General features: G+C 53.6%; 4 protein-coding genes across 9 annotated transcripts in view; all 4 read left to right on the forward strand.

Moving 5' to 3' along the window:
- The first annotated feature begins 443 nt into the window (after positions 1-443).
- On the forward strand, positions 444-1510 carry LOC128978052 (colipase-like). Its single transcript, XM_054395799.1, has 3 exons — positions 444-539; positions 738-860; positions 1382-1510. Exons 1-3 carry the CDS (start codon positions 444-446, stop codon positions 1508-1510), a joined length of 348 nt encoding a protein of 115 aa, XP_054251774.1.
- Positions 1511-11452: 9942 nt separating this feature from the next.
- On the forward strand, positions 11453-40109 carry FKBP5 (FKBP prolyl isomerase 5). Of its 5 annotated transcripts, XM_054395973.1 has the most exons (13): positions 11453-11475; positions 17666-17729; positions 20181-20250; positions 22122-22250; positions 24544-24688; positions 25132-25274; positions 26118-26232; positions 31992-32148; positions 32959-33049; positions 34098-34181; positions 35210-35395; positions 36606-36845; positions 38901-40109. In XM_054395973.1, exons 4-13 carry the CDS (start codon positions 22146-22148, stop codon positions 39006-39008), a joined length of 1374 nt encoding a protein of 457 aa, XP_054251948.1. In that variant the 5' UTR covers positions 11453-11475; positions 17666-17729; positions 20181-20250; positions 22122-22145; the 3' UTR covers positions 39009-40109. The 5 variants fall into 5 exon arrangements, with proteins under 5 accessions (XP_054251948.1, XP_054251950.1, XP_054251945.1 ...); XM_054395975.1 differs by lacking the exons at positions 17666-17729; positions 20181-20250 and having other exon boundaries at positions 11455-11475; XM_054395970.1 differs by lacking the exons at positions 11453-11475; positions 17666-17729 and having other exon boundaries at positions 20212-21008.
- A 6097-nt stretch (positions 40110-46206) lies between these two features.
- TULP1 (TUB like protein 1) lies at positions 46207-49860 on the forward strand. The gene is made up of 9 exons (XM_054395977.1): positions 46207-46252; positions 46386-46517; positions 46679-46782; positions 46993-47157; positions 47524-47636; positions 48138-48246; positions 48410-48508; positions 48774-48945; positions 49727-49860. The coding sequence occupies exons 1-9, from the start codon at positions 46207-46209 to the stop codon at positions 49858-49860; spliced, it is 1074 nt and encodes a 357-aa protein (XP_054251952.1).
- A 12872-nt stretch (positions 49861-62732) lies between these two features.
- Positions 62733-68152, forward strand: part of TEAD3 (TEA domain transcription factor 3) — a 17837-nt gene continuing 12417 nt past the window's right edge. Inside the window, exons 1-2 of one of the 2 annotated variants that reach the window (XM_054395979.1) lie at positions 62733-62749; positions 68023-68152. The exon at positions 68023-68152 is cut by the window's right edge and continues 46 nt beyond it. In XM_054395979.1, coding sequence (XP_054251954.1) covers positions 68063-68152 — 90 coding nt within the window. In that variant the 5' untranslated portion in view covers positions 62733-62749; positions 68023-68062. Of the gene's footprint in view, positions 62750-68002 lie in introns of those variants that run through there. The other variant, XM_054395978.1, reaches the window with a different exon arrangement.

The following is a 68152-nucleotide window of genomic DNA, read 5'->3' on the forward strand; positions in this document are numbered from 1 at the left end:
CCTTCTTGCCTGGATTTCCTGGTGATCGTAACATCTGTGCAATGGAGGGTCTGGGCTGGAGTTGAGCTCCTGCTGTAGCACCAGCTCTTGCTTTGCCCAGGAACCCATCAGCATTGCCCAAAAAAGAGAACACAAGTCCCAACAGCCAGGGTGAAGGAGGCTGGAATTGCCCACCAGGGGAAAGAGAGGAACACTGGTGCTTCACCTTCACTTCAGCCAAAGGAACTGCCAACAGGCAGGTTGGCCTGGCCAGTGCAGGATGGTCACCTGGAGATGTCCCCATGGTGGCACCATCTGGCAGCAAGGGCATGGCTGTTTTCCTGTTCTGGGCATGTTGCCCCAATGCCAGGGGTTGGGGTGTGATAGGCGCAGCCACATCAGTGCATGGAGACTCACTATAAAGCACCTACCTGCCCAGTAGCAAGGGCACAAGCGAGCCCACCATGGCCAAGGTGCTGCTCTCCTGCCTGCTGCTGGCCCTGCTGCTCCTGGCCCCAGCCCTGCCTGCCCCACATGAGCGAGGGCTCATCTTCAACTTGGTAAGAGGGACACTGACCCCAGCCATGCCATGACTGGGAGACACCCTGAGTGCTGCAGTGGAGTTGAAGAGGTCTGCAGTGCTTTGGTCTCTGGTAGAAGCTCTGTGGGGGTGTCCTGGGGGTGTCCTTTATCCCCTGAATGGGATTCAAGTGTGGACAGAGAGAGACCTGTTGTTCATCCCCCACCTCCTGGTGCAGGACATTGGGGAGCTGTGCCTGCAGAGTGCCCAGTGCAAGAGTCGCTGCTGCCACCGGAGCAGTGCCCTGAGCCTGGCTCGTTGTGCGCCGAAGGCAGCTGAGACCCAAGAGTGCTCCCCAAAGGTAGGTGTAGCCCTGCGGGAAGGGGGACAGGGACATTGAGGTGCTGGAGCATGTCCAAAGAAAAGCAACAAAGATCGTGAAGGGCCTTGAACGACTGAGGAAATTAGGGTTGTTTGATCTTCAGAAGAAGGCTGAGGGAAGACCTCATTACCCTCACAACTACCTCAAAGGAGGCTGGAGACAGGTGGGGGTCAGTGTCTTTTCACATGCAGCAAGTGGCAGGACAAGAGGAAATGGCTTCAGAGGAGGGTCGGGTTGGAGATTAGGAAAAATTTCTTCACAGAAAGGATTGTTAAGCACTGGCACAGGCTGCCCAGAAAGGTGGTGGATCTACCATCCCTGGAGGTGTATAAAAGACACAAGGATGTGGTGCTGAGGGACGTGGTTTAGTGGCAATAGCTTAGCAGCAGTGGTGGCACTGCAAGCTCTAGGTGAGCAGTTGGACTTGATGATCTCAAAGGTCTCTTCCAACCTCAATGGTTCTATGTCCCTGGCCTGCACCATGCCTTGACTCCTTACAGAGCTTCTATGGGATCTACTACAAGTGTCCCTGCGAGAGCGGCTTGAGCTGTGACGCTGATAAGACCATCGTTGGCTCCATCACCAACAGTGACTTTGGCGTCTGCAAGGACCCCCAGGAAGGGTTGTGATGAAGGAAGATACCTCAGTAACCCTGGGCTGCCCCTGTGCCCTGCTTTTCCCTCTCCCCAGGGATATCTGGACTTGCCTATGCTGCTTTGGCTGTTGTGGCAGGGTTTGAGTAAAGAGCATCTTCTGAGCTGCAAGCCAGTGTTGTCACTCAAGGTGACCCTCCAGCATGGGATGGGGACAAGGCCAAAAGGTCCTGTAAAAAGCAGCAGCGACATAATGGCTTTACCTGTACATGTGGTAATCACCTAGGCTAGGTCAGATCATGAGAGGAGCTTAGCTTGGGAGTGCAGGAGGACGCAGCAGCCCCAGGATTTGAAGGACCTACTCAGGACCTGATGGATTTAATTTATTTGCTGCTGTGGCTGCTCTCATTGGAAATGTCCCTTAGAAAAGGTTTGTCATCAGAGGAGAGTGGAAAAGCAGACTCAGGGAAGATCTTCTCAATGTTTGTCAAGAGCTAAAGACTTGGGGTGGGGGGTGGGGGGGGGTGGGTCCAGACTCTTCAGTGGTGCCCAGTGACAGGACAGGAGCCATTGGGCACACATTGGAAGCCAGGAGGTTCCATCTGAACAGGAGGAGAAATTTCTTTGGTATGAAGGTGCTGGAGCGCTGGAGCCCTAGAGCAGGCTGCCCAGAGAGGTTGTGGAGTCTCCTTCTCTGAAGAGTTTCCAACCCCCTCTGGCCACTGTGATCCTGGGCAAGCTGCTGTGGGTGCCCTACTTTAGCAGGGAGGTTGGACTAGATGATCTCCAGAGGTCTCTTCCAACCCCACCATGCTGTGATTCTGGGATACCATGAGAGGAGCTGGAAGGTGGGGTTGGAGCTGTGGGTGCTCAGGGTGCTTGGTGGCCATGCCACACAGTGGTGTCTAAGTGACTCTACACTTTGTCCTCAGGGTGGGCAGATGTGGCCAGGAGATGGTGGGTTGTGTGGGAGTCATCCTCAAAAAGGACCTTGTGACCCAAAAGGACCTCGTGCCCCAAAAAGGACCTCATATGGGCAGCAGCTGTATGTGCCATGGATGTCCCACATCCAATACCTCCACCAGCATCCCATGGAGCAAATTGTCTGGCTGCAAGAGCTTTGGGAAATTGGGATGGACTTGGGATGATGCTGGAAAAAGCCCAGACTGGCAGCAAGGAAGCAAATCCCCTTCACTCTGCCCCTGGGACAGGGTGGGCTGTGGGGTTGGGGCTGATGCCCACCTTGTACACAGCAGTTTGGACATGGGATGGGGGGTCCAGCTGTGCTGGCGGGGGTGAGGAAGAGGAGGCACCTGCCTGGCAGGGCTGGGAGGTGCAGCAGGAGGTGAGGAGGTCACTGAAGTGGGTGGTCTTGGCTTCTCTAGTGCCACCTCCACCTCATGCAGGATGAGCACCAGGGCACCCACAGCAGTGCTCCCCACAGCCCCAGGAGGGCTGAGCACCCCAAGGCAGCCCTGCACTGGGTGGGGAGACAGGCAACACAAGGTCTCTCCCTGGTCTCACCATCTGCATGGGGTCCTCAGCCCCAGACATCATTCCACACCAGCAAGTAGCACCTCAGACCGGCTGCCATCACCCAGTACACACATTGGGCAATATTGGGAGCCCTGCTTACTCAAAGCCAGCCTCACCCAGGGCTTTGCATCCTTGGCATGGGCAGGATGTGGCCAGTGCCTGGTCTCTGGGACCAGCAGAGGGCAGCCGCAGCGTGGCCACAGCCTGGGACCCCCTCACACTCTCCAGAGGCATGGGGACACCCCTCAGCCTAACAGGGACATCCCAGCCCTCCGACCCGGAGTAGCTCAGCCCTGATGGAGGAGACACACCTGAAATGTACCCAGCCCCACAGCCCTGACACCTCCTCCTTGAGCCCTGCTTTGGTGGTCATCCCCTATCGGGGGAGGGGGATGCTGGAGGGCGGGGGGGGGCAGTGTGCGCACGTTTTGAGTGAATTTATGGTGTATCTGAGGTGGGTTTTGTTGTATTCCCATTTTTGTGGTGTCCCTGTGTTTGCAAGAGGAGGACGGGGGCACTGGAGAGGTGTGATGGGGGGCTATGCTGGCGGGGGGCACACATAAATAGCCCACTCACACACCATCTTGTCTCTGTCATTACTGGTGAAGCAGTGGATCTGGACTGGTAAATACTGGTTTAAACCAAAAACAACCCCCCCCAGACACCTGACTCATGATGTCTTTAACAAACACAGGAAGGCTCCCCTTGGGTTCCCCCCCCTCCCCCTCCCCCCCGCACATATGGGGTGCTGCCAGGCCTGGGGACAACGTGTGGGGGACCCACACCAGCGTGAGGGCACTCCAAACAGATTTTGTTGTAGTGAGGATCCTAGCGAGAGTGCATCCCACTGTGCTACAGCGGGACGCATCGCCTCACTGGGAACCCTTCACCCTGGTTGGTAAAGGGGTGCCCCTTCCTCGTCCCCGCTCCCCTGCCCCCGATTTTGCACAGGAAGAGGCCAAAGTGGCATCAAGGAGGGGGGCGGGGGGCACCCAAAACCCCCCACCCCCTCGCTCTGAACCCATCACCAAAATTGCTCTGCCATCCCCACCTGCTCACCCATGGAGTGCCCCCAGTGTCCCCCCACCCTTACAGTGGTGGAGCGCGGGGTGGGGGAAGTTCTTTTCCGCTCCCTCCCAACCTCCCCCGTTACACTGTGGGGGGGCGGGTTGAAGGTTTTTCTGCCCTCCCCCCCTCTTCCCTGCCGGGCTGTTTTTACCACGAGGGTACAGGATGTTCTTGCAGCTCCCTCTCCCCAACCTCCCTCCTCCCTTTCAACCCCCACTCCCCGCCCCCCCCAACTCTCCGCCCCCCTCCACTCCCCCCCCCTTCCGCCAGCTTTCGGCCTTCACCTCTTCTTTGCGCTGCTTTAACCCTTTTTTCTGCGCTTTCCCTTTTCTTACCATTAATTTCCTTTTGAGTTCTGCAAACATGCAGCTGCACCTCCATTTCTGCCCATCCTTGCACCCCCAATTCACAGCCCTCTCCCCCCACCCCCCAGCACCATCAGAAGGTGTGGGGGTCTCTAGTGGGGTGTCCACCCAATTCCCATCCTTTCAAGCCTGAGTGCACCCTCCCAACCTTGACAACCCCTCACCCCGCAAAAAGAAAATGGAGTCCAGAGTAGTGGGGGAGGGTTGCTCCTGCAGCGTTTGCCCCGCTGGGCAGGGGGCCTAAATGTCCCAGAGTGGGGGGGGAAGTAAATGCTTTTTGGAGGGGGCCCAAGCTGCCGGGCACCCCAACAGAGAAGGAGCCTACGCACATAGCCCTCAGCTTAGAGCAGTGATCTGAGGGTGGGGAGGTAGCAGGCTCCAGGAACAGCCCAGTCCTCCCTCTCTCACCCCAGTTTGCTGCAGACTGGTGCCATGTGGGGCCTGATTCTGTAGCAGGGGCAAGGGGGGTTGCATTGCAGGGTGTTGGGGGTTCATGTGCTCTGGGAATGCACCCAAAGGGCTGCCCAGAGGCATCTGAGGGGGGTGCACCAAGGCATTTGGGGGTGCCCAGGAGTATTTAGGGAAGCCCAGAGTTAATAGGAGTATGCAGAGATGTCTAGGCATTCCCAGAAGTGTTATAGGGTGTCCAGAGGTGTTTAGGGGTGCCCCAGAGGTGCTTGGGGGATGCCTAGATATATCTATAGGTGCCCTAGAAGGGTTATAGTGTGCCCAGAACTGTTTGGGGGTGCCCCCAAAATGTTCAGGGGTGCCCAGAGGCAGCTGGGGCTGCCTGTTTGGTTTTGGGGCTGGGTTTTCTTCCCCTCCAGATGCCTTTTTCCCCCCCATTTCAAGTCAGGGTATGGAAAGGTAGTGACTGGTGCAGCTGCAGGGGTGCTAGTGGCCCATTTCAGGCTACTCATTTCAGGGTGGCTTTTGGCTGAGGGTGGCCCCTTCATTTGCCAGGCAGGAGCTGTGGGGATGAAGGGTGATGCTGAAGGGGACACCTCAACCAGCTCTCGGGGCTCAGGGAACCCCAAATCCTAGGGGAGATATCACAGTCTACCCCATGCCAAGGTGGGATACCTCAACCTGCACCTTGCCAAGCCCCTATGGCACAATGAGGGTGCTTACCTTCCCCTATGAGGGCACAATGGGGGTGCTTACCTTCCCCGTTCCCAAAATGCATCCCCCAGGGACATGGGGGTTCATCCTGAGACTCCTCGAGGAGGTTTACTAAATCTGGGCCAGGTTTGCACTGCCCTGGGGTTTGGGGATGGAGCTGGCAGGAAGCCACCCTCCCAGGCCTGGCAGCAGGGAGCAAGCCTTCTAGCAATGGGAAAAAAAACAAATTCGTGGAAAGCGCTGGTTTGCCTCCTCTTGCCAAAACCCATTGGTGAGGACTTTTCCTGGCCTCTTCAGCTTTGCCTGCTCCAGACATGATGGAGGGAATAATGTCAGACTCGTTTCTCCACTGTGATGATCTTTCTTCTGGAGTTTTAAGAAGGGAAGGATTAGGGTTACGGGGTGGCAGGGATCATCTCCAGGGACCCTAAAATCTGGTGCTGGGGTAATTCATCCATCTTCCATCCTTGGGCTTGACTTTGGGGCTGGGAGAGTGACCAAGGGTGGGTGTCCTTAAGGATGCTCCCCCCATGCCAGAGCAGCCTCTGGCTGAGAACGGCACAGCTCAGGACACTGGTGGAGGCTGTCACTGACACATGGGGCACTGGGGGCCATCCAGGCATCCCTGTCAGTCCTTCCTGATGCTTTCCAGTGGGGTGCAACTGGAGAAGTCCTGGGGCTGAATTATTTTAACTGGAGGAATTAATTACTGTGATACAGGGAGGTGGAGAGTGCAGGGTGGGCTGAGAGAGATGAGGCTGGAGACTGGGTGCTTTGCAGGGGGTGGTTCCCCCCAGCTTGGTGGTTCCCCCCCTTGCTGGGTATTTTTAGCATTTAAATCCCTGAAATGCTGGGGAGTGGGGCTGAGGGAGTAGGTTAGGATGGGGGGGTGGAGGAGGGATACGGGGGGGGAGGGCGTTTGGTGGGGGTGTTGGGGTGGTGCTGGGGATACGCATGAGGGGTACTGGGGGTGTTGTAGTTTATGCTGATGGGGTGATGTGAGGGTAGGGATGCCATGGGTGATACTGGGGGGAGGGGAGGGATGATGGGAGACAGTGCTGGGGGTGATAGGAGTCATAGAATCATCGAATCAGTCAGGGTTGGCAGGGACCACAAGGATCATCTAGTTCCAACCCCCGCTGCCATGGGCAGGAACACCTCACACTAGATCAGGCTGAGTCCTTTCCAACCCCTAGCATTCTATGGTGGGGGTAATGCTGGGGGGTGACGCTGGGGGATGATATTGGGAGGTTCTTTCCAACCTCTACCGTTCTGTGGTGGAGGGTAATGCCAGGGGTGATGCTGGAGTGCATGGTGGGGAGCAATGTCAAGGAGGCGTTTGATACTGATGGGCATGCTGCGGGGTAGGGGGTGGTACCAGTGGCCCCACCAGCCAACAGGGACCGAGCAGGGTGACAGTCTGCTCTGGGGGTTTCACCAGCAGCAGGGAGGGGCTTTCCTGCCTACATGCTCGGAGGCAGTGGCCAGCCCCCCAAAGCCCAGGCACCCTTCCTTACCTTCCTTACCCCCCTCCCGGGCAGGACCGGCCCCGCGGAGCAGTTTCTCGCACATGCACCCCGGGTGCTGAGTCAGGCTGTTCCTGGCGCTCCCGCGGCCGGTACATCGCGTCCCCAGGCCGGGCGCTGGCACCGTGCCCGCCGGTCAGCCCAGGGCCGCTGCGAGCAGGGGCAGCGCCGAGGCCAGGGAGGTGCGGGGGAGGTGCGGGGAGGGGGATGCGGCTCTAGCGCTGGCCTGGGTCACCCTTGAGCATGGCCCTGCTGCGTGCTGAGGCCCTGCTGGGTGCTGAGGCTCTGCTGGGTGCTGAGACCCTGCTGGGTGCTGAGGTTCTGTTGGGTGCCAAGGTTCTGTTGGGTGCCATATCCCTGCCGGGTGTATATCCCTTCCACATAACATGTACCTGCTGAGTGAGATGTTCCTGACTGGTGCTCCCTCACTCTGATTGTCCCTAGATGCCCAACAAACCTTAGAGCAGTCAGGATCTTTTAAGGGTGTGGGTCCCTCCATCACCCCCTCCACACAGCACAGCCAGGCATCCCCAGGGATGCTGCACCCTCCACCATCCCTACACCAAACACAAGGGGAAAAGTGCCCTCGCACCCCCTGACACCCCCATGCTGGCAGGGCAGTTGGGGAGTCCCAGCCACCCTCCTCCCAGCAGAGGCTGGTACAGTTCATTACGTCCAGACCAGAATGTACTTTGTGTTAGAAGTGGCTGCAGGCCAGGACGAAAAAGCCGGACTTTATTTATCCTCCCTGCTCTGGCCCCGCTGCATCCTGCCCTCACTTGGACCTCTGGCAGGGCTGGGGTGAGCCCTGAACCCTGCCCACTCCCTGTCAGCACTTGTCTCCAATCCTGGGGTGCAGGGGTTTTCCCCTTTTTCCCCAGGGGTTAATAATAAGGGAAAATATTAATGTCCATTCAGCTGGACAGAAGCTGTCTGGAAGGAAGAGCCATGGGGAAGATGAGGATTTGAGGATGGATCCAGACTGGATGTGCCCCCTGCTTGTTTGCATGAGTGTTATTGAGGCAGGGGCCAGCATCTGAATCACAGTCCAGAAATTTATGGTTGGAAATGCCCTGAGGAAAGGACCAACCCTGTCCGTGCTGCTGGATGGGGCAGACTCAGGCCAGAGCTGAAGCAGAGAGTGCTCCAAGGGGTCTCTGCATGTGCCAGGGATGCCTCAGCCCCTCTGCTAGGAAAAACTCATTGCAGGAGTCATGAGTCCAAGCAAGGTGAGGAGATCACAGCTGGAGGAGGGATCACCCCAGGCTGAATCCAGCTTCTACCCCCCAGGCTGGATCCAGCTTCTCATCCCAGACTGGCTCCACCACAACATCCAGTATCCCTCTCCCAGGACTGGATCTTGCTGTGTGCTTCCAGCCAGGGTCCATCATGGCACCAACATCCCTCCTGTGACCTATCCAGCAGAAAGATTTTTGGGAGAATTTCACACAGAAAGCAGCTTGATGGATACTTTACACTCTCTGGCTCAAGCAACCCCATGCCAAGTGGGTGGTCTTGCCCTGCTGCCCGTGCCCTCCTGTGTGCCCCCAATGTCCCCATGTTCTCACTGTCTGTCCCTGCCACCAGCACAGCTGCGACCAGGGCTGGTGGCAAGGACAGGGACAGGGTGTCCTCCTGTTGTGCAACACCCAGCAGCACCTCCTGTAAACACCCAGCTCTTCACTGAGCCCCTGCCACTTTGTACCTCCTGAGGTGACAAACCAGTCCCTCCAGGGACTACACATGCTGGGAGGGTGCCAATGGCATCACCAGGCTGCAAAAAGCTGCCTTTCTCCCCAAAACAGGCAGCAGGTGAGTGTCTGGGAAGGCAGTATTGTATTCCTTCAGGAGGGGATCGTACATGGGTCACCCACCCTGGGACCATCTCTTGTCACCCAGTGCCAGCGATTTGTACAGGCACATGCGGAAGGAAACTGGGAGCAAGCCCATTTCCTGAGCTCTCCAACACACTCCAGAGATTCACTAGTGCAGCTCTGAGATGCGAGGCCGAGGTGAGGGGACTCCTCTCCTTCCTGCACTCTCCAAGCAGGCTAACACTGGCTATTTTTAAGCCAAAGACAAGGATGAATAAAAATATCCTGTTTAATTGTAATTTTCCTTTTTTCTCTCTCTCAGGAACTGACGCTGCCGCATCACACGAGGTACTCATGGCTGGCACAAGGAAGGACATCACTGGTGAAATGGGATCTGGAAGTTTTGCTCCCCAGTTCTGGTGGGAGGGCTTTCCCCTGGACCACCCCCCATCCTTTTAGGGCCAGGTGATGGTGGCACAGCAGGCACAGGGCTGGGACAGGACATGTGCAGCCAGCTGTAAGTGGGAACAAGCAGTGCCCCTGACAGCCACCCGGGATTATTTATGGAGCGGATTTCCTCCAGGTTGTGTTACAGGGATGGATGGGGCAGACGCTGGCACTGGGGAGAGTTCAAGCACACCCCCCCACAAAAAAAAAAAAAAAAAAAACAAAAAAAAAAACCACGGAGTGAGCTGGGAGCTGGCACTGGTATTGCAGTGATTTGGAAGATGGCTTTTAAAAACCTGCCCTAGTGCTCTCTGCTCATGGGGTTTGGTTTTGGTTTGTTTTGTGGGGTATTGTTTGCTTGTTGGTTTTTTGTTTGTTTTGGTTTCGTTTCTGTTTGTGTATTTTTTTCTATGAAACAAACAAATTGCCTATTTTAGGGGTGCAAAAGCAGACCAGTCTGTTGCTGCCCCTGTTGCTACCATGGACCCCATGGAGGTTTTTCAGGACTTGGTTTTATTATCTAGGAGGCCTACACAAAATTACGTTGTGGATGTTGGAAACCAACAATATTTCTTTGGTAAATGGAAATGTAATGCTCTCAGAGGCTGAATGGGGAATGTTTGATGCAAGATTATATTATTTCAGAGAGGGGAAAATGAAACATTGTGAAAATAAGTACGGAATCAATATGTGGGAATTATGGTGCAGGTTGGGAGCTGCATGCATCAACACCAACACGAGCCAGGGCACAGAGTGGGAGCTGTGGGCACCAGTTCCAACACAAGCCTGGGAAAAATGACCACTCACCAAAATACTCAGAGATGCACAGTTCAAACCTGCTCTGTGAACCCTGCTTCCAGCTTCTTGGGCCCCTGTGGGCTCACCACGATTGAGCAGTGATGAGATGTTTAATCGCCAAAGCACATTATGTCTAATCATGGGGGTATTTTGAGGTGGCCCTTAACTAAAATCTTAGCTTCTTCGCACTGATCAGGAACGTTTCAGCGTGTCCCAGCAGCCAATGTAGCCTCCAAATCCCCCTCCCTCCTCCCTCTTCAGCTGTGGAACACTCTTACTTATTTATGCCTTTGATATGACACGTCCCTGGGTAAACACCGAGAAGGTGACAGAGGGGGTTGGGGTGTCCATGGGATGATGCAGAGGGTGGGGTACCTGTGGGGTGTTGCACAGGGCTAGGATGCCTGTGGGGTGATGCTGAAGACTGGGACACACGTAGGGTGCTGTACAAGGTTGGGGCACCTTCAGGGGCATTGCATGGGGCAGGTTGGCCCTGTGGCTGGGGTGTCCTCGGGGCTGATGTGTCCTTGTGGGGGGTGGGGGGGTGTGTGTACAAAAGTTGCTCCCCCCCTAACAAGGGCACTGCTCCGGGCTGGGGGAACCTTGGAGGACTGCATGGAGCTGCACCCCTCACCCCCATCAGGTCTGGGCCCACCCAGGGGCATTACATAGTACAAGGAAAGCGCCGGGGCATCGGACGGGGCCGGGGAGCCCTCTCAGGGCACTGCACAGGACCGAGACCTCCCCGGCACATTGTACAAACGGGACCCCCTCCCGGAGCACTGCACGGCGCTGCGGACCCCTCGCGGACATCGTACAGTGCCAAGACCCCGCGTGGTCATCGCTCGGGACCAAGACCCACACCAGTAAACACCGCAGCGGCCAGGACCCCTCCAGGAACATCGCACTGGACCGAGATTACCCCGGGATATCCCAGGGAGCTAGGAACCCCCCAGTGGCACCGCAGGGAGCCGGGCCTCCACAGGGGCGTTACAGAGCACAGAGACACACCCCTCCCCCGGGACATCGCACGCGGACGGGATGTTCCTCAGTTCCCGCCCGGCTTCGCCTCCGCTGCCCCCATCAAATGCTGGGGCCGGGCCGAGCCGCGCTGCAGCTGGGCGATAGGGGCGGGGCAAACGCCTTTATTTGCATACGCCGCCGCCAGAGCTAATCAAAAGGCACAGAGGGTGCCATGGCTGAGACGGTCAGGCAAAGCAGCCAATGGGAGGTGAGCCGGCAGGCGGGGCGCCGCGCGGCGGTAGGGGAGACTCGGCCGGCGCGGCGGCGAGTGGCCACTCGGAGCTGGGCGGCGGAGGTGGCAGGTGAGTCTTACTGTGCGGGTTGTAGCGTGCGGCCCTGCTTGGGGCTGGGGGTCTGGTGAGCCCTGTGTGGGTCCCTGCGTGGGGCTCAGGGGATTCTTTGTTGGTGCCCTGTGTGGGCCCCTCTGTGGGGCTAGGGAGCCCTGCGTGAGTCGCTGTGTGGGGTTGGGCGGATCCTGTGCGGAGCTGAAGAGCTGGAGTGCCCTCTGTGGGGCCCGCGGGCGTCTGTGCGGGGCTGCCCATGTGCCCTAGGTGGGGCTGAGGGACTGGGGTGCACGGTGTGGTGGTGGTGGGGAGTGTGTGTCTCTCTGGGGCTGGGTGGGGATGTCACGGTGGGGCTGGAGAAATAGCATATTTCTGTTGTTGAGGAAGTGTGGGGTTGGAGAGAGGCGTACGTGGGGCAGATGGACCCTGCCTCGGGCTGTGTCATGGGCACTGGGCATGGAGTTGTGTTGGGAAGGGGATAGCATGAGGGTCCCCACCCCATAGATCCCCTCCCCTCCAGTGAAGGCAGGATGTATGTGGGGAGTTACCACAGAGGTGCCTGAGGATTGCTAGGGACAATGGCCTGCGCTAGCGTGGGGACAAGGGTGGGGTCCATCTCCTGCCATTTGTGCCAGCAGTAAGGTGCTTAAGGAGAGGGGGGGCTTTTTCTTTTTCCCACTTACCCTCACAAACCGAGCTCCTCTGCTGGGCTGTAATTTCCCCTCTAATGCCACCTCCTACACCTGTGTGCCTGAACCTGTAGTTTCCCTAGCAGTAGGTGAAAGTGATTGCACAGGGTAAATACTATTTTTTAGGCTTCTGCTAGTTTTCCCTCCTCTCTGGGCACAAAATCTCTTTCAAAGCTTCTGGTTTTGAATTCCACTATCAAGTGAGCTGCTTCTTGACAGGGAAAGAGTATTTTACATGATGAGCTCTAAGAGCTTGCAAGGGATACAGCCACCATCAGCGTGTCCACAGCTGGCAGCTTCCAGCTGAGACTCTGATCTTGCTTCTGTTGTCATCAATCCAAGCAAACAGGGTTGTGCTGTTCCTGATGGAAAAAAAAGCTTGAAAAATGAAAACAAATCAGGAGTTGCTCCTTTGGGGTTTCAGAGGTAGAAGTTACCTGATGTCTCTCCATAATGAGCTCTTAAACTCTTGAGGAGGATTCAGGACATCATTGGGACGTCAAATCGAGCTTGGAAACTGGGACCGCAAGTTAAAAAAGCAAAGCTGGCAGCATAAATGGCTTCTTCCTCAAAAACATGGGGAAGCTGTTTCCCTCCTGACTCTTTGAAGGACTCATCCAGTTCCTTCAGCAGAGCCTATCTCTGGCTTTGGGAGCGGTTTTCCTGGAGGTGTGGTGGGTTTGGGTGGGGTGCTGGTGCTGTGACAGGGAGATGCTCAGGTTTTATTTCCAACCTGGTATGCAAGAGATGGGACAGAACTACTGTGGGTGGACAGAAATGCTGCCCATGCAGTGGGAACAGTTGCCACTGCTGGCAAGGAATTAACTGGGAGTATTGGACTGAGTAGGAATAACATTCTAGTGGCACTGAAGAGTTCTGCAGCCCAAAGGTTGGATGCTGGGGTCCTTGTCGGGGATTCTGGGATCCCTTAGTGGGATGCTGGATTCTTCAGTAGGATGCTGGGATCTTGGTGAGATGCTGGGGTCCCATGGTGGGACACCGGTTCTCGGTCCCATGGTGGGACACCGGTTCTCACAGCACCCTCTGGGACGGGTTGAGGGCAGGATGGAGCTGGAGATGATAGGGTGCTGGCAGATGAAGGGGTGACTGGTAACTTCTTCGTGGGGGGTGGGGTTGGAGCTTGTGCCAGAGAAAATCCAGAATGACATGAAGCAAATAAACCAGCAGATTTCTGGGCAGTTAAGGAGAAGTCACCTCATCTGCTCAAACTTAGGGGGAGGGACCACAGCATGGTGTGTCTTGTGTGGTTTTGGGTTTGAAGGATGGAGCAGAATCAGTGCTAGAGGGGCTCATGGTGGGTGAGGGCTGGTACAGTGCTGGTCCTGCCTGGAGCAGAAGACTCTGCTGGGATGGCACCTTGTACAATTACTTTGTCTTTTGTTATAACTAAATAGAAGCAAATAATTGTCACTTCTTGAGACTGTGTTTGCCCAGCACATGCTGGTATTCTTTTGAGGTTCTTGCTTAGTGCTGTTAGAGCATCTCCCCACTGGGATGAGCCAGAAAATAAGGACAGTTTCTGAATAAAACCCAAACTGCATCTTTCAGTACCATCACTTTCTTCACAGTGAGGGTGGTGATACACTGGAATGGGTTACTTAGGGAGGTTGTGGATGCCTCCTCCCTGGAGGTGTTCAAGGCCAGTTTGGATGAGGCCTTGAGCAACTCAGTCTAGTTGGAAGGAGTCCCTGCCCATGGCAGGGTAGTTAGAACTAAATGATCTTCAAGATCCCTTCCATCCCAAACTATTATATGAATCTATGATTCACCTGCTTGGGGAGATAGATGGTGGAGTAACCCTCCCTGGAAGTGTTAAAAAAACAAGTAAATACTTTGGGACATGATCTAGTGCTCATGGAGTTATAGGGTAGAATGTTGGACTTGATCTTAGAGGTCTTTTCCAACATTAATGATTCTATGATTCTAATTAGATGGGTTTAATTACTGCCTTGCAGAAGGAGCAAGTTTGCTGTGAGGCTCGAGGTGCACAGCTCTCTAGGCTGGCTCAGGGGGGGCAAAAATATCCCATAAAGGATTTGGAGAATAATTTGTCCTCTGTTATTTCTACTTTTACTCTTTAATATTTGATATTCCTTGTCAGTTCCATGCATTTATATCAAACTGTTGCAGCCTCTTGAGGGAGCTGTGGGGCTTGTACCCATCTCCTGCTCATCACAGAACAACAAACAGCTTAGTGTGTGTGTGGGATCTTCTAATGTCATTGAAGAAATGACCGCAAGTAGCTCAAATGTAACTTGCTTTGCTAAAGCTGATGGTCTTTTCCCGTCATCAGGAAGTGTGATGGAAATAAGGATTTCTCAGTTTGCAAGTGAGCGTATTCAGAAATAAGGAAAGTTGCACTAAAAGCAACTGTCAGAAAGGAAGAGGGAGGATTATGAGGGACGGCAATTAAATCATTTTCTGCCTGTGATGTCCCTGCTTTGTAAATATTGGAATTAGAAATATTTGGAAAACCAGCCTTGTTAAAAATACTTTCTGATTTAAGTGAAGAGTGTGACCAGCAGGTTGGGGGAGGCCCTCCTCCCCCTCTAGCCTACCCTAGTCAGGCCACGTTGGCAGTACTGGGTCCCATTCTGGACTCCCCAGTTCAAGAGACGGGGAGCTTGCTGGAGAGAGTCTAACAGAGGTTAGAAAGATGTTGAGGGGCCTGGAGTATCTCTGTGAGGAGGAAAGGCTGAGAGCCCTGGGGCTGTTGGTCCTGGAAAAGAGCAGCCTGAGAGGAGATCTGATCAGTGCTCAGCAAGAGGATAGGGGCAGCAAGAGGATGGGGCCAGACTTGTCAGTGTTGCCCAGTGACAGGACAAGGGGCAGTGGGCACAAACTGGAACCTGGGAGGTTCCACCTGAATGGAAGGATAAAATTCTTTGGTGTGAGGGTGCTGGAGCCCTGGAGCTCTGTGGGGCTGACAGTGTGATGGTGATCCAGCAGCAGTGCAGGTATTGTCCTCAGAGCTGTAGCATAGAATCATAAAAGGGTTTGGGCTGGAAGCGACCCTCTGCAGCATTCTTGTAGCCCCCCTCAGGTACTGGAAGGCCACTCTAAGGTGTCCCCAGAGCCTTCTCTTCTCCAGGCTGAATAATCCTAACTCTCTTGACCTGTCATCCTAGCAGAGGTGCTCCAGCCCCCTGATCATTTTTGTGGCCCTCTTCAGGACCTGGTCCTTCCTGTGTTGAGGGCTCCAGAGCTGGACATGGTATTCCTGGTAAGGTCTCACCAGAGCAGAGGCAGAGGGGCAGAATCCCCTCTCTTGATTTGCTGATCCGCATCCCCTAGAGATGTTGTCCTGGTCCTGTCTGTCAGTTTGGTGTTAACACTGGAGCTAAAGGGATGTTCAGGAGGACACCTGGGGGATACCAAGGTCTCTGTGGGCAGGAGTTAGCCCAGGAGCTTAGGGGATGCTCAGGGCAGGGGAGTATTTCAGCAATGCTCAGGAAGATGGTCTGGGGGAAGACGTTAAGAAGGATGTTCTCAGGGGCATGCTTTGGGGAAAGATGCTCAAGGGAGACACTCGGGATGCTTGGGATGATGCTTAGTGAGATGCTTTAGGGGCGATACTCAAAATATGCTGAGCGGGCTGCTTAATGAATGCTCAGGGGGATGCTTCATGGGTGGATGCTCAGAGGATGCTTGAGGGATACCAGGGTTTCCACGGGCAGGAATTAACCCTGAAGCGGTGACCAGCCATGGATATGGGCGAGCTGAGAGTTTGGTTGGGTCCCCAGTGAGTCAGGGTTCATGTGAGCATGCTGGAGGTTCTTCAGGGTACTGGTCAGCTAAAGCAGCTCTGTTTGGAGTGTGTTTATTTCGTTCAAAGAGAAGTTGCCATGAGTGGCCCACTGGGACTGAGCTGCTTGCACAACATGCACGTTGGATCAATCCATGTGAGTCTTGTTCAGTGAGTGAATGCTTCACTGTTTTTGTGGCTTCTCCCTTTAAATGAGAGGGGAAAATCAAACAGGTAGGATTAAAAAAAAGAAAGTTATTTTTTCTTTCAAATTATGATGTACGAGCATGAGAAATGGTACCTGGGTGCATCTTTGGCAGGGTGAAGCTGAGGATCACATGGAGTTAGTGTCAGGCTGAAGAGAGTGTTATTTTCTCACTGTTTCAAACTCCATCTCCCTGTGTCTCTGCTCTGTCTCCAAGTGTCTTAAAACACTCTTATCCAAGGAAAATCACTGTTCCAGTCCTTACCTGCCTCTTGCACAGGGATGGTTGCTCAGCAAGTAGATCTTTTATTAGAAAAAATAATTTTCTCCATTAAAGGGGAAGTGAAACCACAGTGGGATAGTGGAGAAAGCCCAGAGCTTAAAGGGCTGGTGTTGGGGATGGGATGGTGCTCCCTGGGATTTGGGGATGATAAACCGTAGGATTTGGTGGGGTGCTCAGTGGGATTTGGAGGTGATACAGGGATTGTGAGGGATGCTCACTAGGATACTCGCTTGAGCAACATGGTCTAGTGGGAGGTGTCCCTGCCCAAGGCAGGGGAAGTGGATGATATTTAAGGCTCCTTCCAACCGAAACGGTTCTATGATTTGGGGGAATTCTCAACCTAGCAATCAATCCTAATTTGGGGCAATACTCACTGGGATTTGGGGGGATGCTTACTGGAGTTGGGAGTGATTCTCACTAGAATTCAAGGTGGTGTTCACCAAGATTTGCAGGTGATGCTCACTGGGATTTATATAGATGCTCACTGAGATTGGAGTAATCATAGAGTCATAATATGGCTTGAGTTAGAAGGGGCCTTAAAGATAATCCAGTTCCAGCCCCACTGCCATGGGCAGGGACACCTCCCACCAGCCCAGGTTGCTCAAAGCTTCATCCAGCCTCATCCTTGAACTTCTTCCTAATGTCCAATGTAAATCTACGCTGCTCTAGTTCCAAATCATTGCCTTATCAGGCAGCGATGTTTAGCAGGCTTTGAGGTGATTTTCTCCAGGATTCAGGGCCCCATGTCTCCTGTGCATATAGCTCTGCTAGTTTTTGCTGTGACCTTTGTGTTTTACAGCAGGTCCCTTCTGTGTTGCAATCCAAAGCTTTTCAGGCTGTGGAAGCAAAAGTGCTTTGTGCTAAGCAGATCCTAACAAACAAACCCCAGAACAGCCAGCTCTGATTTTTTTTCCATCCTGTTAATTTTCGTCCTGACTTTTAGCAGCAGTAAATAAAAAGAAGTTGGACAAAATATAGCTTTTTTTTTTATTTGTTGATGTAAGATGCTATTTTATGGAACCAGCAAGTCAAATCATCTCCTCAGGGCTGTAGGGAGCTGAGGAGCTGCTTTGAGAGGGTTTGTCCATGGTCTCATCCCTCCTTTCTGCCCATGGTAGAGCCTGGTCTGTGGCTTGCAGCTGTCATCTCAGTTCTACCCTCTTCTTAAATCCTGTTTTTAGAATCCCACACATGTTGGGGGTTAGTTTATTTTTTCCCCCCTCTTCTTACCAGCTATTTGTGTCACATCCCCACTGTGTCCTTAGGTGGGCACCTCCCTGGACCCCTTGTGGACCTTCAAACCTTCTCCAGTGATTGCGTGGTGGCAAGGTGAGTCCCCTTAAAATCTTCTCCAGCCTTTCTTTTCTGTTTCTCTTCCCGTGAGCCTCCTTGAGGGATCTGTGTTTCCATTTGGAGCTGGCAGATTCCTGGTATGCTGATTTCTAGGAAACATGGCTGAGGATAGTGATCTTGGTGAAACCATAGCATGTGTGATACCTGTCTGTCCTTAGTTTGGGGTCACACATTTGCATCCCATTCTCCGCTCTGGGTTTTTCCTGATTTCTCCAGGCTGGAAGATCACAACATCCCTGCAGAGAGGGGGATAGTGAAAAGAAAAGGCCTGGTTAATGGAGTTCAGTGTAGCTGGTGCTGGAGTTGGACAATCTGTGTCTTCCACTGGGAGAAAGAGCAGACTGGCCAAAGGAAGGCTGCAGGCATTACTGCTTTTGAGCTGATAGAGGGGTTTGTGTTGGTTTAGCAGGGAGAGGGTGGGTGGGGTTGTGCCTGTCCCAGTGAAGCACAGGATATGCTTGTGCAGGAGAGCTCAGGAGCCTCCCTGTTTCCTCAGCTAGAAGCTCTTTAGTGTGTTTTGTGTTAATTAACGCTGCTGTAGTTTGGCGCTTGAAGGAGAAAGTCTCTGTCCAGATGTCGAAACCTCCGAGGTTGAAAACTTCTTTTCAATGACAGATTGAGCATCCAGGCTGGATTTTTGGATCTTCTGGTAAAACAGGGAGTGACTAAAAGCAAACGAGGGAAGAACTCCATCCCCTTTCATTTAGCTGCAAGGGCTGCCCCTCTGCAGGGCTTGGGGAGGGTGGAGGTGGCAGCTCTGGTCCCCGAGGCTGCACAACAGCCCTGAGTACCCAGCTGGAGGTAGAATCTGACCCCAGCATTGGGCTTGGAGCTGGAGCAAGGGCACTTTGGGGATACAGGCTCCTGGAATGAACTTTGCTTCAGAATGGGAAGAATTGGGCTGTGCAAAACTGCCTGAGCTCTACAAAACTGCCCCAAATCAGGAAAAACCTCCCCATCATCCATGCACACCTTCCCTAGGGCTCTGGAGTTCTTTAACCACCTTCTCATCGATTTTATTCTCTGTGGAAATACCTTTCTTCTGGGTGGCCTGGGGGGAGGTTTTACCCTTCCTCACCTGTCTCAGGGCAGGGAAGTGGCATGGCTGTGGGCAGGAGGGAGGATGGTTTAGCCTGACTTCCTTTACAGTGTAGAGCTGTGGGTAACAGGAGTAGGAGAGCAGGATCTGCTTGGGCTGTCAGAAACACCCAGAGGCTTCGTTAATGAATCCCCTCCTGGTATCCAGAGCACACATGGTGCCACAAGGAGAAGGTCCAGGCTCTGACACCTCCAATGAGCCTGCACAGCACTCGGTAACAGTCTCAGCTCCCTGCTATTGAGATCTCAGGGAGGAGCAAAGATTTTCTTTTCCTTCAAACTGTTTGTCATAAATTAATTGGGATTTTGGCCCCCAGCCAGCTGTGTTCTGTCGCTGCAAACCAGAGATAAGTGGCACAGTCTTTTCCCTAACCTACATGGAGCTGTTTCTGCTGGACCAAGAAGTCTGCAGCTCTTTCGTAACATGGACCACTTCTTAATAGCCAGTCTTGTGGGTTCCTTCCCTCCCCCTGCTGCTGACGCAGAGCATGGCCCCTTCCGCTCGCATTGGCCAGCTTCCCTGAATGACTCCACTAATTGCTTATGTAGAAAAATAATGAGGAGGATGCGTGTGATGTATTTTTAGATGTCTCTTGGTGGGATTTAGCAATTGGAGAGCCAGAGCCATCTGAGCGCCTCCCCATCCTTTTTCTGCATCCCCAGTGATGGCTGTATGGTGGACTTCAGGAGGTTCTGCATCAGGAGGTGGCATTTCTTACACAAGCTGCTCCTCCTTTTTTATTTGGTTCATCTTGGTGCTTAATGAATGAGCTATGGGTGCTGCATACCTGGCACTGTGCAGCATCTGTGCAGGGAAGCCCTGAGATAGTCACCACCATCTCCTCACTCACCTCTGTGATGGTGCCCATGGCTTGGAGACCATCTCAGTGCCACAGTCTCTCAGACTGGTTTGGGTTGGAAGGGGCATTCAAAACATATCTAGTCCAACACCATAGAGTCAGCAGGGACATCTGCAACTACAGTAGGCTGCTCAGAGCCCCAAACAACCTTACCTGGAATGGTTCCAGGGATGGGGCATCTCCCAACAACCTGGGCAACCTGGGCCAGCGTCTCACTACCCTCAGTGTAAAGCATTTCTTCCCAAATAACTGATGGCAGGTTTTCCAATCTAGACATATTTGGGAGATAGGTCTCATCAGCAAAGTAGCTTTTTTGAGTGTTCTTTCAGGTGTTCCCATCTAAAACCTCAGCAGAATCAGGGGAAGGGCAGCAGAAGCAAAATTACATTGCCTGTTACTCAAAGCCTGTGAGAATCAAGCATTACAGCAAATATTTCCCTTATTTTTCTCTTTGCTTCTTCCATTGCAGGACTCTGTGTCTCAGTGGCTTCCGGTGCCAGGCGGGAGGCAGGCCCCAGCTCTTCCCTTTCCAGCTGGGTGTGAGGAGCACAATTCTTGCAGCACAAACTTACATACCCCTGGAGCTGAAAACATCCTTTACTTGCCTTTTTTTTTTTTTTAAACCCCTTGAATGAATTATTTCTTCTGGTTGACATCAGCTTCCACAGCAAAGGCTGTGGGAAAGTTCTGCAATAAGAGTGGTTTTAATAGATCTGGTTTCTGTCTTCTGAACCCCATTGCTTTCTAATTCTCTCATGTTTCCTTGATTACGTGGTCATGCAGCAGTGTGGCTACCAAAACAGCCTCACACTCCCAAGGAAATCATCAGGAAATAGGGGGTTAAACCAGAAGGATTTTATTTTTTTTTTTTTTTACCAAGCACCATTGGAGAAAGGTGGCATTGGACCAAAACCATGGCTTTTCAGGCACCATGGCCACTCGTTCAGTGATGGTGGGAGCGTGGGGCTTCAGTTTGTCCCCAACCCCTCTAACTTCTTAGTGTCTTGCTGTGAGATTTATCTTTTATAGAATCAGAGAATGTTAGGGGCTGGAAGGGACCTCTGGAGATCATCAAGTCCAATCACAGAATTCATGTGGTTGGAAGAGACCTCAAAGATCATCCAGTCCCACCCTTTACTCAGCACTGAAGGGTCAAAACTAAACCATGTCCCTAAGCACCAGGTCCACAGGCTGCTTAAACACCCCTGGGGATGGTGACTCCACCACTGCCTTGGGCAAACCAATCCCTCTGCCAAAACAGGATTATGTAGGGCACGTCACACAGGAATGCATCCAGGTGGGTCTTGAACGTCTCCAGTGAAGGAGACTCCACGACCTTTCTGGGCAGCCTACTCCAGGGCTCTGTAACCCTGGCAGTAAAGAAGTTTTTCCTCATATTGAGCTGGAACTTCTTGGGTTCCAGTTTGTATCCATTGCTCTTTGTCCTGTCACTGGGCCTTGCCCCTTCTTCTTGACACCCACCCTTCACATATTCATAAACATTCATAAGATCCCCTCTCAGTCTGCTGTCTTTATCCAGCCCAAGAGTTGGGATTCTTTGGATTTTACTTTGGGCTTTGGAGAAATGGCTTGCTGTGCATTCAGGTCTTTCCGTGCAGGGTTTCCTGGCAAGTGGAGTCTGCTCTTTCCTTTTGGAATGCCCTTCATGGGCAGCAGAAAGCGAAGTTTGCTTTCTAAACAATGGGCAAATGGGTCATTCCTTGTGGGAAATTATCTGGAGCTGTCTAAAGTAGCTCACAAGGCACATGTTTGTCTGGTGCACATACTTCTAGCACCAGCTTAGTGGCCATCAGCCCTTTGCTTGTCACCCTTGGAGTGCTGTCCTGGCTTCTTCTCTGCTTTTGGTGGCTGCTAATATAGGTGCTTCAGGGCTAATTCTGCTGCGTCCAAGTGGGTGCTCAGCAGAGCATCTCTGTAGAAGATCCCAGTGCTTTGGGTACAGCACCCCAGAATGAGTTCCCACGTTTTACTTGGTATAAAGAGTTGGTTGGCTGGGATGTGCCTTCCCTGCTGGTGCTTTTTCAAGTAAAACTCCTGCAGAAGGAGTCTTCTGGAACAATGTTGACCTAGGGAGACTGCAGATGAAGTCTGGCAACCTCCACCACTGTGTCCAGGCCAAGATGTGGGGCTGTTCCCTTTCCCTGGTTGATGTGGCACCTCAGGGTTTCCTGTGCCCTGTGGTTTGGCACAGCCTGGGTGGCCCCTGGGAAGGGATTTTCCGCTCTGCAAGCTTGAGATGTGCTCAAAGCTTCCTGCCGCTGCCCTCCTTTCCGCCCCCCCCCCCCCCTCTCCCGGGCAAAGTGAGCTGCTGCTTTTCTTTAACCCTTTCCTATTCTAAAACCTGCTGTGCTCCTGCCTGGCTGATGGACTGTGTGCCATGTCTCTCCAGGTCCAGGGCTTATGCAAGGAGGCCATGACCACTGATGAGGCCACTAAGGGTGAAGGGGAGGTGCAGGCAGTGGCTCTTGCCGAGCATGGAGAGGACATCACACCAGCTCGAGACCGAGGGGTCCTGAAGGTGAGGGGGGGTGGGGGAGGGGGCTGCCAGGAGGGTCCTGTCTTTTGGTCTGTGTTTTGGGATGCATGGTCACATTGGTGGACTGTGTGGACACGGCACTTTGGGATGTGGTTTAATGGTTATGGTGGTCCTAGGTTGGTGGTTGGACTCAACCTTAGAAGTCTTTTTCAACCAAACCAGTGCTGTGATTCCATGTAGCACTCCCGGTGCTGTATGACTGATTTGGGTTTTGTTTATAAGAGAGGCAAAGGAGGTGAGCACCAATTGGAATAGAGAAGAACAGGGTGGTGATTGAGACTGATGGGTTGGGGCTGCTCAATGAATTTCACTGCTATTCTGTTCCTAATCAGATCATTAGCTGTAAACCCACAAAGCATGTTTTTGTGTGACTCACAGACGTTAGAAAGAGCACGTTACTGAGGTCATCCAGTCTGTTCTGCAGCCCCTTTTTCACATTCAGAGCTGTTTCTGGATAGTTCTGCTCCCAAGCCCGTGCTCTTCTCCAGTTGAATAGGACCTTTCCTCTAAGAATAGCATCCTCCCCTGCTCCATCCTCAGCTTGAGAACTGCTTGTTCCAGGCTGGAGTGTTCAGAGAGAAAGAAAAAAAGAAGTGTTGACAAGAAGTGAGCAGTGAAGTGACACCCCCTGAGAGCAAGATGTGTGCAGACGGAAACCCCACAGTGGCCTCCACTTGGGCTTTCCAACCACCATCTTTGTTCAGACACGTCCCCAAAGGCTGGGCAGGTCTCTGATCCCAGCCCTGTCCCAGTGCTGTGGATCTGGCCAGGGATTTATTTGTAGGGACTGATGGAAAGACAGATTGAACTGGAATCTCTTGAGGCTTCACACATTTCTTGGACACCTCCAGTGGCAGTGATCCACCACCTCACAGAATCACAGAATGCATGGGGTTGGACAGGACCCTCAAAGGGCATCTTGTCCAACTCTCACTGCAGTGAGCCGGGACACCTCCAACTAGAGCAGGTTGCTCAGGGCCCTCATTGAGTTGGACTTTGAATGTCTCCAGGGATGTGGCCTCAACCACATCCCTTGGACAACTTGTTCCAGTATTTCAACACTCTCGTTGTGCAGAACTTCCTCCTGATGTCCAACCTAAATCTGCCCTGCTCCAGTTTCAAACCACTGCCCCTCGTCCTGTTACCACAGGCCTTCTGAACAGTCCCTCCCCATCCTTCCTGTAGGTCCCATTCAGATACTGAAATGCTACATTCACCCCCCTGAGCAACCACTTACAGTGCCCAACAACTCTTTCAGTAAATATTCTTTTCCTCATCCTTCATTGGATTTAGAGCAGCAGAGTGTCTGTGCCTGTGTGTGCATGGATTTGATCTATGGCTGTTTTATATCCACCTGTGTCTATATTATTATATATGTACGTGTAAAGAGTGAGCACATCTGCAAGGACAGGCTGAGAGAGTTGGGGTTGTTCACCTTGGAGAAGAAAAGGCACCAGGGAACCTAAAATACCTTCCTAATGAGGAAAGACCAAGAGAACTGTGTCTTTTTAGTCTGGAGAAGAGAAGGCTAAGGGCAGATCCCATAAATGCTTACAACTACATAAAGGGTGGCTGTCAGGAGGATGAGACCAGGGTTTTTTTCAGTGATGCCCAGTGACAGGACAAGGGGTAACAGTCACAAACTGGAACATGAGATTCTGTCTAAACATAAGGAGGAACTTCTTAATTTAAGGGTGGTGGTGCACCTGAGCAGGCTGCCCAGGAGTCTCCATTTCTGGAGACTTTCAAAACCTGCCTGGACATTCTATGTGACTTTCTCTAGGTGAACCTGCCTTGGCAGGGGGGTTGGATTCTGTGGTCTCCAGAGCTCACTTCCAACTCCTACCATGCTGGGATCTGTGATTCTAATGACCTTTCAGTGCTTAGAGGCCAGCAAGAAAGCGGGGGATGCTTGAGCAGGGCCTGTTGCAACAGGACCGGGGATGACAGTTTGAACTCAAAGAGGCAGATTCAGGCTGGAGAGAAGGGAGAAATGTTTGACAGTGAGGGTGGTGAGATCCTGGCCCAGGTTGCCCAGAGAGGTGGGAGATGCTCCATCCCTGGCACCATTGCAGGTCAGGTCGTTCAGGGCTCTGAGCAACCTGCTCTAGTTGCAGATGTCCCTGCTGACTGCAGGGACATTGGACTGCATGGGCTTTAAAGGTCCCTTCCCAGCCAAACCCCTTCTGTGACTCTAGGATACGTGTCTCTCTCTCCACATGCATCTTTGGCTGTCCCATGGCTTCTTTTCTCATGGGTTGTTTCTCTTTCTTAGATCATTAAACGACCTGGCAGTGAGGATGAGTCCCCCATGATTGGAGACAAGGTTTATGTCCACTACAAGGGCAAATTGGCCAATGGCAAAAAATTTGACTCCAGCCACGATCGAAACGAGCCCTTTGTCTTCAGCCTGGGCAAGGGTGAGCCTATCTAGGGAATGCTTCAGGGTGGGATGATCCTGGGGGCTCTGGGATGATCTTGGAAAGGTTGGGATGATCCTGGGGGCTCTGGGATGATCTTGGAGAGGGGTGGGGTGAGTCTGAGGGGGTTGGAATGATTCCAGGGAGGCTGGAATGATCTTGGGGAGAGTGGGATAAACATGGCAGGGCTGGGATGATCCCAGTGAGGGTGGAATAATTCTAGGGGGACCGGCATGATCCTGAGGAGGCTGGAGTGATCCTAGAGGGGCTGGGATGATCCTGGAGAGATGAGACCTCATTGCAGAACAGGATGGTATCAGCCCTGCTCTAAGTGACTTCCAAGGGTGGCTTTTTTTGGGTTCTCTCCTTGTAGCACCCAGGCTGGGTTTTTTTGGGGTGGCTGCTGGTCACTCCCTCGTGCCTGACATCTGCCTCTCTTGTAGGCCAGGTAATCAAGGCGTGGGATATCGGGGTGGCTACCATGAGGAAGGGAGAGATCTGCTACTTGCTCTGCAAACCTGAGTACGCCTATGGCTCTGCGGGCAGTGCCCCCAAAATCCCTTCCAACGCCACCCTCTTTTTTGAGGCAAGTAAAACTGTGGATGAGATTGCTCACTCCCTTCTTGCCTTGCCAGCTAGCTCTGGAATCCAAATAAAACCCAAAACCCAAAGCAAGCAACAACACAAAAAAACAGCTTGGATTCCTGAAATGTGTTCCTCTGCTCCAGGAACTGCTGCCAGGGTTTTCTCAGAAATGTGTCTGAGCTCGGAGGCTGGGACTGAAACTGCGGCTGGGGAGACCCCCAGTGCTGGGGAGGTGGAGAGGGTGAGAGCAGGGGAAGCAGGCAGATTCCCAGTTCAAAAATGCACAAATGGGAGGGAGAAAGCAGCTGGGAAATGCCTCTGGGTGCTAGAGTCTAAGGAGTACTGCTGGGTGGTAGGAGAGCCAAGGTTTTGGCAGGGTGAGCTGACTGGGCAGGGCTTGTTGGGACAAGGCAGTGGGAAGGGAGGAATGAGTCCTAAAATCTGTCCTAAATTAAAGCTCAGTCTTTCCAAGCTGAGTGGGGACTAAGCTGTGGGTCAGAAATGGTCTTGTCAGAGAAAGAAGGGAAAGCTCCTGCCCACACTGGTCCTGGGCAGCTTTCACAGCATCTCCCAGCAGCAGCTGTGTTGCATCTGAGCAGGCTTTAATGAACTTATTACTCTGTGCAAAGCTTCAGGTGTTGGAAGTGTCCCAGTTTCTAATAAATTGGGTGGATTATGCTGTGGCTTGGAACTGTTTTTTATGGGCAACTTCTGCCTGTCAACTAAATGGAGAACAAGGATGAACTGCTGCTTTGTGGCTCTTTTGTTGTTCTTTTCTTCTTCCTTCCCCCTTCTCCTCCTCCCTGAGCTCTGCCCACCTTTGCTTTGTGATTTGATTTTGTAGGTTGAGCTGCTTGACTTCAAAGGCGAGGACTTGTTTGAGGATGGAGGGATAATCCGGAGGATCAAGAGGAAGGGAGAAGGTTATTCCAATCCTAATGAAGGTGCTACAGTGGAAAGTGAGTGATTGCCTCTGGAGGGGTGAACCTGCCCCAGAGCAACCCAGCTTTCTTCTCCGTGGTACTGTAGAGCTTGTAGGTGGCTGTGCATCCTGATGGGATATGCTTTTATCCATCTGGAGGCTGGACAGGATGGAGAGGGGCTGGGAGAGCAGTGGGTCACTGCCTACTCAGATGCTGCTCTGAGCTCTTCTCGTCATGGCCCCAGGACTGCTGGTGGGAAGGGTGTTTGGGGAACCTCAAGCCCTGGGAGCATCTGAACATAACCTGCATTCTGGTTTCTTAGTCATGTTGGCAAACACATCCCTGAAGGTCCTGGTGCTGCTCAGCACAGGGTAGGATGGAGGGAGCAGACCCCAACGGGGTTTCAGGGCTCTGCCATCTCCATTTTCTACATTCATCACCATGTCCAAGCCACTCCAGGATATGCCAGCTCCTAAAAACTCCAACTCTGATGTGTCTCCAAAGCAATGGAAGCAGGAATGTCCTCCCTCAAGGCCATCCTTTGCTGAGTGCTTTGGTCACCCACACAGGCACTCGGCACCTTCTTTGGGTCCTTGTTCCAGCATTGATGGTAGCTTTGGTGGCCTTTATTCACCTCTTGCAGAAAGGAGCCTATTTTCCTTCCTTTGAAGGGCAAAGGAAATGAATACCACAGGGGTTTGCTGTGCCCAGGGTGGTCTCAGCTGACGTGGGAGGATGAAGAGCTTGGGTCTGCTGGGCTCTCCCTGTTCTGATCATGTTTCTGGAGCAGACATTTCATGGGGCTGGATGGAAGAATCCAGGATTGCAGGGTTGTTTTTCCTTCCCAAGAACCACTCAGCCACAGACACAGAGCTCACTCCATGCAGGAGGCATTTACTTTCAGACCTCCTGTACACAAAGATTAACTCCCTTCGGTGAAGGAGAAATTGGATCTGAGCTGTCACAGCTCAAAGCTTACTGCCATGAATGGCTGCTTCTTCTAACAAGGTTTTCTTGTAAGGAAAAACGAGGTTTTGACTTGGATTTGGCTGTCTGCCTCTCCTGCAGTGAGCATCTTAGCTGGGACCAGCCATGAGCTGAGCTTCAAGCTGGCTCTTCTATCACAAAGATTAAACCAAGAGTAAATATCATTGAAGTCATCAAGAGTTCAGCATTGCTCTGTACTCCGAGTGCTTTACAGGCAGCACCCTGTTGGGTGTGGAGTGCAGGGAGAGCCCTAAGTCCCTCTGTGGTTGTTCCCAATACAGCTTGAGGTTTTCTGGAACGTGCTGATGCTTTAATGGCTCAGGAGGAGGCTGAGGTGGGGAATGGGGAGACACCAGCCAGAAATCATCTCTCTGAAAGGACATGAGGAGACAAAGAGGTTCCCCATGCACCTGATGCCCCACTGCCTGATAATCCCTCTATTTTGTTTTACCTTTTGCAAATTAATGCACTCATCAGAGCAAGTGCTGGAAGCTGGAGCAGATTTGCACTTGGGGTCATGAAGAGAGATGCTCTGCTGGCTTGATCATCCCATGGAGCTGGCACTGCTTTGGCAGGACAGAGATCACAGAATCATTAAGGTTGGAGAAGACCTCTAGGATTAAGTCCAACCTTTTACCCAACACCTCTGTGACCACTAAATCATGTCCTGAAGTGCCACATCTACTTGTTCTTAGAACACCTCCAGGGATGGTGACTCCACCATCTCCCTGGGCAGCCTGTTCCAATGCCTGGCCACTTTTGCAGCAAAGAAATTGTTCACAGAGATGGGCGATGCTTTGGTGATCCCACCAGCAGCCCTGCCAGCTGCTCATGTTTGTAGCTTATGTGGCCCTTAATTCATTCAGACCTATGCAACCATACATTGAGGAGTCAGAGACCCTTAAATACAGCCTTGTGAGAAGATTAGGAGAAGCAGTAGCAGGCATCCTTGTAATGAGCATTTTGGGTGCAAATATGTGGGGTTTTTTGTTTGGTTTTTTGTTTTAGTAATATGCCATAGAATCATGTAATGGTTTGGGTTGGAAGGGACCTTTAAAGATCGTCTAAAAGAGACTTTTTACAAGGGCTTGTAGTGATAGGATGATGGGAAATGGATTGAAGACTGGAGTAGCAGAGATTGAGACTGGGTATTAGGAAGAAATTCTTGACAGTGTGAGGGTGGTGAAACACTGGAACAGGTTGCCTAGGGAGGTTGTGGATGTGGAGGTGTTCAAGGCCAGGTTGGATGGGGCCTCGAGCAAGCTGGTATAGTGGAAGGTGTCCCTGCCCATGGCATGGGTTTGGAATTAGATGATCTTCAAGGTCCCTTCCAATCCAAACCATTCTATGAATCTATTAATCTAGTTCAAATCCCCTCATCATGGGCAGGGCAGTGCTCTTTATGGTGGGCACTGTGTTGGGGACATCAGGGCAGCCATAGGAACTTCAGAGCATATATGGGGATGTCATGGCAGTGATGGTGACAGCACAGGGCATGGCAGCCCACCCTAGGGGAAGGCTGTGGCCTTGCAGTGATGCTTTCTCTCAACCTTATGTGTGGGAGGTGCTTCACTACTGGAGTCAAGGTGGAAGGAGCCATGCTGCCAGGAGCAGGCACCTCTGTGCTGGAATTTGTAAAGCGTTTTTAATAGGTTTTAAGTTTTACAGACTCTAATTCACAGTTTAGGTCCCTAAACCTCAGTCTGCAGTACAAATCTGGCATTCCAGCTTTTGTTACAACCTTTTCCCTCACCATCCCCTCCACCCCCCCTTCTCCATTTTTAATCTGAGTACAAATTGCTGTCAGCACATCAAGTTCGTGTGCCAGCCTCACTCGGTACACTCTGTTCTCAGCTCTTCAAAAACAAAATCGCTGCAGGCGCTGAGAGAACAATAAGTCAGAGCTGCAACTGGAGTGATGTTCCTTCAGCAGCTTTTTTTTTTTTCCGTTTTTCTTTTTCCCCTGTAATCTGAGAGAGCCTGCAGCCAGCTGACTTGCTCCTGAAATCCGAGCGGAGATTTTCCCCGCTCTGCCTGGTGTATTTTATCTGTAGTTCAAAGTGAAACTCTCTCTCCTCCAAGGCGAGGATGGCGGCATCCTCCCCTGCATTCATTCCTTACCACAAAGTAAGTGGGGAAGTGATTGTCCCCCTGTACCAGGCACTGGGGAGGCCACACCTCAAATACTGGGTTCAGTTTTGGGTCTCTCACTCCAAGAAGGACACTGAGGGGTTGGAGTAGGGCTGTAGAAGGACAGCAAAGCTGGTGAAGGCTCTGGAGAACAGGGCTGGTGAGGAGCAGTTGAGGGAACTGGGGTTATTTAGGCTGGAGAAGAGGAGGCTGAGGGGAGGCTTCATTGCTCTCTACAACTCCCTGAAAGGAGGTTGCAGTGAGGTGGGGATTGGTCTCTTCTCCCTAGTATCAGATGATAGAACATGAGGAAATGGCCTGAAATTGTGCCAGGGGAGGTTTAAATTGGACATTAGGAGCAATTTCTGTCCTTCAAGAGTGGTCAGGGAGTGGTCAGGCTGCCCAGGGAGGTGGTGGACTCAAGATCCCTGTAGGTGTTAAAGAAATGTGTGGACATGGCACTTGGGGACATGGTGTAGTGGCCATGGTGTTGGGTCAACAATTGGACTTGATCTTGGAGCTTTTTTCAAACTAAAACGATTCTATGACTCTGTTTAAAAGCAGGATCTTCCCCTCCTTGCTGCATCCCACTGGGGATGGGGGAGCTGGGAGAGAGATTATGGATCTGTACTTGCTAGGAGCACAGGAAGCATGGTGCTGTGGGGTTGCTGGGTTACCTGTATTTTAAAATGAATTTGCCACTTTCCTGTGCCTAAGAAAATATTCAGCGTGGGTTTGGGTAGTGCAAAAGGAGGGGTCAGCCCTGGAGGAGCTGGATTTGCCTTTTGAGCCTAGACACCCTTTGCTGTATCTGGTCTGTCATTTGCCTCTGCTCTCCCCCTGCCACACAGGCTGAGGTGCTTGGTGCTCTGTGGTCGCTTAGGTCACATACTGTGGCTCAGCATGGTGCTGGAGGGGCTATGAGAGCAGCCCCAGCCCTGAGAGTGGTTTTCTTGCAAGCATCCTTCCTCCTCCCTCTTCAGCAGCACTTGCACAGACAATGCCTCCTCTGCCTGCTCAGCAGCAAGCAAAGGTAAAGCTCATGTCCTTCCAGGATGCAAAGGCCTTGCTCCCAGTTGTGTTGCCTACCACAATTGCTTTTTTTCCTCTCAAAAGCTTTTCCTTTGGTTTGTTTTGGCCTTGTTTTAACAGTACTTAGGAGCTCCTGGTGAATTGCTTTTACTTTATATCTACCTGTATGCCTGCATCTTGTACCCTGTACTAAGCAGAATGCACAGAACATCAGGCTGTCCCCAAAGTCCACCTCATCTCTAGGATGCAATGAATAAGGAATTATCTTCCAGTAGCTGAAAGGGGCCTACAAGAAATCTGGGGAGAGACTTTTTACAAGGGCTTCTGGTGATAGGATGAAAGGGAATGGATTGAAGCTTGAAAAGAGCAGATTTAGACTGGACATTAGGAAGGGAATTCTTGACAGTGAGGGTAGTGAGATGCTGGAACAGGTTGCCCAGGGAGGTTGTGGATGCCCTCTCCTTGGAAGTGTTCAAGGTCAAGTTGGATGAGTCCTTGAGCAACCTGGGCTGGTGGGAGGTGTCCCTGCCCATGGCATGGGGTTGGAACAAGATGGTATTTAAGGTCCCTTCCAATACAAAACCATTCCATGAATCTTGCTGTGGAAATGCCAGTCAGGAGAAATAGGTGGTCAAGGTGCTGTGTCCTTGGTGTCTGCTCCTGGCTGTGCTTCTGCCAGCACCTGGGGCTGGAACAACCACAGTTATTGGTTGAAGATTGAAGAAAAACAAAACAAGAGCAAATAATGTTTATCTTGTACTTGGGAGTTCTTGGAGGAGGAGAGCACAGCCTTGTTTTGGAGGTGGAAGGCAAGGCAGTATGGCTGCCTATAGGAGCTGTGCAATCGCCCTGATAAAACGCCATGTGGCTGCATGCCAGCAGCAATATCCAGTTCCAGTAAGACTGGACTCGTGCAGCAGAGCACGAGGGGAACATATTAGTCATGGTGTTTATCTGTTCTCTGCTCCTTGCTGAGACAGGATTTGCCTGATTGCCTTTTCAGCAGTGCTTCTGATCCCTCCCTGTCCCTCCCAGCTTACTGGCAGCTCCTGCACTGCCCCCAGCCCCAGAGAGTCCCAGCTTGGTTTTGGTGGGAGGCATTCAAAGCTTACCTAGTCCAACCCCCTGCAGTCAGCAGGGATATTTGCAACTAGAGCAGGTTGCTCAGAGCTCTAAATGACCTGACCTGCAATGGTGCCAGGGATGAGGCATCTTCCACCTCTTTGGGCAACCTGGGCCAAGGTCTCACCACTCTGTGTCAAACATTTCTCCCTTCTCTCCAGCCTGAATCTGCCTCTTTGAGTTCAGACCATCACCCCTTGTCCTGTCACAACAGGCCCTGCTTAAATGTCTGTCCCCAGCTTTCTTGCTGGCCCCTTTAAGCACTGAAAGGCCATCAGAAACTCTCCCAGGAGCCCTCTCTTCTCCATGCTGAACAACCCCAACTCTCTCAGCCTGGCCTCACAGCAGAGGTCTTCCAGCCCTCCCATCATTGCTGTGGCCTCCTCTGCCCTGCTCCAACAGCTTCCTGTTCCTGCACTGAGAGATTTTGGGAGACGTCCTTTATAAAACACTTCTTTTGGAGCCACCCCTTGCCTAGGTTGGAGTGGCTTTGAGTGCGATCCTGCCCTCTCACCCCTCTGCAGTTCACCTGGAGGGATTCTGTGGTGGCACCAGGTTTGACTGCAAAGACGTGAAATTCGTCGTGGGTGAAGGGGAGGACCACGACATCCCCATCGGCATTGACAAAGCCCTGGAGAAGATGCAGAGGGGAGAGCACTGTGTCCTCTACCTTGGGCCACGGTAAGGAGCATCTTTCTGGGCACCACAGAGTCATACAGATGTTCCAGTGTGGTGGGGGTGGAAGGGACCTCTGGAGATCCAGTCCAACCCCCCTGCTCCAGCAGGGCATCTACAGCAGCTGCCCAGGATCACAATGGCCAGGGGGGTTGGAAACTCTTCAGAGAAGGAGACTCACACAGCCTCTCTGGACAGCCTGTTCCAGGGCCCCAGCACCCTCATACCAAAGAATTTTCTCCTCCTGTTCAGATGGAACCTCCTGGCTTCCAATGTGTGACCAATGCCCCTTGTCCTGTCACTGGGCACCAATGAAAAGTCTGGCCCCAGCCTCCCAACACTTGCAAGACAAGAGATGTCACCTAGTTTTGAACTTTCAGCATCCAAGGCTGTTTTAGCTGTCATGAAAGATGCTGATCCTGAAAGTGGGACTTTCCAGGAGAGCCTTGGGTTAGCAATATCAGCAGGCATAGCAAGAGTGACTGGTGCAATGGAGGCAGAGATCTCAAGATGCTTTAAAAAAATCAGAAAAAAAGAGGTTAATCTGAGTCCAGTGGCTGAAACCACCATGGCTAAGTAGAGAAACCTCTCTAAAACAACAGAGTTGATGCATCCAGAGAAGATGACTCCCAGGAGAGAATGGATTGTGTGTCCTCAGGTATCATTGCTCATGGAGAATAATCTTGCCCTCACCCTGAAAAGTTAGAAAGCTGCAGGAGTGAAACCCCAGTGGGTGATTGTGCTGTGTCATGGCCAAGCTGCTCAAAGCAAGATTATTCTGCCCCCACCTCTGACCAGGCTCCTTATGCCCCCCAGGTATGGCTTCGGCGAGGCAGGGAAGCCTAAATATGGCATCCAGGGCAACGCAGAGTTGGTCTATGAGGTGACACTGAAGAGCTTTGAGAAGGTGAGGGCAGGAGCATGTTGGGCCCTACCCAGGTGACTGGGACACTAGTCCCTGGGCAGCAGCCACCCTTTGGCCCTGGCATGAGGCCACCCCTGGCACCTACTCCAGCAGAGACATCACCAAGATCTTGGTGTTCTGAGGTTGTTCCTCTGTTAGTTAGTCTTTTTCTGGGTGGGGTCCAAGGCTGGGTCTCTCATTTGTTCCCAGTCATCTTCCCTTTGGACTTGCTTTTAATTTTTTTTCCTTTTATTTTATCTTTATTTATTTCATTTGATTTTTTTTCTAATTTTTGTCCTGCTTTTTCCCTTTTATTTTTGTTCCCCTTTCTTCTTTTTGTTATCCCTTTTTTAATTTTATCCCTTTTTTTCTTGTTAGTTTTTTTCTTTGTTTTTTTCTTTTGTTTTTCCCCTTTTTTTTTCTCTTTTTAAAAATATTTTTTCTTTCTTTTATTCTTTGTCACCCCTGATTTTTTTTCTGTCTCTTCCTGGGCTGCTCAGATCACAGTTGTCCTGTCCATCCAGCTGGCCCCAAAGAGCTTGGCTAGCAGGCTGAGCTGGCTGTGCCCATGGTGAGGACAGGAATGGGATGCAAAAGGTGCCCATGGGATGGGGCAGGTGTTGCTGTACTGCATCCCTGCTTAATCCTCTCCTCATCCCACCACCCTGCCCAGAAAAGGAGCAAGACCCACCACATCCCTGCTCTCCTGGGAGATGTCCCTCCCCCACCTCCTCTTCCTTTTTTGGGATTTATTTATTCAGCATTTGCCATCCTGCTGGGGTTGTGGTGGAAAAAGCACCTTGCTTGGGATGAAGTCCCAAGCCTGGGAGGGTTTCTCTGTTGTAAGGGGCTCCAGGTCTACACCCCTACATGTGCTCTGGGTGTCTCCTCATCTCCAGCCCCTGCAATTAAAAAAGATGCTGGATCCACTCTGTGTAATGCTGCCCTGATGAGCCCCTTTGTTAATGAGCAATCCAGGGAGGATGTGTGGTCCTGCTGCTGCGCTGGGCTGCCCTGCTCTTCCAGGATTGCTCCAAGCATTTCTTTGTAGGCCAAGGAGTCATGGGAGATGGACACCAAAGAGAAACTGGAGCAGGCTGCCATCGTCAAGGAGAAAGGCACGACCTACTTCAAGGTTTGTAAACTGGCAGGTGGTGGAGATGGAGCAAGGGAGCTGGGAAGAAATAGGGGGTGACCCTTGGATATGTGACCTGGCAGCTGCCAGGGTTGGAGAAACCATAGAACCAGAGACTGGTTTGGGTGGGAAGGGACCACCTGTAAAGCCCATCCAGTCCAATGCCCCTGCAGTCAGCAGGGACATCTGCAACTAGAGCAGGTTGCTTAGAGCCCCAAACAACCTGACCTGCAATGGTGCCAGGGGTGGGGCATCACCCATCTCTCTGGGCAACCAGAACCAGGGTCTCACCACCCTCAGCACAAAAATTTTGTAACTTTACCTAGTCTGAATCTCCCTCGCTTAGTTAAACCATCACCCCTTGTCCTGTCACGACAGGTCTTGCTCAGAAGTCCCCCGTTTTCTAATTGGGCCCTTTAAGCACTGGAGGGCCACTAGAAGGTGTCCTTTGAGCCTTCTTTTCTCCAGGCTGAACAACCCCAACTGTCTCAGCCTGGCCTCACAGCAGAGCCCTTCCATTACTGCTGTGGCCTCCTCTGGACCCACTCCAACAGGTCCATGTCTGTCCTGTGCTGAGGATTCCAGAGCTGGACACATTATTCCCCAGACAGTACTGGGGAAGACGGGTCCTGCCCTTCCTCTGCCTTTTCCTCACTTCCTGAAATACCTCCTCCTCTCCAGGCACTGCCTTACCCATGTGTGCTCCCTGTGGAGGAGGGTGTTGGATCAGACTCTTCCCACAGATGAATGTGGCCAGGACTAATGCTGAGGGGCTTTGCCATTCCGCTTCCCAGGCTGAAACATCCCAAACGAGTTGATTCTGTATGGAGGTGGAACACAAGCTAGAATCTGTCTTTTCCCAGGGGCTCCACACCAGCAGCTCCAGCCAAGCTGTGGAGCATCTTTCTTGCTTTTGTGTCTTTACCATGCTGCATTCAACTCATGACCTGCTGGCAGGCTGTTTCAGGAGCAGACTGAGCATTGTCAGCATGGGTTCCTCTACCCTCTTCTTCTTTGCTCCAACCTAGGAAGGCAAGTACCTGCAGGCAGTGATTCAGTATGGGAAGATTGTGTCCTGGCTGGAACTGGAGTATGGCTTGTCAGAGAAAGAGTCCAAAGCCTCTGACTCCTTCCTGCTGGCTGCCTTCCTCAATCTGGCCATGTGCTACCTGAAGCTGCGGGAGTACACCAAAGCTGTCGAGTGCTGCGACAAGGTAGAGGTGCACTAGCGTGAGGGTGGGAGCATCTTCTTCTCTTGCAGGTTCTCACTGGCAGTTTTGGTGTTGTTTTGGTTTTTGGGTTGTTTTCCAATTTCTTTTTGTATAAGAAGCAATTTCCAAGTGGCACCAGAATGGTGCCATCTCATCTGCACCTCCAAAGGTGGTGTGAGCACAGAAACTGACTGCAGGAGCAAAAGTGCTTTTTGGAGTTGAAATCCACCTGCTAACAACAGCTTTTCTTCCAAAGCCACATCTATCTGGATGGATGGATGGATGCTGCCTGGGCCAGCAGCCTGAGGCTACTGTTTAGAATGTGTTGGATTGGAAGGGACCCTCAAAGTAATCTTGTCCCTGCAGTGAGCAGGAACATCCCCAACTAAGAGCAGGTTGCTCAGGGTGCCATCAAGTTTGACCTTTAAATTCTACAGGGATGGGGCCTCAGTCACCATTCTAGGCAACCTTTTCCAATGTTTCAGCACCCTCATTGTGCAACTTCCCTTGTTCCAGTTTCAAATCATTGTCCCTTGTCCTATCACCACAGGGCTTTCTAAACAGTCCCTCCCTAACCTTCCTGTAGCTACCCTTCAGGTCTGCCTGGAGCCTTCTCTTTTCCAGGCTGAACAAACCCAACTCTCCCAGCCTGTCTGGAGAGGAGAGGTTTGGGTCTGGCCCTGGTTCAGGGTCAAACTTGATGGGGCCCTGAACAACCTGCTGTGGTTGGGGCTGCCCCTGCTGGCTGTAGGGGGTTGGACAAGATGGCCTTTAAGGATCCCTTCTAACCAAATGCATTCTGTGACTCTCTAAATCACCTCTGAGGTACATGTGTGACTTTTATGAAAGGAAAATAACTTTGTTGTTAGAGCAGAGGGAAAAAAAGACCTTTAACCCATCAGCTCCCTTGTCTCCAAGCTCCCCATTCTCCTCTGGGCTGGGGTTTGGTGTTTTCACCTTCTTTGTGGGTTTGTCTCCCATTGACTCTCCTGCTTTTGGAGGGATATTGAGGAAGGAGAAATAAGTGAACTGTGTTAACGACTGCTGATGGAGATGAGTTGATCTTTTGGGTTTTTTTGGTTGAGCAAGGTGCAAGTGCTTTGAGCACTTGAAGCCACCTTGTCCTGGTTTCAGCAGATTTAAGGAGGCTTTGACCTCAGAGGGATCTTTTCAGGGATCCCAAAGTTGCTAACAGGGACCTGTGTGTTTGCAGGCACTAGGACTGGACCAGGACAATGAGAAAGGCTTGTACCGGAGGGGCGAAGCCAGGTTATTAATGAACGAGTTCGAGCTGGCAAAATGTGACTTTCAAAAAGTGCTGGAGGTGAATCCACAGAATAAAGCAGCGAAATCCCAGATCTGCATCTGCCAGAAGAAAACAAAGGAGCACAATGAGCGGGACCGGAGGATCTATGCCAACATGTTCACGAAGTTTGCAGAGAGGGATGCAAAGGTGCTTGCTGCCTGCTTTAGGCCACCTGAGCCCAGGATGAAGGATGCTGGGTGGCTTGTGATGAGATGGGTTAAAGCCAATGAAATTATAGATCAGATCAAGGATGGAGGGCTTGAGCCTGCTGCAGTGGGAAGATGGGTTTATTTCTTGATTTCTCTTGTGCAGAAGCCTGCCACCAGATGCTCAGTCAGTCAGGATGTTAAGGGGCTGGAGCAGGTCCAGAAAAGGGCAACAAAGCAGGTGAAGGGTCTGCAGAACAGGGCTGGTTAGGAGCACCGGAGGGACTTGGGGTTGTTTAGTCTGGAGAAAGGAGGCTGACCTTAGCAGCTGTCTACAGCTCCCTGAAAGGAGTTGTAGTGAGGTGGGGATTGGTCTCTTCTTTCCAGTATAAGGTGACAAAATGTGTCAGTGTGAGCTGAAATTCCCCCCCCTCCCTCCCTGACAATAACCAGGCTAGCCCAGTCTGGAAGCGAATGAAAGCTGTATTTACAAGCAGAGTCTACAATCTACGATGAAATGCAATGAATATGTACAAATATACAAAATTCACAACATTTACAAATATATACAATCAACAGAAAAGCACAACCAATCTCCCTTTGCTTCCCCCCAAAGGGGCCTCTCTCCCAGGAGCTTCCCCCCCAGACCCCCTGGACAGAAAAGCAGAGAGTTAGTTAAAGCAGAGAGTTGTTAACTTAGCTGCCAAGGTCAGTGTGTTATCTTTTGCCAGAAGAGAAGAAGAAAACAGCAGCCAGACAGCCCAGCAACTGTCCCAACTGCAGAATGCAGAGAGTGCAGAGTGCCCCACTTTGTTTTGGGTAATAGTTCTTAAACATTTCTATCTATCCAATGGAAGTGTTTAGAACAATCAGTATTTTGATTTCTTACACCCAATAGTGACTTATTTACACTCTTTCACTTTCTCTGTTTTGAACCTTGCAAGGAAAAATTAAAGAGACAGTTTCAAACCATCATACAGAATGAGAGGAAATGGCCTGAAATTGTGCCAGGGGAGGTTCATGTTGGACATTAGGAACAATTTCTGTTCTGCAAGAGTGGTCAGCCTGCCCAGGGAGGTGGTAGAGTCACCATCCCTGGAGGTGTTCAAGAAATATGTGGACATGGCACTCAGAGACATGGTATAGTGGCTGTGGTGCTGGTGGGTTGATGGTTGGTCTGGATGATCTTGAAGGGCTTTTCCAACCGAAATGATTCTGTCATTCTGTGAGACAAAAATGCTGGTGATGTGAGGGCTGATGACAGGGCTGGCACTTGTACTGAATTTTTCTGTTCCCACCTAGTGACTGTTGGTGACCTCCTGGACACTGTTAAAATGAAATGTCATCCCATCTCTGGCAATGGATTTTGAGACATGACAGTGCTGTTTTCCTGAAGCTGGAAAGGCAATGGCTGCTTCTCTGCTGGCAGAGAGCGATCGCTGTCTCTAATGAATCTCAGCCAAAATTTGTCCCAACAAAACCTGGTGTTCAAGTAACGGGAGAGGACATGGTGCTGCCAGCCCCACCACCTGGCTCAGTTTTAGTGTAATCTCTTCTGAACCAGTGCCTGGAGGTTGAGGAGGTGCAATAAGAGGTCAGGGCAGCCCCTGAGGTTATCCAGCTTGGGACAGGAGGCAGAGGTGCCCCAGCCAGCTGCTGGCACTGAGATATGTTGGCTGGTGCAGCTGGTTGTGATGGGGACAGTCACTGCTGGAGCAGGTGTGAGGCTTCACTATGCCTTAGTGTTTCTCTCCTGCACCTATGGCCAAGTGTAGGGGCTACACCTACGATGGGCTTGTTGTTAGGTGTTAGTGTGGGTCAGATGTGAGGACACTGAGGTGGACTGAGTACTGGCTGAAGGACAGAGCTCAGAGGGTTGTGATCGGTGGTGCAGAGTCTAGTTGAAGGCCTGTAGCTCATAGTGGTCAAGACTGGCTCAGGTCTTGTTCAACATCATCAGAGACCTGGATTAAGGGGCAGTGTCCCCTCAGCCAGTTTGCTTTGAAGGTCCCTCCCATTCCAGTTTGTGATGATTCTATGATTTGCTGTTTTGCAGGAAGCAGCCAGCAAAACTGGGGTTGAAAAAGCAGCAGAGAAAGCAGCTTGTGAAAAGGGACTGAAAACTGCCAGTGCTGAAGGTAAAGAGGCTGAAGGCCATGTATGATGGAGGAAGGTAAAGAGGCTGAAGGCCATGTATGATGGAGGAAGAGGAGGGGGAAGGGAGAGCCTCCTGCCCTTGGCCTATGCAGATGAAGGTTGCTGCCAGAGCTTGGGACTTGCCAGTGTCTTCTTGTAAAGCTTGTTACAGTTTGTGTGATCGTAGAAGCAAAAACCACCTCACAAAGGAGAAGCAGTCCCCATCCCACTGCCCTGGGCATGCTGCATGGCAGCGGCAGGATGCTGTGGGATCACCCACTGCCTGTGGAACAAACAGCTTTGAAAAGGAGAGAAAGAGAAAAATACAAACAAAAATAAACAAAAAATGAAGCTCTTGGCAGGTTTCCATAGACAGCTCCTTGTGGCTCCTTTGGCTTTGTGTCAGCTATCAGCACAACATCCTGGCTCCTTCCAGATGAGCTGGGATGTGGGACATGCTCCATGCTGGTGCCACAGTCACAGTGGGCAAACTGGAACCCAGGACTGGCTCCTGGGAGCCCAGCACCCCCACAGCACCTGGCAGCTCACTCTCCAATAGGTGCTCACTGGATTGGGGAGAAATTGATTTTCTCTCCTGACAGCTTCTTGCCTGTGGCCAAAGGGGCTGTGATGTCGGGCCGGGTCTGAGGACATGATCACTTCTGCTGCAGCCCCTCAGTACAGGGGCATAATTCCCCTTAAAAGCACCCTTTTGTGGGGTAGGTTTTATCCTTTGGAGATGCTGGTTTCTGTTTCCTCACAGAGCAAAAGCCTCCTGTCCAGCTCTGCAGCTCACAGATACTTCACCTCACCTCCCAGCCCTCAGCTCCCATCTTGAAATAGATTTATTGCTATGTGAGGTCCATACAAGGCCAGGAGAACCCTGGCAGCAGCAGCTTGACACATGGTAGTTCAGAAAGCTGGCACCATGGGATTTCACCTCATTGGTGAGCAGCTTTGCCTGGTGTGTGCAGGGCATATTATGTCCCTCCATTGGTGCTGTTGCCACCTGGGCTGTTGTCCCACTCTATTCTAAAGGGGGACACTGCTAGGTGAGATCAGCTTTCTGATGGTTATTTTTCCTGTCTGGTCTTTGTAATATCCCTTTTGGAGCTTGAAAATAAACAGCTGAAAGAAAACAAAATCACTTTTTCTCTGGTTCCTGCTCAGCAAAGCGGGGTGGCTCTTGGGGGACACAAGCATGCTGTTCTGAGTGTTGGATTTATGGTTGGGCTTGATGATTTTAAAGGGTCCATTCTATGATTCTGTGAGCTGCCCCATTCCAGCCAAGGGGTTGTTAAGGAATTACTCGTGTCCCCAGCTGATGCTGCACCTTTTTATCATCTATCATTTCCTGGGTTGCTGGGGAAGGCTCACAGGGGATGCCTGGCTGGGGGGGATGCTGCCTGGGGGTAGGTGGGTTCTTGGTGTTTTTTTCCCAGCCTGGAGGGGTTTCTTCTGATACCTTGTGTGTGTGTGTTTGTTTTTTACCAGTGTGTTTTTGGGATGGGGGCTCCTCACCTGGGGTGCTGTATTACAGGTCTGGAGCCCTCAAGATAGGAAGGACATGGACCTGATGGAGAGGGTCCAGAGGAGAGCCATGAGAATGATCAGGAGGTTGGAGCAACTCTGCTATGGGGACAAGCTGAGGGAGCTGGGGGTGTTCAGCCTGGAGAAGAGGAGGCTCTGGGGAGACCTATTAGCAACCTTCCAGTACCTGAAGGGAGCTACAGGAAGAATGGAGAGAGACTGTTTGCAAAGGCCTGCAGGGACAATGGCTTCAGACTAGAGAAGAGCAAATTTAGAGTGGGTATCAGGAAGCAGCTCTTTGCTATGAGGATGGTGAGACACTGGAACAGGTTGCCCAGGGAGGTGTTTGAGGCCCCATCCCTGGAGAAATTCAAAGTAAGACTTGACAAGGCCCTGGGCAACCTGATCTAGTTGGGGGTGTCCCTGCTGAGTGTGGGGAGGTTGGACTGGATGACCTTTGGAGGTTCCTTCCAGCCTGGACCATTCTATGATTGACTGAGGGAGCAGAGAGCTGTGCCCATGGGGATTGCTGGTCCCTCTCTTAACACCCCCACACACAATCTGGGGAGGATAAACCAGATTTGGTTAAAATTCCTCCCGTCTGACTTACCAGCTGGTACCTGAAGCAGCATTTCTCAAGCCTGGCTGAGATATTCCCAGTCTGCAATTTCACACCATCCTGGGTGGGTCTGATAGCCAGCACCTCTGCGTGCTGCCTGGGGAAGGTGCTGCAAGACCCAAGGGGGTCTGCAAATAATTGGCTTTTTTTTTTTTCCCCCTGCAGACAGGACCAAAAAAAATTATTCCAAAGAAGCCTGAGCCATATTTCCCATAGGAAGCAATGCAAAAAAAAAAAAAAACCAAACCAACCAACCAATACCTTCTTTTGCAGTTTTGGGGTTTTTCCCTATTTTTAAGCAGATTTGGGGCTTATTTTGGTTTGGTGCTTTTCTACCCCTCGGAAGAGAAATTAAGCTCTGGCAGGCAATGAGATGTGGTTTAGAGGCTGAAAGGAAACCAAGGTGATCTTCGACTGAAGGTGTCAAAGCTTTGCAGTGCCCCTGAGGCCCAGGCATGTGGTGTTCAAATACCATCTAGTGGCACTGGGCATGGTGTGGGAAATGGGGCACGGGTTGGGGGGGCAAGAGGGATAGCTATGGTGGACTGGGCAAAGCTGGGGTCATGGGGGGCACTTGGCTTATCTGGCTTTGCAACTAGACTGCAATCTTTGGAGGGAAATACCAACAAAGGAATGTTAAATGCTCTTAATACGGAGGTGAGGTGGGAGCAGTGACATGCAGGGCGTGAAACTGCTCACCTGAAGAGACCTGGGGGGCAGGGCTTGGAGCAGAGTAGTGGTCTGTAGGGAAGCCCTTAGCATCACCTGGAACTGGGGATGTTGCCATTCCCTGCATGGGCTCTCCATGCACAGAGCAAGGCATCCCTGATCCTGCTTTTCTATCACCAAAAGACTTTTTTGGGTGGAAAAAGGCTCATCCAGGGAGGACAACCCTGAACAGGGTCAGCCAGCATCCCCTTCCTTCATGCTAGTAAGGTCCTTGGCATAGTGGGGCCACTCGTGCCAGCTGGGGGCAGGATGTGCACTGCAAAAAGGTGCCTGCAGTCCAAGTGGCTCCCCCCTTGCCACTCCCATGGGGCCCCTTTTTCCTGGGATTTCCCTTTCCTGGGATTACCACCCTGCCAGCTGCTCTCCCCACAGCCAGGCTGGCCGGCAGCCCTAGAAATCCTATTACCGAGTTTCAGGAGAAATAAAAAGTTAATCGTCTCCTTCGCCTGCCCGTCCTCTTCCTCACGGAGGTGCTGCACTCGGACCCTTGCAGCTAAGCCTGTGGACCCAACCCTGGGCTGGCAGGAGCTGTGGTGCCAGGGGAGGTCAGCAGCTGCTGCTCAGCAGGGTCAGAAGCGGAGAGGAGGCCAGGACAGGCTGGAGGGAGCTATCCTGCTGGACACGGGCCCTGGAACCATGCCACTGCAGACCGAGATCCTGCGTGAGGTCTGGGCTACTGACAGGTTGGTGCTGGTGGGCAGGATGTGACCCGATGTGGGTAATAGGCTGGGCACCCCCATTAGGCTCCCATCTCCTCCAGTGCCTTTTTCTCCCATTGCCAGTTGAATTGTAGTTTAATGAGATGGTCTATCAGACTTCTTTTGCTGCAAGGGGGTGGCTGTGATGATGCTTACTGATTCAGAGAGAGGAAAAATGTGCTTGTTAGAGAAGGGGGTCCCCAGATGAGTCTTATTGCTGTCGCTCTTGGTCAAGGTAAAGCCCTCCCTGGGTTTCCTGCTAGGAGAGAGGCTGTCAGTTGAGCTTAACCCTGTTGAAACAGGCCAAGCAGCTTCTGGAGCCAAATAAAAGGCTGACCTGTCCCACATCATCCCCAAAATTGGGGTGATGCTCAGCTAGAGGAGAGGGTCTTGCCCCCCTTCCAGGAGCTGCAGAGGGCTGAAAGCCCTCACCCCCTTTGCTTTCTGTACTCCACAGCCCCAGTGAGGAGCCAGGCAGCTCCCAGCAGCCAAAGCCCAAGCAGGTGAGAAAAAAAAAAATCCTTCCATTCCCCGTGCCCCCAACCCTTGCTGTGGGCTGTCCCCAAGGGTTGGGAACACTGGAGACCCTCAAACCCTGGCCCAACATCCAGTCCCGCTTGGGGCTGGACAAGTTGCTCTGTCAGGATGCTGCAGCCTTGGGGGTCATGAGATTTTGGGACCATCCTTCCAGAGCAGGTGGGTAGAGGAAATCCTAAAGCCCCTCTTGCTCCTTTGTGTATCCTTCCAACCCCTCCTTCCATCACTTCAAAGTACCCTACGAGGTGGGTTCAATTCATAATTAACACTTTAATTAAGCCTCTCAGTTAAGCTGTGACTCACTTTCCCCGGGCTGTGACCCTAAAGACCAGATATCACCCCATTTTGTCACAGCCCTCGAGTGCTGCACAGTCTCAGAGAGGTCTCAGCAGTGGTTTCATTGACCACTCAGATTAACCAGCAGCCCCTCATCAAAGAGCTTCATTAAGTAATGGAGTGGATGTGTCACGTCATCATCCCCCACAGCTTCTTAAGGGATTGTAGAATGTGAAGGAGCTTTTCCATGTGAGCTGATGGCACAGAAGAAACCAGCCTGTTCTCAGCTCCCCCATGGACCCTTCATCCTTTTCCTGCCCAAATCTGCAGTGCTGAGATCCTCCTGGGATCCAACTGGACCCCCACTCTTCTTGCCAAACACCTTCATCCACCATGCTGGGGCTTCCAGGAGGGACAAAAGCCATATGAAGAGGGAGGTGTTTAGTCAGGTGATGGGTGCCCCAATGAAAATGGGTTTGCTTAAATCGCTTCCTGAGGGCCCTGAGCTGACACTATCTCCCCAAATTCTCCTCTCTGGAGCCAAGTCCTTACCCACATGCTCCAGATTTGTTAAATCAGGGTTATTTATAGACCCAGCTAACCAGGATTAGGTGCTGTGCCTAATCCCAGGGCTCCTGCTGACCTCCATCGCAGCTCCTTGCATTTGACAGAGCCTTTTGCGGAGGTGAGAGGAGGTGGAGGTGCAGAGCCAGGCTGCCTGCCTGTCCCAATGTTCCCTGTCCCAGCTCAGTTCCTCTGGGAATTCCCATTGGTGCCCAGGGTGTCTCTCAGCTGAGATTCCTACAGCACAGCATGGCTTGTCCCTGTGTGATGTCAGAGCAGTGCCAGTATTCAACCTCCTCTTCCCTGTGGCTGACACAGCTGTCTGGCCCAGCACTGGCACTCTCCTGTCCGACTGCTAACAGCCCTTTCTGTTTTTCCCTCCTTCTGCCTTCCCTGGGGATTTGCCCCATGGTAAGTTGCTTGTTTGAAGGTGTGGGTCCCTGTCCATGGAGCAGGTCCCCAGAGTGGGTCCTTGTCCCTGGGTGCCTGCTCCCACAAGGCTATGTTTTGGAAAGGGAGCCAGTGCCATACATGGAGGAGTAGCCTTGCAAAGGGAAAAGGGATTCAAGGCCAGCTCTGTCTCCTCAGCACTGTCCATGAGGGCAGAAGGTGAAGAAGAAGCGGCAGGAGCCAGCACTGGAGCCTGAGGCCAAGCCCCGGCGGCCGCGAGTGAAGAAGCTGGATGAGGCAGGGGCTGCAGAGGAGCCCCATGCCCCAGCCCGGGGTAAGCCCAGACTCAGCCTCCCACCCTGCCCAGCTGTGCTGGAAATGGGAGGGGGGACGCACTGGTCCCCTATGGCCCCAATCTGAAACTGTGGTGCTCAGTTCTTGAAACCTGCAGGGGTGAAGAAGCTGAGGAAGAAGAAGGAGGAGAAGACAGAGGAGGAGAGTGACAAGGGCCCCTACTGTAAACCCACCAAGGAGCCTCGGAAGAAGGAGAGCCCAGCCCCCTGCTTCCACATGGCCAAGGGGCCCAAGAAGCAACAAGGTGGGGGAGCAGCACCCACCCCTCTGTGGGCAGCTATGTATGGCACCCTGTGTCCCACTGCCCCACATCCCCATGCACCATATTCCACCAGTGCCATTGATGCTCTGCACATCCCTGAGGGCTTTTCAGTCAAGTCCCAGTTACTCATCCAAGAGGAAAGGTGATGTGGCAGGGAATCAGCATGCATGATGTTGAGTCAGGAGTGGGAACTGTGGAGAGGGGGAACACGACACTGTCCCTGGGAAAGTGGCAGTCAGCAGTGCCACAAGCTCCCTGGACATCTTTCCAGAGAAAATAAAGATCATAGAATCAGTCAGGGTTGGAAGGGACCACAAGGATCATCTAGTTCCCACCCTGCTGCCATGGGCAGGGACACCTTGCACTAGATCAGGCTGGCCAGAGCCTCATCCAGCTTGGCCTCAATCACTTCCCTGGGCAACCCATTCCAGGGGCTCACCACTCTCATGGTGAAGAACTTCTTCCTCACGTCCAACCTGAATCTACCCACTTACAGCTTTGTTCCGTTCCCCCTAGTCCTGTCACTACCTGATACCCTAAAAAGTCCCTCTCCAGCTTTCCTGTAGCCTCCTTTCAGATACTGGAAGGCCAGATGGTGCTCGTCTGCCCCTGCCCGGGCTGCAGCCACGAGATGGCGATGCGGCTCCACACGCTGTGTCCCGCTCTGGACACGTCCAGATGCGCCGGGCACCCACGGTCTCAGAACCCCCGGCCGTGGTGGGACGGGTGCCCACACTGGCATGTACTGCCGAGGTTCACTGCTCACCAGCTAGGAGGTACAAAGCCATGATGTTGCTGATGCCATGGTGGTCATCTCTGGGCAGAGCCAGCTGAGGACTCCGAGGATGAGGAGGTGGAAGATGAGATGGAGACTAAAGACTCGTCAAAAAAGCTCAAGAAGAAGCTGCCCAAAGAGCCCACCTCGGGTGAGAACCGGGAGAAGAAGCTCAAGCCAAAGCGTGAGTGCCCAGGGGACAGGGATGGCTTGAGTCTGACTGATGTGGCTTCCATCTGTCCTTGTTGTCATGAGGGTTCCACCCATGTTCTGTCCCCATCACTGCCTCAAGAGGCTCAGGGAGCCGTGGGGCAATCACCCTCTTCCCCTGCAATGTCCACTTAGCTCACCCCTTCCTGGTCTCCCCACCCTGTTATCATCACCACCTGTTCCCATCCCCCTGTCTGGCTGCTCATCTGCTCCTCCATCCCAGCAGGAGACAAGAGTGACCCTGAAGGCAAAGCCAAATCTGCCAAAAGCACCAAGGAGTCCATGGCCATGTTCCAGGTGAACAAGGAGAAGAAAAGCAAGAAGAAAGGTATGGGGCAAGCGATGGGGGGGGTGGGGGTGGGGGGGGTGGTGTGTGCCAGCCAGTCCTGCTGCTCCATGGCATCACCCTGATCCAAAAGTACCCAATGCTGTGTGACCATGTCCCCTGTGTCCCACTGCAGCCATCACTGGCAGTGATGAGGAAGATGATTCTGACTCTAGCACCAAGCCCATCAGGTCAGAGAAGAAGAACCCAGTGTCCCTCTTCCAGACTGGAGGGGACCCTCCCAGGGAAAAGAAGACCAAAAAGAAAGGTATTAGCAATGTGGAGGACGGTGGGTGCTGGAGGGGCTTCTGGGGGTGCAGATGAGCCTGGCCATGGAGACCAATGGGATTTATGCTAGTCTCAGTTCTGGGGTACAGTGGAATCGGGCTCTTCCCCCCACCCCATGTCCCTGCCTGTTTCTGCTCACAGCTCCTCCCAAAGCAGCCGACAGTGAGGAGGCGACTCCAGAGACCCCACAAAAGAACTCCAACAGGAAGGGAAAAATGAAGAAGTCAAAGAAGGTACAAAACCCCGTCAGAGCCATGGGGGTCCCTTCAGAGGGTAGCAGCCGCTCTTCTTCCCAGGGCAAGCCATGGGTCTGGGAGACCTACCACATCACTGTCCCCAAAGCCACCAGCTGCAGAGCCACATCCCAGGGGGGACTGGGAGCTGGGGAAGGAGGGAAGCTTCTGGCAGGTTTGGCTTTGGGGTCACCATCCCCTCTCATGCTGCAGGCAAAAGAGGAGAGGCCCCCGTCACCTGCCATCGAGGTGGACAACCTGGAGGAGTTTGTGCTGCAACCGGCACCACAGGGAGTGACCATCAAGTGCCGAGTGACTCGGGACAAGAAGGGCATGGACCGGGGGCTTTATCCCACCTACTACCTCCACTTGGATAATGACAAGAAGGTGAGCTGCGGTTGGGGTGCAGGGACCCCAGGGCTTCACACTCAAGCTGGGGAGCACTCTCAGGGTTTTGAGGGGATGCTTGCCTGTATCCCACCACGGTGGTGGGCTTTGGATGGGGCTGCTTCCTTCAGTTCCTCTTGGGAAATGTCCCATGTTCATGGTGCATGGCATGATGAGGGCTCAGACCCTCCTGCCCCATGGCTCGGCCAGTGTTTTGGGGATCATCTTCACTTCACGACTTCCACAAGATTGTGGCAGTGACCTGCTGGGCCAAGCCTTGTGCAGAGAGCACTGGGGGACACTGAGCTTGGGATAGCAATGATGATGACAACACCCAATTCCCACGAGGTTCCATTACCCTCCCAGGTGTTCCTCCTTGCCGGGAGGAAGCGTAAGAAGAGCAAAACCTCCAACTACCTCATCTCCATTGACCCCACTGACTTGTCACGGGGAGGAGAGAACTTCATTGGGAAGCTGAGGTAGGAGCAGAGGTCCACCTCATTTCAGTGGCACCCCATTTTGGTGGTACCCCATTCCTGCAGCACCCTCTATGGGTTGCTGGTTGCCCCATGAAATGGCTAGGTCAGACAGGAGGCTAAATTCAGCATTCCCTGCTGTGGATACCATCCGAAGAGTGCTGAGGGGCCAGGAGGAGAAAACAGGCTGGGCTGGTTCCTCCTGGCAGACAGGTCATGGCTAGAAACAGCACCCAGGAAGTCCCAGCCCACTGCATGGCTGGCAGCAGTGCAGGGATGCTGGAGGGTCCTCATCGTGGCAGCACCCTACAACATCCTCATTTAGGGGTGCCCAGAGTCCAAGCAAACAGCTAAAGGGTGGGAGGGACAGTGCTGATTGGGGGCTGCACATGGGGTTTGCATCTAGAGCAAAGCTGGGGCCATATGTGGAGTAGGGGTGGGACAGGAGGGGTCGGAGGGGACTTTGTGGCACCATCCATGGTCATCTCCCATACTTGGCTGCAGATCCAACCTGATGGGTACGAAGTTCACGGTGTTTGACAATGGTGCAAACCCTGACAGGGCCAATGCCAACTGGTCCAACGTGCGGCAGGAGCTCTCAGCCGTGGTCTACGTAAGTAGCAACATGGGAACCCCCCACATCAGGACCTCCTGGGTTTTGCACTCCTGTGGGCTACTGCCCCAAGGGGTTGGAGAGATGCTGATGGCTAGATCCATTCCTGAGCCCTTGTTCAGCCACCAGTGAGAAGCTGCTTTTAATGGGGGCTCTCTTGCAGGAGACCAACGTTTTAGGGTTCAAAGGCCCCCGGAAGATGACAGTCATCATCCCTGGGATGAACTCTGACAATGAGAGGGTGCCCATCCGGCCACGAAATGTAAGTCAGAGGCCAGACTGGGAGCAACTCCTTGGGAACAGGGTTTGCTGGGGTTCACCTTGGATTCTTCCCATCTTGAGACATGGAAAGGCTTTGAGGTGTCCCTGAAATTCAAGGCACCACCCTGAGAGGTGCGAGATGTGGTGGCTATTTTTTTTTCTGAGCAGTGGATCCCATCTCCTGCCACAGAGCATCTTTCTGGCAGATGGCAGGGCTGTAGCAGAGGTCCCTCCAAGTCTGCTCCCTCCCCTCTTCCCCTCCCCAGGATAATGATGGCCTCCTGATGCGATGGCAGAACAGGAACATGGACAACATCATCGAGCTGCACAACAAGGCACCAGTGTGGAATGATGAGACCCAGTCCTACGTGCTCAACTTCCATGGCCGGGTCACCCACGCCTCTGTCAAAAACTTCCAGATTGTGCATGACAGTGACCGTAAGCTGGGAAGGGGCCAGGTTTTGTCGGGGGAATGATGGCCTAAGCACCTCCTTTTCTTGCTGAGGTGTTTGGTGGTTTTTATTGCTGGAGATGGAATGAAGCCACCCAAGGCCAGTGGCCCCGGGTGCTGGCAGAGACAGCATGCAGGTCACCTATTGCCAGGCAGATTTTAGAGCAAGAGCAAATCCTCTGGGGAGCTGAGCACTCTACATCCGGCCATTCATCACAGAGTATCACCCTCAGTGTGCACCCCACACTTCTGGTGGGCACACCCTGGGCTGCATTGTGCCTTGAGGACAGTCCCTCAGGAGTGGCAGTGGCTCTGTCCCCTGTCTGCAGCCGTTCGTCACCTGTCTGGTGCAGTCAGAATCCCTCAGCCTCCGGGGTGTAGGGTTACGGGACGGAAAAAACCTCTCAGGGGCCCCTGGTTTATTTTTACAGATTTCCTGTCACCCGCCTTTGGGTAGCACAAGTCCCAAGGTGGGGCACTGGGATCCCTGTCCCTTGCAGATCTGTGGCTCCTGTGGGGACCAAAAGATGTCATGGTCCCGTGCTGGGAAAATCAAAGAATGGTTTGGGTGGGAAGAGACCTTAAAGATCATCTTGTTCCAACCCCCTTGCAGGTGATGGGTTTTGGTGACACACTGTGCTCATAAGCTGTGTGCAGAGCTTGGCAAGGGGGTGGCTTCTTTGGAGTGCCACAAAACTAGGTCCCCTGGGATGAAGGATGAGATGGGGGCATGGGTGACACCCTAGCTGCTTGCCCTCTCTCCTGCAGCTGATTACATCGTGATGCAGTTTGGGCGCGTGGCAGATGACGCCTTCACCATGGACTACAACTACCCTCTGTGTGCAGTGCAGGCCTTCGCCATCACCCTCTCCAGCTTTGACGGGAAGCTGGCCTGCGAGTAGCACCCATGCCAGGGCCACTGGGGCTACTGGGGCCACCTGGTCTGTCAGGACTACTGGGACCACCACAGCTGTTGTGTCTACTAAGGCCACCAGGGCTGTTGGGGCCACCAAGGCCACTGAGGCTGCTGGGACCACTGAAGCTGACCACTGCTACTGGGGGCACCAGGGCTGCTGGAACAGCTGGGGCTACTGGGGCCAGTGAGTTCACAAGGGCCAGTGGAGTTGCTGTGCCTACCAAGGCTACCAGGGCAGCAGGGGTCAACTGGGTCTGCTGGGACTAACTAGGGCCACCACGGCCACTCAGGCTGCCAGAACCACCTGCCAAGTGTCCATAGGATGCTCCTGCATCTCCATCCTGCTCTGCTTTCTCCATCTCCAGCATCTGCCTGGCCAATGCTCAATGGCTGCAGCCACCCCTGGGGTGACTCGAGGTGCCTGCAGGGCACTGTGGGATGCTCAGCCAGCCACAGTCACCCTCTCTGGGGACAGATCACTGGTCTGGGGCAGATGGCAGGGTGAGGCTGGGGTATATTTAGCAGATGAGGCTATGATCCCAACCTCATCTCTCTGAGATGTTTCTTGGACTTGGATCCTGGAAACTCATCCCCCTTTTTGTTTTGGAGTCTAGTTTGTATTTTGTAGCTCAGTGTCTCAGTGAGAAGGGGGTTGGTGAGCTCCTTGGTCTGTGTTTTCTCACCCTCCTTATGAGCCCACATGCAACTAGACTCAGCCCAAGCTCCTGGTGAAGAGCCCTCTGCCCATTTTAATGCCCACCAGACACCAAACTCCTATTTTACCCCATTTTTCCCTGGCACAAGCAGATGTGTGGCACTTGTGGTGTCTTTTCATGCCCTGAACTCTCCACCCCAGTGGCTGGAAGCCCTTGGGGATCTGGATCTTTGAGGAGCAGCCTGGAACCCAGAGCACTAGCAGCATGTGGGCATGTGCCAAGGGAAGGCAGTGCTGGTGGGTGTGAAGGCAGTGAAGGAGGGTTGGCAGCCACGTGAGGCAGAGCTGGCATCACCAGCACAGGGCTGGGCTGGTGCCACCAGGAGGGACCTGGAAGGGAAAACTCTGGGTGCACCAGGAAGCACCAGGGTGACTCACAAGGTGTGGTTTGGTGCTGAGTCATGCTCAACACCCATCTGGGCCCAGCTGAGCCCCCTATGTCCCCAGCACTCACCACACTGGCATCCCATTGGACACTACCAGGCTGGTGGTCTCAGGGACCCCTTCACAGCATGGGTGTCCTTGCTTCTGGTGGCACCCTATGGTTCAGAGCCCAGTTGCAGGGCACTAGGGGGAGTCATTGGGAAGGGGAGATACTGGGGAAGGGCAACTTGGGGGAAGCAGGGCAGCCCGTGACCCCATTTCCAGCACAAAGCCGCCTTCATGGGGTGAGGATTTGTCTGAGTGGACAGTAACTGGAGGTCAGGAACGCTGGTACATGCCATGGTACTCCAAAACACTGTCCCTGTCTCCCCAGTAATGTTTCTCTCATCTACTCTGCTCCTGCACTGACCCCAGGGGGACTGATGCAGTTTGGGGTTCCATTCCCAGGACACATTCAGGTCTTTTCCCCTTTCTGGGGGTGATCTGAACCACTACGCCCAAGTTAATGCTGCAAGACATGAATGAGGTGACAGATGTGGTTGTGCCATAGGGATGCAGTTTCAGAACATGGCCTGAACACATCCCCACGGCACGGCAAGAGACAGATGACAGTGACAATGAGACCATGAGCTGCAGCTGGACCACTGGCCAATATCTGCACCAGCAGCTTTGCTGATGGAGTCAAAGTTTTCCCCCCAGCTGCACGACTCCAGGCTCCGTGATTCATGAGTACACATAGGGGCAGACGGAGGTGGACAGCTTGAGAACAACAGACCTGCATGGGGCATCGTCCCTTACCCATGTGGTGAGATCAGAGACTTTCTAAGAAGAGAAGTAGAGCCCACGTTTCAGGGCCAGCATCCCCTGGCTAGGTGTGGCCTGAAAATATGGGGAAAATGATTGTTTTCTGTCCAAATCCAGCCACAGACCCAACATCTGTTTGGAATTGTGAAAGACTTTAGCTGACAGTCAGGCTCACGCCTGTTCCCGCTTCCTCTGGTGGAAGCAGGAAAGCTGAAGCAGGGTGAGAGAGATGGATTTGGGTTTCCCAAACTCCTGCTTCAACAGAAACTCCCTGGGGAGCTTCTCCCTCCTCTCACCGAAAAAGTCCCCATGTTGCCCCTTGTTGCTTGCAAGTCCCTTGGGATTCCCAGCCTGTGGCCCAAGCAGAGCAGAACCCATCTGCCCTGGGTGGCCCATGCAATGCCTCCCCATGCCTGAACAGCCACCACCTCAGCTGCCCACTCCACATCCCTTCCACAAACCCTCTAACCCAAACCAACTGCAGCACAGGAAAACAAATGAAAGCAATTGAAGAGAGCGCTGGGTACTGGGGCCTTGGTTTGCACCGGCTGTTAACAGCAGAGGAGAGAGGGATGGAAGCAGTTGAGATGTGGATCGGCTTTGGCCGACGAAAGGTGTGACAGATGCACCAGCACGCCAATGGCTGGGGATGCCGGGGTGTGCATGGCTGTGAAAGGAATGCTCACTGTGAGGGAAGATCAAAAAAAAAAGGAGCCTTATCAGTGGCATTGGAGCCCAAAGTGTGCATCTTCCTTGGAGAAAGGGTTTTCTCCATCCCCAGGAGTGGTGTTTTAAGACTTCAAGGCTTTGGAAGCTTCATGTGAGGGGGTTGATGCTGAAGGGATGGGCTTAACCCCTCATGAGGAACACGAGCAGTGGCCAAAGGTGATTGTTGGCAGCTTCTTCAAGGGAACCTGCTGGGAAATGGGTTTTCATGGGATCACAGAGTGGTTTGGGTTGGAGGAGACCTTTAAGGCTCATCTAGTCCAATCCGCTGCAGTCAGCAGGGACATCTGCAACTGGAGCAGGTTGCTCAGGGCCCCATCCAATTTGAGCTGGAACAGGTCCAGGAGTGGGGCACTTCTGACCTCTATTTTTGCAAAGATAGTTATAAGAAAAAAATAAGGTCCCACCTTGATGCTGAGCACCACATCTTAGTTAGGAGCAATGTCACTGCAGTATGGGCTCTCACAGGTACTGGTCACCAGCATCCCCATTCTGTGCCAGTGAGTGGAAGACGCTAGTCCAGAGCTGAGCAGGAGGATGGAATTGGAGGGCTCTTCTCCAATTGCTCTCTTCTCCCTCTGCCTAGACCCCTGGGGCTAAATGCAGCCAGCCCCAAACCCAGGCTCAGCCCCTGTACTCTTTGTGAGTGGGGAGGGGGGAGCCTCTAAGAGGTGAATGCCCCATCATGGGGCTGGGGGTATCCTGGCAGGTATGGGAGGAGAGGCCACTGCTGGGAAATTCCTCACCAGCCACAGAAGTGATGGAGCTGTTGGGTTCCCAGTAAAGGGCATCACCTTGGCCTTGGGGGCTCTTGCTTCCTGTTTTGAAGTGGTGACATATTAATCAATTAAAGAAGTGATGGGAAGATTTTCTCACCCCTTTCCCTCCCTGTGTGTTTCTTTTGGTGACATTTTTCCAAGGGAAGGCCAGGAAGCCACAGGGCTGCAGGATGGGTTCTTTCTTGGCACAGCCAATATATTTTTGACTGAATTTAAACAAGGAATGGTTTTTTAATTAGTGAAGCCATTCTGGAGAAGTGTTGGAGTTTTACAACATTGTAGCTGTTCTTGGTGTCTTGCCTAGACTTGGATGTTCTGGCCATAAGAAAATATTGTTTATGGCGTTGCCGCTTGCAGCTCTTTTATATTACAATTTGGGAAAGGAAGTTGCTATACCCGCCAGTGGATGAAGAATAGCAGAAAGGAGGATTACAGACTTCTGAAAGAGGGAAAAAGTAAAAATGAAGAGGCAGGAGTGAAAGAAACCACTAAGCCAGGACTGAAACACTGTGCTCCCAACAGAGCTCATCTTGGCATCACCAGCGGTTGGGTTGGAGGCTGTAACAGAGCCCAAAACCAGGCCCAGCACAGCAGTGACTCCCTCGGTACTCCCCTGCATGGAGCCTTACATATGGTCCTAAACATTTGCAGATCAAGCTTTTATTCATGGGCTAAGGCACGCTTGTTTGCTCATGCCTTACTCAGCCCCAACTCCTATTGAACTCAATTAAAGCTGTCATCTCCAGGAGCAGTCAATGTCATTTTTGCCCAAGTAAGGGATGAGTAACGAGTGCTCTGAATGGCCCGTGGAGAATAGCAGCCATTTTGTTGCACTTTTTGGTCCAGATTTCTTACAAGTTAGCAGCAGGCCAAGGGTGGAAGAATGCGATAGGGCTTTGGTAATCACCCGATTGCTGAATGTGCTGGATGCCGAGGAGGCTGGCACTCCACAGGCTGCAGCGTTGGCTGGCTTGTCCCAAAAGGCTCGGCACGAAAATGAGAAAAATATGTTTCTAGGAGGGGTGGTATGCCAAGAGCATCCCTTCTCTAAGCAGGGCCCTGCTGGTACCTCCCCTCCATGGGGTTTAGGTACTGTGCCACAGGTCCTTGGTGCATGCCGAACCCCATAACTGGTGGCTTTGGCCATGTGCTGCCTGTATCAGGGGCCATGGTTCCCAACAGGCAGACTGGGTCATGGCCAGAGACTTGCATTGGATCAGCTGGCTGCAGCTTAGTATGCTACCACCCATCGACCTCCTCCAAGGAGATGACCGCAGCCTGGCTCCTGACTGAGTTCCCTTGGGAGTCCCCATCCTTGGGGATTCCCAGGGCAGACTGGGAATCTCCATGGTGGAGGGGAGTGAAGGGCTGAGGGGGAATATGGGGGGATGGGGAAGGGATGAAGGTGTTTGGGGAGGATGAGTATGTGAGGACAGGAATAAAGGTGTTTGGGAAGTGGTGAGGATGGGAAACGAGGAGCTTTTTGAAGAGGATGAGGATATGAGAAGGGGGATGAGGAGGTGGGCGAAGGAATGCAGTGGGGTATGAAAGTGTGCAGAAGACAATGAAGGTGTGTGGAAGGGGATGAAGATGAGCGCAGCAGGTGAGGACGAGCAGAGGGGGATGAAGATATACCCAAGAAACCCTGGCTCGCTGGGGACGGGACAGGACAGCAGCACCCTCATACCCCAGCCTGGAACTGTATCCCGGAGGCTGTAGCCCCGGAGAAGAAAAAAAGTGAGGAGGAAGGCTCCTAGAAGCCGCTCCTAAAGCCTGATCCGAGTTGAGATACGTTTCAGGGCTTCCTTTTCTCAAACAGCCACTCCTGGACGGAGGGGAAGCCCCGCTGCCCCAGGTCGGGAGGGAGGGTGTGCTGCGACGAAAGAGGGAGGGAGGAAGAGCCGGGGAAGAGGAGGAGGAGGGGGGAGGAGGACGAGGAAGGTGGGGAGAGGAGGAGGAGGCGGGGGGGGGGGAGGAGGAGGAAGGTGGGAAGAGGAGGAGGAGGGTTGGGGGAGGAGGAGAAGAAGGGCAGTGTGGGGGGGAGGAGGAGGAGGAGGGTCGGCCCGGCCCCGCCGCCTCCTGATTGACTCCCAACTTTCTGCTCCTCCCTTGCATAAACTTTCTCGTCCCTGCGCCTGGCTCTGTGCGCGGACCCGGGAGCCCGCCGCTCTCCCCGCATTCCTGCCGCCCTCTCCGGCCCGGCCCCGGCCCCGGCCCCGGCCCCGACCCCGCTCCCACTCCCGGTCCGGCCCTGTCCGGTCTCGGTCCCAGCACCCGCGGCCGGCCCAGCCCCTCCGAAGTACGAAGTAGGTAAGAGCTCGCCGGGAAAAGACTCCCAGCCCCCTTTCCTCCTCCTCCGTCTTCCTCCCGGCCCGCAGCCCTTCGCCTGCACCGAGCCCCGCCGGCGTAGCTCCCTCCACCCCCAAACTCCTGCAGCCCGGTACCGAGGCTCACCCCGGGGCTCTCCTGGTTTGGTTGGGTTGGGGATATGGGCTTGTTGAGGGGAGGGGAGGTGCACAGCCAGCTATCCCCAAATTATCCCCAACCTCTGCACTCCCCAGGTCTGCCTCCACCCCCAGGTCCTCTGGGTCCCTCCCTGTCGGGGCTGCGCAGTGTCCCCGCCGCGGGCGCATCCCCGGGCTATAGGGTTACAAAGGGCCCTTGTGTAGGGTATGGGCCGTAGGCTGGAACAGGGAGGGGGCAGGCGCCAGGGCATTATATAAAGCGATAAACCAGCTCCGGCTGTGCCCCCCACTTTGGGGTGGGGGTAGCTCGGGTGGGGGTAGCTCGGGTCGGGGTATGGGGGCCACAAGCAATGTCACATTACATGTGTGTCACAGGCATATAGGGGATGCCCAGGGGCTGACTAGATGCTGAGCACTTTGTGCCTCGTCATAGGGGCACATTGCAAAGGAGGCAGCAATTATGGGTGTCATTTTCAGCAGTGTGTCATCTTTATTATTGTTATTATTGTTATTATTATTGGTGTTTTAATTTTACACCCTACTTGGATTTGGCATGGTTGTTTTTTTACCACCCTCCTCTCTTATCCCCTTGGAAAGAAAATAAAGCCAAGACCTTGCAGTGCCATTCACCCTCAAAACTGCTCTGCAACACCTTTGGCCTTTTCCACCTGGGGAAAAAAACAAACGTATTTTGGGGAAAAAACAGCTGGAAATAGTACTGGAGACCCTACTATGGCAGTGGACTCCTCACGGCTGTTGGGTTGTTGCGGGGGAGGGGCGAGGGTACAGGTTTTTGGTGTGCCGTGGGGAGCTGGGACAAGCACGGCCGGGCGAGCGTCCCACCGGCAAAGCGCTAATCTCCAGGGTCAGGCATGCTGGGGTATTTTGGGCTCAGACGTCCTCTCTCCCCTCCTATCGCTTTACCCCGCGTGGGTACGTGCGTGCCGTGAGTCAGGGCTTTGGCACTGCCCAGCCATCCTGGGGGGCCCTGCCAGTGGGGCTGCCAAACCCTGAGTCCCCTTGATTTTGCAGTGCTTATCATGATGAGTGAAGAACTAAGAGGCTGCCAGGCTGGCAACCCCTATCCCATGCACCCGCTGGCCTTGGTGGCCTCCACAGCCCCAAAGCCCTTCCTCACACCCAGCTTTTGGGGTAGGTCATTTCCCCACGGGACAGAAGGAAAAGGGTCTCCAAAATGGATGGTCACCAAGGTCACCCAATGGTGAAGCTGGGGGAGGAATAGATGGGGGATGGTGAGGTTAGGACCCCACTGGCAAGGTGAGTGACAGTCACTACAGCACTGCCTGAGCAGTGTTCCTGGCACTTTCCCACCAGAGAGGATGAGCAGGATTGGGCCTTTAGGAGAAGGCACTGGGTTTGGCCCTGTTTGGGTTGCTCAGTGACATGGGGGAATGTTCCTGTACCCAGGGGCCCTTGGGTACCCTGCATGCACCCTGGGGCAGACACAAGGCTTGCGCTGCACTGGCTTTCCTAACAAAAATAAACCTTTGAAAGCAGCGGGCTCCAGCCGCCTTGCATAAGTGACGCCTAGGTATTTAGAAGAACCTTATCCCATCTGGGGTGATTGCAGTGTTGATGCTCAGCTTGGATGCTTCAACTGGGGCATTATGGGGGTCAAAGGGCTACAGAGATGAACCCTCTAGCAGCTATCCCACATCCCCCTCTTGCCAAGCTAAATCCCCTCCAGCCTCTCTCCCCATCAAGAGAAGGGCCTTGCATCCATTTCCTATGACACATGCTTACTATTTGTCACAATACCAGCAGCAGTATCCCCTTTTAATTGCCATTTAATTCCCATCTTGCCAGCACTGAGCAGGTTGGGAAGCAAGTCCTGGTGTCCCGGTGCTGTGCCAGAGGAAGGTGCCTTTTCCTGGCAGTGTTCAGGCAGGTCATGGCTGATGGGAGGTGGGGGTGGTAATCAGCTGTAATTAATGTATTAAAAAGTGAGCAACCGTGTGGCTCCCATCAAGACGCAGTGAGCACGAGGCTGGTGGCAGGTGAGATCAGAAGTGGGAGTGGTGCAGGCACACAGTGGCTGGAAAGGGGGAGAAATGGGCAATTTAGAGATGCTTGCAGGGGAAAAAATGTAGGTTTGTGCCTTAGTACCTCCTTGCTTGTCCTTAGGAGCCTGTGAGGGCTGCAAAGAGAGGGTTGCAGAGCCCTAACCAGGGGTGCTGCTGAGATTTGCATGGTGAGAGCCATCCCCGAGGCTCTTGTGGGGTTGGGATCTGTCTGTCCATCAATGGACGGGACAAATGCTGTCCAAAAAGTGTCTTGTCTCTGGAAGCTTCTTTCTTTTACTAAATCCTTGATGGCAATTGCAAGGGGCTGACAAGGCTGCCGTGGTGTTTACAGCACCTTGAGTGCTTCTGGTGGATGGAATATAACCAAAGATCTTTGATTTTGGGAGCTCCTGTTCCCAGCTCTGAGCTCCTTGCTCCTGCATCCGAGGTGTTACTCGGGGTCAATGCCCGTGCCAGAGGTTGATGCCAGGCACCTGTGTGTTGTGGTTGGGGCAGGCACCTGAGGCGTGTAGGTGTTTGCTGTTGCCACTGTCACGTGGCAGCTTATGAAATGTTTTTTTGGAGGGAGGGAGGATAGGTAATGATGGGGTGAGCAGCCGGCGGGGCCATGCCCTGTGCCAGCCTGCAGTGGGCACACGGCAGAAGTAGCCACCCCCCTCCCCCCGCCCACCACCACCACGCGCACCTCAGTGATAACGCATGGCCAGATCCTGCTGCGGGTCTGGACACGCCAATACAGCTCCCAGTGCTTCGGTTTTCCCCACCTGTGAAATGGGAGCAAGGGGCCCCAGTGAAACCTCCTCGTGGTGCTGCACATGGTGGTGGGAATTGGGGGTCACATAATGCCAGGCAATATTCTGGCATTCTGGTGCAGCTCTGCTGTGAGCATCTGCATGCAAGTCCTTTGGAGGGGACAGGCCATGGACCACATGGTCTCATCCTTGGGGGTGGCAGCTGGTGGCCCTGTGAGGGTGGCATTGTCTAGGGCTCTGCATTGGCACGGCCAATGGGATCCTGCAGGTGAAGGGCCCAGAGAAACACAAGTGTCTGACTGCACAAAGTGCATCCATCCTGGTGCTGTGAATCCACTGGAGTGACTGTCCCCTCACCTGGTCCTAAATGGATACAACCCTCTCATGGTCCCCAGTGTCCATCGTTACGTGCCATGAGACAGCAGTGGCACTGACACCCAGCGGACGCTGTCTGTGTGTCATGAGATGTGCCAGGTCTCAGGTGGCTAATGCCGACCAAAAGGTTAACCTCAACCACAGTCTTATGATCCAGAGGCACAGAAGTTGACTTCAGCAACAGTGCTAGGAAACGCTCGTCCACAGGTGGCTCATGGCTGGTGAGCGAGATGAGAGTGATGGAGGAGGCTGCTTTGTCCCCTTCCGCCTCACTGCCAGTGGGGATCAGTGCAGACCTGGAGCATGTCCTGGCAGAGCTGCCCTAGCTGCAGGGGGTGGCTGGGGATGGGATGGCAGAAGTGGAGCTAATTTTAGGAGGTGGGCAGAGCCTGGCAGGAAGCAGCTGTCTGGAGGGCTGTGTTGTAGTGCCCGTTAGCATTGAGAATGAGCACCAGGGGTCCTTGGCTGTGGAGATGTGTCAAAGAGGTGGCACTGCCTCCCACTGTGGGGAAGAGCTGTGCCACCACTGATGGAGTGGTGACAGATTCAGGGACACTCAATGCCCTAGACAGCTGGACTCTCGGCTTGGTTACCCAGGACATGCTTGAGTATCCTGCCACTCTGTTTCTCAGTTTCCCAGTGCCGTCTTGCCAGCACTCCTGCCCGGCGGGGTGCAGTGGAGGCAGGACAGTTTGCCGGGCTTGGAGATCCTCGCCTGGGAGCGCCAAGCCTTATGATTTCCCCACGACTGTCTCCTTGTTCCTCGTAAAATTAGATCCAGCTGTTCGCAATAGCCACTAAACTTCTCTCCGGAAGATGTTCAAAGTTTACAGATGCAGAGCGGCGCGGCGTGCGTGGAGGATGGGCTGCCGTTCCCATGCCAGCTCTTCGCCGCCCGCCCTTCCCCCAGAGGCAGCCAGCTCCTGCCTTCCCCCCTCCCCGACTTAGGCAATTTGGGTTTTGGAAAAAGCACACCCAAGCACAGGCACGCAAGCCCCCAACCCAAGCAAGCATCGGGTTTTTATTAGCAAGAAGATCTGGGCCCTTTGCAGGCCAGAAGCAAACATCTGGGTGTGAGACCCAGCTTTTCCCCTGCCCTGCTTCTTGCTCATGTGCTTGGTGGGTGATTTGGTCAGGGTGCTAGTTTGGTGGCTGCTTGGTGCTTGTTTGGTGGTTGCTGGTGCCTGTACTCATTTGTGACATGAATTTGGGCTCCAGCTGTCACATGGGGTGGCCACTGTGCCCTACTCACAACCTTGCCCAGGTGGCATCACAAAGTGGAGGGTCAGGGTCTGGCTCCAACATCAGTGCCAAGGGCTAGCATGTCATGCCAGGGGCTAGCATGTCATGCCAGGGACTAGCACACCATGCTGGGCTCTCCAGCAGCTCTTGGGCCATTCTGCTTGCTGGAGCTCCTTCTTTTATTCAGGATCCTGCCTTCGTGTATTTTTAGCAACTTTCCTCCCCAAGGATTCCAGAGGATTCCATTTTTCAAGCTGCAGGAGCAGGAGCCGCTGTTCCCCTTTCCAGCTCTCAACTCAAGCAGTGGTGAGAGGTGCCAGGAGAAGGTGATGCTCTGCCATGGGCACCCGCTGGGCACCTGCTGGGCTAGTCTGAGGTAATGGCACATCATAAAATGGTGCTGAACCCAAACATCCCTTTCTGGGAATAAATCAAATCACCAATGTGGATTGTGTGGGGCAGCACCTACCTGCTCCTGCAGCTCCCACGTTAAATGCAGGATCCCAGCTTGGCAGTGCCATGAGTGTTGTGAATTCACTGCAGGGGTGACGGTGGCAGGATGACATGACCATGTCACAGAAGCCCAGAATGGTAGGGCTTGGAAGGGACCTCTAGAGTTCACTGGGTCCAACTCCTCTGCCAGAGCTGGATCACTTAGGGCAGGCTGCACAGGAACCTGGCAGCCACAGAATCCAGGCAGGTTTTGAATGTCTTCAGAGGAGACTCCACAACCTCTCTGGGCAGCCTGGGCCAGTGCTCTGTCACCCTCACCATAAAGTGTCTCCTCGTGTCACAATTGTGCTCCAGACTCTGGCAGCCAGGGACATCACAGTGTCTCAACTAGGGTAGTAATGCCTGACAGTCCCCCCTCACTGCCTTGTGTCTCTGGTGCCTGGTTGAGTGGGTTCACCTCTGGCACCCCCACACCCTGCTGGGTCTCTGGGTGCTCATCTGGGAATGCAGTGGTGCTGGCCTTGGCATCCAGTGCAGGCAGTGGGTGCAGCTGCTCCCTGGGCAGGCTTGGGTTTTGCGGGGGTGGAAGGCGGCTGGGGGTGGGTGTAAAATGCATTGCAGCCTTCGTCGTCCTCGTCGTCGTCGTGCTCCTCCTCCTCCCCCTCCCTCTCCCCCTCCCTCTCCCCCTCTCTCTCCCCCTCCCTCTCCCCCTCTCTCTCCCCCTCCCTCTCCCCCCTCTCTCTCCCCCTCTCTCTCCCCCTCCCTCTCCCCCTCCCTCTCCCCCTCGCTCTCGCCCTCTCTCTCCCCCTCGCTCTCCCCCTAGCTCTCCCCCTCCCTCTCCCCCTCCCTCTCCCCCTCCCTCTCCCCCTCCCTCTCCTCCTCCCTCTCCCCCTCCCCCTCCCCCTCCCCACCTGTCAGCCAATGTCCCCCCCAGAATATGTTTTCTCTGGCCCTGCTGTCATGGTATGAAATGGGGTCACAGTACCTAAAACTTCTCTGTGGAGATATTTATCCTCCCAGAAGTGAGTCTGGCAGGGTACCTGGGACATCAGCTGACTGCTGGCAGAGGGCTGCCTGGCTCTGGCCTCCCCATGGTGCTTCCCTCACCCCACAGACTCATGGCTTCCCCATGGGACAAGGGGTGATAGGAGTCCCTGGGAACTCAGGATGTGGGGGCCAGTCCAAGCTCAACATCAGTGGGAGACATCACAGGAAGGTTGTATTTTGACCCAGTGGCAAAGCAAACTCCACAGTCCCCAGCAGGTGCTTCACCCTGCACTGGCCATGCCATGGGCTGCCAACACCGGAGATGTCATAGGATGGCTGTGGCCCATTCCTGGCAGGTGACTGCAAGCCTGTTGTTTCCATTCAGCTCATTTCATAATGCAGAGAGCAATTAATGCTGCAAAAGCTTTCTATTTATGCGCTACTGGGTGAAACGCCCAGGCCTGGCTGGGCAGGGCAGCCCTAATTGGGCCAGGGAGGCTGGATTACAGTGTCCGTCTGTCCCCTGCCCTCAGGTCTTGAGCCTGGAGGCTTGAGCAAAACTGGCTCAGGTCCTTCACCAGGTGAAACCCAGCTCTGCTGCCCAGCTAGGGCTGGAGGAAGAAGAGGAGATGGAAGGGTTATTTTCCACACCATGGTTCTGCTGTTACGATGGAGCATCTCAGGCTGTGCCCTGGGGTTTGCCTGATCCCCTCATTCCCCCACGGCCAAATATTTCTGGGGCAAATCTCACTCATGTTTCCTCCTTGTTGACCCACAGCCCTTTGGGTCTGAGCATCCTTCAACCTTGTGCCACTGAGTGAGGACTGAGTGCACCCCAACTGGATGCAGGAGCTCAGGGGTTTGCTGAGAGATGGGGGACCTTTGGATGTGGGGCTTTGGTGGGCACGTGCCTGATGTGGCCCTGGCCATACTTCCAGACCCTGGTGGGATGCTGCCACGTGGCCTTCTGTAATTTCCTCACTCTGATTACTTCCTGAGCTGCCTGCCAAGCAGGAAGGGGCAGGAAGTGATAGAGGGGACGAAATTAGTTGGGCTGTCTCATGGGAAGCTGGCCTGGAGCACAGGGGGCTCCACCACCACCCAGCTCCCTGGCCCACACCAGGGGTCTCAAGTGACTGGTCATCCCCGTCAGAGAGGTGCAGACCTGGCTGGGAGGGCAGCCATCCTTCCCTTCTCAAGCTGGGGAATCCCTCACACACAGCCCAGGAGCTGTTTGGAAGAGGATCACAATGTAAACAAAGCTCCTTCCACCATGCTTCCTGCTCAGATGCATATTGCTTATCCACTGCCGTCCACCAGAATGGGTGCTGGTTGTCCCCAGGACAGCCATGTGCTAACCAGGACGGTGTCCCTTGTTGGTTTGGGGCAAGATGTGCAGCAGGATATTCCCAAAGGGTCCCTGGGTAAGCTGCCCGGCATGTGGGGCTTCTGCAGAAAGGTCTTGGCTATTGCCAAAAATGACACAGGGTTGTGCTTGACCAAGCCAAGAGCATCTAGGCTCTGTGCATGGTGCTGGGCTTGGCAGTATCTTCACTGGTGTGTCATGGTCTTGCTGGGGTCCTCTGAAACATTAATGACCCTTGACTGGAACAAGAAGCATGTTAAGGAAGGCCTCTGCCTGCCAAGAAATTGCTGTTGGACCCTGACCACAGTTTTGCTGAGCACTGATGTGCCAGGGGGGCATAGGGAAGAGCTGAGGTGCCTGGGAGCCTCAGCTTTGGTGTTTGCTCATTTGGAGTCTTGCAGAGCTTGCTGTGTGACAGAGCAGCCCCTGTCTGTGTCCCCACAGGAGATCTGTCCTTGGGGACCTCACTGCAGTGGGGCCAGGGTGACTCCTTGGCTGCACTTCCAAGCCTGCCCTGGTGTCCTTGAGCCCCACCTGCTCAGCACCAGGGGGAATGTGGGCTCCTTTCACCCTGGGGTGTGGGTGCTACCAATCACAGTGACAGGAAGGGGGTGTTGGTAGCCTCACACATTCCCTTGCCAAGGCTGGTGCTGGTGGTGGTGCTTTGCCTGTGGCAGTATGAGGCTGAGCCCCGCTCTGTGCCATGCCTGCCCAGGCATGTCTATGAACTTTTATCCTTTTGCTGTGGGGTTCAGGAACAGGGAGGGAGGGAGTAGGGCTGGATTGCCCCAGGCACCCCACATGGGAAGATGAAATGGAGCTGGGATGCAGCTGGACCACTCCCCCCCCCCCCCCATCACCTTTACAGAATCTGCTAGTGGCTCCCCCAGTGTCTCCAGCACCATAGGGGATCGTCCCATGGGGTCCTGGTTCTGCCCTGCTTTGTTGGGTTGGAGTAGCCCTGGGTAAAGAGGAGACCTTGGAGGCTGCTCTGCCCCATGTCTTGTTTCCCCAGGTGGTGCCAGATGGGTACATGCTATGCTGCAGCAGATGCTGGTGGCCATGCCCTGCTTCCCCAGCATTTTGGAAGGGTACCATGGCAATATACATGCTCCCTTCTTCCAGTTTGCAAAGAGTGGGAGAGTGGCAGCCCAGAGGTGGCACTGCTTATGGTCATGGTACAGCTGGAAGGACAGGGGTGGCCCATGCCACCAAGGAGCGTAGTAAGAGGCATCGGGTCCCTGTGTGGTGACACTGGTCAAGGTGGGGCTGGGTGGCATGGCAGGAAGGGCCATCACCCACATTGCTTTGGGCAGACCCCAGTTCCTTGCTGTGTGACCCAGTGCAGCTGAGCCACAGGCTTGGGGGTGGGTGGGTGCTGCTGGGGCTGTGCCTTGTGGTGCACGAGGTGGGGCAATACTTTTGGGGCCGAGCATGCTGGGGAAGAGGAACACCCCCCAGCACGGGAACAGGGTGTCTGCCCATGTCACAGTCCCACAGCCCCCAGCTCTGTGCTGTTATGTCCCTTTGCTCTCTGCTGCACACCCCTGACCTGATCCTTATCACAGCTGGTTGTGCTGGTCCCAGCAGCACCCTACTCCTGATCTCAACACCTGTGCAAGGTGCTCTCTGTGCCCCTCTGACCACAACTGCTGCCTCCAAAATATTTCCTAGCCCCCACTCACCAGTAAACACCCAGCTCCCCTGCACCCCTCCCTCTTTGCACCCCTCCCTCTTTGCACCCCTCCCTCTTTGCACCCCTCCTCTTTGCTTTTGCCAGGTTTAAGAAGCCTTTTTGTTGCTTCTCCAGGCTCTTCAGGCCCCAAGCAGCTTGTGCTGACCTGCATCCCCAACTGCCTGCACAACTCTGGGTATCTCCTGTGCCCCCCACACAGGGTGCCAGGGCCAAGCGCTGTGAGTCCATGGGAACCTTGTCCCCTGACACAGTCTTGGCCTTGCGGGGACATAAGGCTGCCCTGGCAGCATCCTTCCTGCCCACTGAAGGCACTCATCCTGCACCCACTGGGTGACCTCGCAAGGGTGCAGCCCCACTGCAGCACCATTGGGCTGGAATGTGGCATCCCCCAAAGGAAGAGCTCCCAAGCTGGGTGCCAGAGCTCCCTCCTGGCATGGGTGCCAGCAAGCATCCCTGCTCATGGAGAGTAGGCATCCCCATAGGGAGCAACCATCCCCACCATGTATCAATGGTCCTGGTGTGTCCAAACCCCACCGAGGTGCCTGCATGATGGGAGGGAGTTTCTCCCCCAGTCCCCGGGAAGCAGTTGGGAAGCAGGAGCTGGTGACATGTTTTCCGGCAGGTCCAGTCCCCTCCCTGCCCGGAGCAGGTCTGGCCGCGGTCTCCCCACAGGCTGGCCAGCCCCGCCGGTTTGCTAATTGCTCCTCTTGGTGTTTTGTAAGGGCTGGGTGGAGCGCGGCGCAAGGCCTTGCGTCAGCACCTTGCCTTGCACCCTCCCTCCAGGAAATCAAACGTCGTGGCCTGGCTGAAAGCAGGTTCAGTGGAAAGGAAGGAGGAGCTGCTTCCTCGCACCTTGGCCCTGGCATCACCCTTGCTCCTTTCCCTCCTTCTCTGAAAAGTCAGGGCTGGGATTTCCGTGCTGGGGAGCACACAGTGAGGAGGGCTGGGGGTGCTGTGGGCAGTGCCCAGCATGAGGATGGTGACCCAGGGCACTGGTCATGCTACTTGTTCCACACTGGTGCAGCCAGCCCTGTAGATTTGCTCTCAGCCCTACAGCTTTACCTTTAGCCCTGTGGCTTTGCCTTTAGTCCTATAGCTTCCCCCTTGGCCCCAAAATGCACCCCCAGTTAGGGCGGGCAGGGGCTTCGTTTTGGTCCAAGGATGCTGTACGGTCCCACACCACTGTGGCATCTCAAGGCTGGGATGCCACAGTGCATCTAAAGGGGTCTTGGGCTGCCACGGGGCTACTGTGTGGTCCCAGGGTACTGTGGGCTCCAGGGTCACTATGGGGTTAGGAGGCTGTGGTGCAGCTGGGAGGTCTCTGCTTCCCCCACATCTGGGGGTTTCCTGAGCTGCTGTGCAGTCTTGGGCTGCTGTGGTGCAGCTGGGACTCAGCACCTAGTCAAGGCAGCTCCATGCCCACTAGCATGGAGCTTGGCTGCACTCACTGGGCTGCAGGGGGGCAGTAAGGCGGGGGGTGTCCCACTGGGGCCATCCCCATCTGCCACTCCCACTGTCCCTGCCTGGTGTCTCACTGTGGTGTCCGACTGCCCTCCCGTCTCTGACACCCTCCTTAGTTTGGACAGTGAGCAGGGCTGCCCAACAGAGCACTCTTGCAGCAGGCACCACAGAGTGCCTTGGGACTTGGTGTTCTATGGGACTTGGGGTGCTGTGAGACTTGGCTTGTCACAGAACTCAGAATGGTGTGGGACTCAGCATGCCATGGGACTCAGAGTGCTGTGGGACTTGGGGTGTTATGAGACTTGGCATGCCATGGGACTTGGGATGTCACAGCACTTGGCATGCTGCAAGACTTGGGGTGTCTTGAGTCTTGGGGTGTTATGGAAATCAACATGCGAGGACTAGGGGTGTCTCTGGACTTGGTGTGCCATGGGTCTTGTGGTGCCATGAGACTCAGCATATTGTGAGACTTGGTGTGCCACAAGAATTTTGTTCTATGAACCTTGGGGTGCTGCAGGACTTGGGGTGCCATGGTTGTTGGAGTGTCACAGGACTTGAGATGTTGTAGAACTCAGTGTGCCATGGCACTTGCTGTGCCACATTCCATAGGACTTGGGGTGCTGCAGGACTCAGGATGTCATATAAATTGGGGTGTTGTAGGACTTGACATGCCACAGCACTCAGGGTGTCATGGGGTGCTGCAGGACTTGGGGTCCTGCATGCCCTCCAGCACCGCTGCCGCCATCGCTCCCTTGGCCGGCTGGATCTATCCTACAATCCAGTTCTCCTTATTTGGCCACAGTGCTCAGCAAGAGGGGGAGAGTCGAACGGGGCGGGGGGGTGACAGCAGCAAGGGCAGGCAGCGGGGACCCAAAGGGGGCTGACATCACATTGTGGCAAGGGAGTGAGAGATGAGGAGGCTGGGGCGGGGGGGAAGTTTCTTTTTTTATAAAAGGAAAAAAAAAAAAGACAAGGGAAAAAAAAAGGCGGCCTTGGAGCACTCTTTAGCCAGTGGCTGCTGCTGGAGTTCCTTTAAAAGGAGATGTCTGTGCCGGAGACCTTTGTACACTCCCAGCTCATCCGGGAAGCACAGCGGAGCAGGAGACACCTCTTTGCTCCCACCACCAGCAGCTGCCGCCAAACATGTTATTGCAAAACACTGTGCCGAGAGCCGGGCAAAGGCAGGAGGAGGAGGAGAATGGGGGAAGGTTCTCTGACATCACCCACAAGCCAGGGAACATCCAGCGTCTTGTCTGAGCATCCTCAGGGCAAGGGGCCTCTTCTGGTGCCAGGGGTAGGGCTGCTTGAGGGCTCTGGCCACCTGGTTCCTATTAGTGGGGTCTGGCTCAGCATCTCCCTTCAGATCCTAGCTCTGCCTTTGCCAGGTAGTGGAACAGGGATTTGGGGAGGACTGGGGATGGTTTCGAGACTGGGTGGGTGGCAGCAGTGTCAGGTTGAGGTTCACAGGTTATGGGGGGCTGCTGCCACCAAGGTGTCACCCATTGGTACCATGGGCCTGAGCTCCTTATACGGATCATGTATCCTTCTTGTATGGATAACAGCATCTGGGCTGTTGCCGTCTGAACTTTGAGTGGACCCTAAGTGGTCACTTGTGGCTTGGATTTGCAGATACTCACAGGAATTGTGGCTCTGCCCCCCAAGGAAAGCTTGTATGTGTCTCTGTTGCCCCACACTGGGATGCTGCTCCTGGCTCTGGATGACACCGGGGTCAGGACCAGACCTCGGGTCATGCTGTCACTGCAGCCCCATACCCCCATCAAGAGGTCTGGGTCTAACTGGTGTCCCCTGTGTCCTGACAGGTTGTCGCGTGTCCGTGGGGGCTCGGGGTTGGAGCCCAGAGCAGCCAGCACCATAGCGTCCAACAGCTGGAACGCCAGCGGCAGCCCCGGGGAGGGGCGGGAAGATGGCCAGGACGGCATGGACAAGAGTCTGGACAATGATGCTGAGGGTGTGTGGAGTCCGGACATCGAGCAGAGCTTCCAGGAGGCGCTGGCGATCTACCCACCC

Source organism: Indicator indicator, chromosome 35 (assembly GCF_027791375.1).
Source record: "Indicator indicator isolate 239-I01 chromosome 35, UM_Iind_1.1, whole genome shotgun sequence".
Classification (NCBI taxonomy): domain Eukaryota; kingdom Metazoa; phylum Chordata; class Aves; order Piciformes; family Indicatoridae; genus Indicator; species Indicator indicator.

Excerpts from the sequence above, each read along its gene's own strand:
- TULP1 (XM_054395977.1), top strand. The coding sequence starts at position 46,207 with ATGGCCATGTTCCAGGTGAACAAGGAGAAGAAAAGCAAGAAGAAAG. Across the intron at positions 46,253-46,385 it reads GAAGAAAAGCAAGAAGAAAG|CCATCACTGGCAGTGATGAG; the intron begins GTATGGGGCAAG and ends GTCCCACTGCAG. Across the intron at positions 48,247-48,409 it reads AGCTCTCAGCCGTGGTCTAC|GAGACCAACGTTTTAGGGTT; the intron begins GTAAGTAGCAAC and ends GCTCTCTTGCAG.
- LOC128978052 (XM_054395799.1), top strand. The coding sequence starts at position 444 with ATGGCCAAGGTGCTGCTCTCCTGCCTGCTGCTGGCCCTGCTGCTCCTG. Across the intron at positions 540-737 it reads GAGGGCTCATCTTCAACTTG|GACATTGGGGAGCTGTGCCT; the intron begins GTAAGAGGGACA and ends CTCCTGGTGCAG. Across the intron at positions 861-1,381 it reads CCCAAGAGTGCTCCCCAAAG|AGCTTCTATGGGATCTACTA; the intron begins GTAGGTGTAGCC and ends GACTCCTTACAG.
- FKBP5 (XM_054395970.1), top strand. The coding sequence starts at position 20,877 with ATGTCCCTAAGCACCAGGTCCACAGGCTGCTTAAACACCCCTGGGGAT. Across the intron at positions 25,275-26,117 it reads ACGCCACCCTCTTTTTTGAG|GTTGAGCTGCTTGACTTCAA; the intron begins GCAAGTAAAACT and ends TTGATTTTGTAG. Across the intron at positions 34,182-35,209 it reads AAGGCACGACCTACTTCAAG|GAAGGCAAGTACCTGCAGGC; the intron begins GTTTGTAAACTG and ends GCTCCAACCTAG.